Genomic DNA, 66,568 nt, shown 5'->3' on the forward strand with positions numbered 1-66,568 from the left:
AGAGGACTGCCGATTATACCTAGAATTTTACATTATCACCAATGATAATTTTATACTATAGATCGGTTACGTCCCTATAAAATCACCGTAAAAAGTGATCCGAAAAATAGGCTACAACACTTTGTCTTTAATGCCATTATATATTTATGTATATATAGTTTTATACTTCAAGAACACACAACTCGACATTGTAGACGATACTTAATTATTATTTGTTTAAATAACATTCGCTGTTGACCACAACTAACATTGAGTTATTAATTTCCTCTTTTGAGCTTTATCCTTGAGGATTTAATAAAGCTTTTCCACTATAAATGTGAGCTTACAGTAAATATAATATTAACTTAATGACCTAGCCGTAAGCTCTAAATGAGGGTACTAATATCGTCATGCAATTTTATAGGAAATATTTTTCATAAGAATATTTTTCATAAAAATATTTTAAAGAGGAAAGATTTGATTGTTTGTTTGCATTGAATAGGCTCTGAAACTACTGAACCGATTTGTTAGATTCTTTCACTGTTGGGAAACTACACTATTCCCGAGTACTGTAGGCTATATTTTATGCCCGTATATACCGATTCTTGCTCCCGTAGGAGGGAGCAAGAACCACGCGGGTGAAACCGCGCGCGTTTGATAGTTTTTCATACCAGCTCATGGTTTGAAATATTTTTTTAACCGACTTCAAAAAAAGGAGGAGGTTATGAATTCGACGGAATCTTTTCTTTTTATTATTATTATTTTTTTTTATGTATGTTCACCGATTACTCAAAGACGCCTAAACCGATTACAAAAATTCTTTTTTAGTTTGAAAGGGTTTGCTTTTCTATTGGTCCCATAGTCAATCGTGTCAGGATCTGATGATGGTAAGCTGGAGAAATCGAGGGGAACTTTCGAATATTTTAGCAACAACTAGTGCGTTTTTAAATGTTTTATTTACGTGTTTTAAAAAAAAAAACTTTGTGTTTATGATGGTTGAAAGATTAGGTAATAAACAAGCTCCAAGACTTGTTTACTAAAACTATTATAAATAAACAAATTTGAATTAAAAACTCTACGTGATGTATAAAAGAAATAAACTACCCAATTAGTAAGAATTTTAATTTGTATATAGCACAATTTGACGACCTCCATGGCGCAGTAGTATGCGCGGTGGATTTACAAGACGGAGGTCCTGGGTTCGATCCCTGTCTGGACCGATTGAGGTTTAATTAATTGGTCCAGATCTGGCTGGTGGGAAGCCGAATTTGATCCGTTACAATGTGGAGTAGAAACCGAGAGGGGTGTTGATTTTCATCCTCCTAACAAGTACACTGCTTATTACACTTACCATCAGTTGAGATTGTAGTCAAAAGCTAATTTGTAAAGAATAATAATTTAAAAACAATACAAAAACCACCATCAAAACCAATCAACCAATCAAGGTAGTACCTACAAAGTATGGAACCTTTGGGTGAGTCTAACTTACACTTGCCTTAGAGCCGTGATAGCCCAGTGGATATGACCTCTGCCTCCGATTCCAAGGGCGTAGGTTCCGGGGTTATGTGCATTTTAAAGAAATTTAATATCACGTGTCTCAAACGGTGAAGGAAAACATCGCGAGGAAACCAGAGAGTTTTCCTAATTCTCTGCGTGTGTGAAGTCTTTCAATCCGCCAGTGTGGTGGACTATTGGCCTAACTCTTCTCATTCTGAGAGGAGACTCGAGCTCAGCAGTGAGCCGAATATGGGTTGATAATGATGAACTCACACTTGTCTGGCGTTTTATTATCAGTGAGCAGAATTTTCCACCACAAGGTGGAATAATTTTCTCTACACAATATATTTATAGTAGGCGTTGTTGTTGTTGTTGTTGTTGTTGTTGTATGCCCCGAAGTGTTTTGAAGCAAGTTGTTTTTGCCGACGTACAAAATAATATAAATGTATACGAAACTAATCCGGTTCGATCTACTTTTTGAACATGTTGTTTTTCAATCAATGGGGATGATGACTAGGTTTGAATATATTGATTTTTATGATACATTCCGGTAACTAAGGTCAATGTTAACTAATTTATACATAAAAAGCAAAGATTGACTGGATATTCGCAAAATAAATAAGATTATAAAATTTTAAAATCTACTACAAATATTTTATCGTAGTTAGATGAAAATTCATACAGTTTTAGCTTCCTTACATTAAATGTGACATTTTTTAATATACGAACTGTAAACATAAACGCAGAAATAACAAAGATATTAGTTATTTTGTTTAAACGCCCAAACAAATCTAACGATCATTAATTGCCTACGACGTCATAAGTTCGTACCATTTTGTATGGGGGTTTTTCAGGGATCCGCGGCAGCGCCGCAAATCTGACCCCTTAAATCCCTGTAGCTCCGAAAGTAATGATCGCAGATACCCTGTTCCTTTTACAAAATTGCTTTACTATTAGCATACTCTTAATTTATATACAATTTAAAAAACTGTCATCATCCCTATTGTGATGTTAGTTTATTCTAAGGCCCATGTAATGATGCTTATTGTGGTTACGAGCCGTGATAGCCCAGTGGATGAAGTCTATGCCTATACGATTCGTCGGGCGCAGATTCGAGTCCGGTCCGGGGTTGCACCTGCAACTTTTCAGTTATGTGCATTTTAAAGATTAAATATCACGTGTCTCAAACGGTGAAGAATAAACATCGTGAGGAAACCTGCATACATGAGAATTTGTATAATTCTCTACGTGTCTGAAGTCTGGGCAAGCGTGGTGGACTATTAGCCTAACCCCTCTCATTTTGAGAGGAGACTCGTGCTCAACAGATAAGATGATGATTTTATTAGAGGAGTTTCTATTCTATTCTGCCCCCCTGGACAAGTAGCATATCGATTACTAAGATCGCTAACGCTTCAGAAACTAGAAAAATGTATGGGAATGACAAATCTTTATCACGTGACCTGTCGATAGCAAATGTTATATTTTTAGAAGCGTTAGCGATCGTAGAAAGAGAATCAACGAGCCACTTGGCTAGAACGGCTGACAAAAGACTCGAATCTAGGATCTTACAGCTGAACAAACAAGCACTGGGCCAATGAGGTAATGAGGTTAACTTTCAACAAAGCCATAAAGAAAATTATTACCTAAAAATGCTGACGTCACCCCTTTCAAACCTGCGAAGGCTCCATTTTCCCCATTGTAAGATTCGACGAAAAGTTAATCACTTTGCAAGAAAGTTAAAGTGGTTAATTTTTATGTTGGAACATTCTAGGGAAGGTGGTACGAATATAAAAGAAAGAAAGAAAATTCTTAATGGATTTGATTTGTTTTGTGTTTTTACCCTCGCCCTAATGGGGATTTTATCACTTGGATATGTGAGTTTGTATGTGGCATTGTAGTTTTAAGAGCCGTTATACTACTAGGCTTTAGACCAGAGGTTTTCAAACTTTATTTTCTCATAGACCACTTACAAAATTTTGCTGTTTTCGGTGGACCCCCTGCTACATTTGTACTTATAATCTTGTCTTCCGAATCGGTGATAGCACCGATTCGGAAGACAAGATTATAAGTCAGAACAAAAAGACAGACTTGACGTTTCAAAAATGCTTTTAAACTAGACATAGTTTGAAATAAATTTATTTAGAATTTTTAAATTTGTACATGTCAACAAAAGATTCTAAATTTAGCTTTAACTATATGGTAATTTGCGTTGCTTCTGAATCCAGAGCCACCATAAACTAACAATGTTCGAAAAACAAGAGAATGAGAATTGATTTATTTAGAAAACTTCACATTCGGTATGAAACCACTATAAAATCCGATAAATTATCGTGGACCCCACTTATGATCTGTAGACCCCCATTTGTTGGTGACGCCGACGTAGACCCCCGAGGAGTCTCCCGTGGACCCCTGGGAATCCACCTGAACCACGTTGGGAATCAATGTTTTAGACTCATCCAAATGTTGATGGTTGATTGGTATGGATGGTGGTTGGTTGGTGATGGTTGATGGATAAGTTTGATAAGGGCTTGTAAACTGAGCCTGATTGAAATATAGGTATGAATATTTGATTTTTGATGATTGGTTGGTCAATTTTAAAGACCGTTTACCTGGCTAGGCCCCCTCGTTGTATAAGAATGTGGAGTTTAGACCCACCATGCTGCTCTAATGCAGATTGGCGGGATTAGGGTGATAATGTTAAATTATCGAATGTTGATGATAATGACTGTAGTCTCTGAGGCACAGGGTGTAACACCACCAACTTTCAACTCTAGGCAAACATTTTTCAACTAAAAATTTCTTAGAAAAAAGAAAATCTCAGTAGGTATTCCGTGACCCGACCTAGGATTCAAACCTACGTTTTTTAAATCCACCGCGCATGCCACTGCGCCACGGAGGCCGTCAAATACAAATTAAAATAGTACTTTATAGAAAGTAAAATGCTTACTTATTGAATGGTTACTTTCGAAATTTTCTTAAAACATCACGTAGAGTTTTTAATTCAAATTTCATTATTTCAAATAGTTTTAGTCAACTAGTCAACAAATCTTGAAACGTTTATTACCCAATATTTCATCCATCCATAATGCCTACATCGAGTTTCTTTTGATAATATTTCAAAACTAATGCTTGTATGAAAAATACTTCTATAAAATTGCATTATTAATACCCTCATTTAAAGCTCACGGCGTTATTAATACCCTCATTCAGAGATCACGGCTAGATCTCATAAGTTAATATTATATTTTCTTTAAGCTCGCATTTAGTAGAAAAGCTTTATTAAACACTCTAGGATTACGGGTTGGAACTTGAGAATTTTTTGCGAGGCCGTAATTTAAAACGGACGTTTATATTTTCCATGCTTGAGTTGACAATGTTTTTTTTAATCTATGATTAAATTATATTAATCATAGGTTCCAAAAGTAAGTAAAAGTAAGTAAAATACGCGGATTTGACTGACGAAACTGACGTAAAATCTGAAAATTTAAACTTTAACTTGCAAATATCTATTGCCGAAATTGCGAATGGATGGTTTAAGAATGCCACTGCTTAAAATCACTCTGAATAGAAGCTTTTAAAAAATGTCAAGCAAGAAAACATTTCAAAATTCTTCAAACTATTGTCTAAGACTGAAGATAATATCAATAACTTCAATTAATTGTTTTTTCTTCATATATTTTTTATTTTGTCATCCAAGAACGTATCCCTTATAATCCCATATAAAATACCATTCCATATTCGGTTTCTGTATTCGCGACACATTTAGAGAACGTATCCCCCGCGAATGGTGAGCTTTTACTTAAATAAACTGATTAAGCAAATCAAAATGAAGATAATAGATGAAGTAGATGAGAAAATTAGTTTTTTTTTATGCAAATAGGCTCGCGTTTGACCATGATCTAACCTGGTGGTAAGTGTAGATACAGTCTAAGATGGGACACGCTTGCCTAGAAGGTGCCTAAACCTATTCACTCTTGTTTAGAAGATACCCAAGTTATAAGATTCAGGAAACACAGACTTGGGGAGGGTATTCCAAACACTAATGTGTGATTAATAAAAAGAAGCTATGGGTACGAAAATGGACAACGACTTTCTTCGCTCCAGCGAAACGTCATTTTATGATTTTAGGTGCAACTAATGAACTTGACTACTTCGCCAGGTTCGGACTTGTTTATAGCCTCAATAGCTCAACGGTAAGAGCGGTCGGACTCATCACCGAGGGGTGGTGGTTCGATCCCCGCCCCGTTGGTCTATTGTCGTAACCACTCCTAGCACAGTCTTTCCCGACTAATTGGAGGGGAATGGAAATAATGGTCATATTAAGAAAAATCACCGTCACCGTCACGTACACGTATTCTATTTGTACAAAAATATAATAGAAAAACTTTATAAAAAATAAAAATAGAACCTTTAGAACCGTTGAGTAACGAGTAGTCTTTAAATATAAACTGAACTTTCCTCAGACATAAATATCTATATTTCTAATAATTTCTAGTCGGCACGTCTTTGGCAAAGAGTGAACTATTTCCATCCTTACGGCGCTTCTAATCTATTCAGGATGTCCTTTGCGTTTGCTTTCGTATTACATTTGAAATAGCGAAGTATTTGATTTAGTATCTTTCGTTTAATTTATGGATACTATTTGCATAAATTAAACGAAAGATATTATATATTTTATTTTTCTTGGTTACTCAACGGTAGCTTTATTTATAATTACACGATTCATAACTTTTTCTTCTAATATTTCGACACAGTGTGTGGAATTTTCCGGTAACTAACACTATACGTTCTAGAAAATAGGCCATTTGACGCTGCTTTTCGTTCAACTGTGGGTATGTCGCCGTACTTTATAATTCATACGCGTTTGGAACCCTCGTAACTTTAATCTAAGTCTTAATAGCGGAATTTATCTTGTGAATCGAAATATACAAAATTGACCAATAGCGGCGGAGTTATCCCAGTCCGATCTCTTTCGTACCAACACCATGAAATTATAGCGGTATTTCCGATTGTGCCGCGTATTAAAAAAAACAGATTATCTTTAAACTAGCGGACGCCCGCGACTTTGTCCGCGTGAAACTCGATGTAAACTTTCAACCACCCGTAATCTTCCCTTTCCCTACCCCTTGGATAGTGCTAAGATAGGGGCAGGCCCTACCCCTACCCTACACCTTACCCTACCCCTACCCTACTCCCCTTTATGGTTCTATCTTTTATAGTTTAGACAGCGTAGGTACGCAAAATAAGTAACTTTTCCGGTTGATTTTTTACACCTTGTGTGTTACCACACATATTCCCTATTTATTCCTAAATAAAATTTAGTCTATGTTACTTGTGGGTAATGTAGCTCTCGAATGGTGAAAGAATTTTTAAAATCGGTCCAGTAGTTTTTGAGCCTATCCATTACAAACAAACAAACATACAAACAAAGTTTTCCTCTTTATAATATTAGTATAGATATAACTTATACTTACATCTATGGGATCGTCTAGAACCTTATAGTACAGGGTTGACAAACATATGATATTTTACCAGGTTCTTCGCGGTGCTGTACCCTTTGAAGCTGGCTGTCGCGAGGAGGAGGAGCAAGCAGATGCTATACGCCGCCTGGACAGTCGCGCTGGCCTGCAGCTTGCCGCAGGTCAGTACAGCATCCAGCGATATCTGGGAAACATGGTTATATACACAGAGTAACCAGAGAGTCTTTACAAACTGCGTGCTAAAGCCTGTGCAACCCATAAAAAAAAACAAAAGTCATGCATCTCCTTGACATCCGCATATGCAAACTTTTTTCTTAATATGTATTTAATAATAATAATAATAAAAACATTTATTCAACCAAAAAAAACATAGAATAGAATAGAATGTCTTTATTTGTCCACACACGAGTAATAAAATAAAATAAAATAAACAAACAGAACATACAAATATCTGGTTGTGATCAAAACAGGTATCCACCTCACCACGATGCCACAGCGAGCTGTGGCGCTGGTTTTCAGGTGAAACCTTGTGAGACTGTGAGTTCACGGACGTGTCTACGTGACGTGTCTTAACTTAAAACTTATACATGAATACAAAGTAAAATAAAATAATGAAACAAAAACGAACAGAGTAATAAAATAACAAAATTAACATTTATGGGAAACTAAATTAACAGGGAAAATCAAACAATACGAGGCAACCTGTAAAGTGAACGATCGAACATACCATAAATAAGAAAAAAAAACATGAGAATTAATACTAACTTAATACTAAAGCTTCGGCTGAATGGGGCTCTGCCTGAGCTTTATGCTACAGCTAAGTAACTGTAGCGCTGATTTTCAGGCATGACCTCAGGGTGAGCTCACGAACTGATCGGGAGAGTGCGTCGTTTATTGGTTCCAAATTTAAATTAATATTTCAAAATTTAACACTAAGACAATTTAAATTAATATACTAATCAATAATAACCTATATTAAACTAATATAATATACTAATCAATAATAATCAATAAAAAATATTCTTATTTCTTTAATTTTTGTGAACAGTTTAAAAAATATTTAAAAACGTATGACACAATTTTTCTTGAATAATATTGAAAATTACTGATGCGACGGTTCGTATCGTACTGACAAGAGAACGTATTCGTTTTTGTTGAATTTCGTATCCTTCTGTGGTACGACACCGTCTTGTTCCGTACGCTACATCTGTATATTATTGACTAGCGGACGCCCGCGACTTCGTCTGCGTAAAATTCGATGTCAATTTTACTACTACCCCCTAACCTAACCTAACCTACCCTACCCCTACCATACCCCTACCCTATCACTACCCCAACCCTACCACTGCCCCAACCCTACCCCTACCTTACCTATACCCTACCCCAATCCTACCCGTACCCTCCCCGTACCCTATCCCTTTCCTACCCCTATCCCACCCGTACCCCTATCTCACGCCTATCCTACCCCTACCCTGCCACTTCCCTATCCTACCCGTACCTCTACCCTACCACTACCCTACCTCTACCCCGACCCTACACTACCCTAAACCCGGCCCTAAACCTACCCTACCCCTACACTACCCCTACGCTTCCCTACCCGTACCCTAACCTACCCTGTAACTTCTCTATCTTACTCCTACCCTTAGCAAAATCGGTCCAGTCCTTCGAGAGTGGTGGTATGACCAAGAGAAATAGAGACTTCTATGCTAATAATATAAAGAGGTAAAGTTCGTGTGGTTGTAGGAGGTAATCTCTGGATCTACTGGACCGATTTGGAAAATTGTTTTACCAATAGAAAGCTACGTTATTTGCGAGTGTCATAAACTATGTTTGATCCCCATATTCACACGGGAACGGGAACTACGTAAATGAAAGCGCCGGGCGTCATATAGCGGAATTTTTGCGTCTTTTAGAAATTTTGTATTATCTCCGAAACTTACATACTGTAAAGGGCAAATCTTATCTCCATAATATCCTTGTGATTATTAAATAATTTATTTTAATAAGGATTTAAGTTAAGTAGCATAAATAATGACGCAAACCTAAGTATATAAAATTAATAATTTTTAAAACACAAAAGGTACTATATCTGCTAATGTATAGAAGATAGGTATATGGTGTCGCGGACTTTTTTGTAGAACTATTAAAGATACATAAAGCCTCCATACATTAATTTCAATTTTACACAATGGTTAAGGCAGCGCATGCGAATAAGTCTGCCTAAGAGGATTTTCAGTCCGACCTGTATGACAAAAACTGTGATAACTCGGCTAATATATATGATACCAATATAAAATATAGCCTATAGCACTCCCCGATAATGTAGCATTCTACTGGTGAAAGAATTTTTAAAATCGGACCAGTAGTTCCGAAGATTACCCCATTTAAAAAATGTGACAAACTTACAAACTTACAAACTTTACCTCTTTATAATATTAGTATAGAGTATAGATATAGATATAGATTAATCTGTGATTATATAATACTAACGGACGCTCGTGACTTCGTCCGCCCTTAGACTTCTTTAATCCGGCCCTATCGCAAAATCCGTTCTTGGTGGATACCTACTAACTATTAACTACCTCCCTGCCAAATTTAAGCTTTGTACATCAAGAGATTTTCGAGATTTCGAATGACCTTTCGCATTTATATATTAAGACTAGCGGTCAAGCTTCGCTTTGACTCATTCCCTACCCCTATCCAACCCCCGTATTTTAAATCGGTCCAGTAAATAAATAAAGAACTAAGCTTTCGAGTGACAATGTTCTGAGGTCAAAGAAAAGGGTTCGTAGGTATGTCATGTTCTCAGGTTCAAATTAACACATCAAAAGTTTCATTAAAATTGACACTGAAATTAGCTAGTTAGAAAATTAGCAAGTCTCTCAGGTTTTATGACTCGCTGGGGTGACATTATACTTTTAATTAGTCATGAGACGAGTAAGCAGGTACATAAGTAGATATTTAGTATTAATATAATATTTATATCCCAAATTAAAGATCTTAAACCAGAGGATATCATAAAATTCATTTTGGGTGCCATGTGGCTCTAATTAGTTAAGAATTCAAAATTATACATTGAAATCTTTTTTTTATTAAGAAAGAATTACATAAGGAACTTAAGCAACTTATCAGCTATGGAGCTATGGTGCCACAGACAGATAGACACGTGAAACTTATAACACCTAAAAAGCCACAGACAAACTGACAGATAGACACGTGAAACTTATAACACCTAAAAAGCCACAGACAAACTGACAGATAGACACGTGAAACTTATAACACCTAAAAAACAAAACCTACTCGTAGTTTTCATTAGAAGCGTGTCAACTGTTGTGTGCTGTGCCAGTCAACCATATCAGCCGTGTGGTCCTAAAATAGAGGTTTAAAAGCTATTTTAAAATAGTTCAAAGGGCCGTATACAAATAGAATGTAGAACTTTTTTTGTTTGTGCGCGTATTTTGCAGTCAGGCGGTCACAACAATCGAATACCTACCACATACTCGGACATAGAAAATGTACCGTATACATATTGTCATGTAATACGGGTCATTACTACAATCGCCAATTACGTGCAGTGGCATACAATACTTTTTCTAAGACCACGATAAAATAATTGAGAAATTGAAAAAAAAAATGTAAATAATATTCAATTAGCGTTGAGCAGGGCGTCCTCGACTTTGTATAGGCGTGGCTGAATTTTTGTAGCCAATGGCCATGGACCTTCTTCAAAATTAAAAAAAAAAACTTTGTAGCACGGTTTACATGAACATTACCAAACGACCTGTACGAATAACTTTGTGATATGGTTTGAGGTTTTATATTGAATAGATTACGAGATGGGAGTAGAAATAACCATTTATCAGCAATTATTATTTTATACTATACATATATGTGTTACGTGTCTACAAAAACACCGCAATAAGCGATTTGAATTTAGCGACTCCACTGAATCACATTATATGTTATGTATATACCTACTTTTTACACTACCTATATACAAAACTCGACATTGTAGACAATATTTAGGTATTAAGTGCTTCTAACTTTCGTTGTTCATTAAGCGACTAAATGAAGTTAAGACAATTATGCACATTTGAGACGAATATCTTAGCGTTCCATTCACCATGCAGGTGCCGGGTCCATCGCGTTAAGTTATTTATCCGAAATAGAACCTAATTGCATGCAAACGAGAATTTAGGGCCTTCGGTATATTACCTAATGTAATACCCTGGCTCCTGCAAAGCTTAGGGTATCCTGGAAGAGGCTTACATCTAAACACTAATCGTCTTACGAGCTTAACATATACAGTAGGTAGAATTATATGTAGGAGTATACAGGATGCTTGGGTGTATTTCCCATAACTCTGGGGGAAACTTGGTCTGAACGCTTTGATGCATTTGAGGTCATCCATGTAAAGCAAGTGAGATATGAGCTCACCACTCCTGCGCTGGCGAAAGCTTAGCTCTGAATCTCGCAGTAAAGTACTGAGAAGATTAAGAAGGTAGGCAAAACCATAGAACTCCTCTTGCCGTAAGCATGTCGGTAGTGGTAACTCACCGTCTACTTGTTGGTGTTGTTGTTGGTATTGTTGTTGCGGTTGTTGTTGTTGCCGTGATCGTGTGGTGACACCTCGATGAGTCGTCCGCACGGGTATCACACCCCCCGCGGTTGTTGGCGGGGTCTTAAACTCGTCTGCCGACGACGGCGATGAAGACGCCGATTCATAATTTGTAATGCCACCACCTCGGTGCATGTTTTGTGTTTTTGTGATATTCATTGGATTCATTTCTTGATTTTTTATTTTGATTCTGTTCGTATTCGGTTTGGTTTATAAATATTTTAATTTTATTTATTTGATTATAAAAATCATCTCATTCTTTTTACTGAAAATTAATTAAAAATGGTCAAGGAATATGTGTTCTAATATTAATATTTTCGGAGTAAATAATATTTCTTTTGTAAAGATCTTAACACACATTCATAAAATTATGACGTAGCCAAGTTTTACGTGTTTTAAAATGCAAGGATAGTCGTAATTATTTAAATTGCGTTGTATGAAAACATAAAAGTTTTTATTTTTTTTAGTTATAAAAGTATTAGTTATGCAGTTGGGCTCCTATGAGTGGACTCGCCAACACCTTGAAGTTATGGGAAATACTCCCGAGCATCCTGTATACTCCCACTTATAATTCTACATACTATATATTATTATTATTTATATTATGTACACCCTGTACTGGTTTTGACGCTCTGTACTAAACTAAGCCGCAAAGCTTTCTAGAGCTCTAGGCGGAATATTGAAAATGCTATTTGTAGTAAATAATCCTTTTACCTCCTTGATTTAATCCTCCAGTGATTGTTAACGCTATCGACATCCCAACTCAGTAGGTTTATTATGTAACTCGGTGTACCATTCAAGTAATCAGCCACTACATCGTTTTTCATCGTATTTTCGTTTTTGCAATCATATAACATTGTGTTTTCAACGAAATTACACAATTGTCGTCATTTTACGTAAAGTAACATTAGTCTAATCGTGGTAGTAACACGTAGTGACGTTATTTTAACAAAAAACTGATATATATGTAGTTTTGTTTGATATAGATGTATTTAAATTACTTAACTTTTCTTATTTTTTGTGTGCGTATACCCGAATCGGTGCTTACGTTTTTTTTTCTCTTCCACAGTGGTTGTCTGGAAGAGATCGCTCTTTAGCGATAAGACCGCCATTTGTACATTAGTTTCTAAGTGTTATTATAAGTTATTGTTTATTTTTGTTTTTAATGTACAATAAAGTATATTTCTTCTTCTTCTTCTTCTTCTTTGTTGAAATATTCCTTTAAGACGATTATTAAAACAAAACATCATTGCCACTTGATGTAAAATGACGTAGCCAAGGTAATTTTGTAAAAATAAGTACATTAGATGATCACAAAAACGAAAATACGACGAAAATCGATGTAGTGACTAATTGTTCGAATGGTACACTGAGATACATAATAAGGCCGCTGAGCTGAAAATCTACACTGAAAATGTTCAAGAAGAAAAGCTCTGTATTTCATAGCTCGAACAGGACCAAAAACATTGCGATCTGCAGCCACATAGTTTCTAAATTGGTCCAGGTATGGCTGGTGAGGGTGAAAGGCTTCGGCCGTGGCTAGTTACCACCCTACCAGCAAAGATGTAAGTACCTACTGCCAAGCGATTTAGTGTTCCAGTATTGCATCATCACTTACAGGGTTATTATGTAACTCGGTGTACCATTCAAGTAATCAGTCACTACATCGTTTTTCATCTAGTGACTCATTGTTTGAATGGTGTACTGAAATACATAATAAGGTCGGTGATTATATGTACTATGAGTAGTCTAGGGCTGACTTGTAAATATAAAAATAAAATTGTAAATATAAAAAAAAATATTTGTTGTAAATGAATGTGAACCGTTGATCAAAGGAAACAGGTCAGCTAATATTCCAATGTCGATTTCCCCGTGGACTGATACGTTAATTAAATATGTCGATCATTGTAAAACCATTATTTCGTTTAAATATTACTTTTATTACTATGTATTCAATATATTCAATACTAATTCAAGTTTTACGCTTAGAGGGTAGCAATATTCCTGAGTCCTTGGCCCAAAAACCAAATATTTATTCACCAGACCAAACTAGCTCATATTTGTGTAGGTTATATGAGATTTATGGCGAGTCAGGAAAACTTTTTTTTTATTTTTTACAAGTTAGCCCTCGAATACAATCTCACCTGATGGTAAGTGATGGGAAAATTAAAATACGTGGGTGCATCCGATTAAAAATATGCCCCCTGAAAATTGGCAGAAAAAGTTACCTACCAATTGATTTTAAATATCCTTTCATACCTCAGACTAAATACATAAGGACTAGTATCGCATTCAAATTCACGAACAAAATTTTCTGCCATTTTCTAAGGAAAACGAGCTTAGATTTCATACATATCTTATACTAAACTAGCAGTTTTTGTTCGTTTTTTACACCATTTAACTACACTAAAAGGTATTTTTACGGCGGTTTTTAAGTGACCGACACGATTGTAAACTATGACACATCGATTCTATAGAGACAGTGTTTATAATCGCATAAGATCGTTGATCATATACTTTGACAGAAAAATAATGTCTTGCGAGGCAGGTCTTTATCTAATTAGTCTGAGTTTCATACCATCGCATGGTATGAAAGGCAATGTATTATTCTTGGGCCCAACTCCTACTGAAGCTACCTCTGCAACCTTTCCCTTCTTCCTAAAATCGAATGACTCATCTTGTATGATTTTAATTTTAGGGACACTTTGTTGAAAAATTGAGCGGAGCCTCCGTCAAAGTCATTCAAAAATTGTGCCATGCAACTGTTTCTAATAATAACTTCATTGTCCTACCTTCGTTAGTTAAGGGACGAAAGAGACCATTAATCCCAGTAGGTACTAACTTTTAATTAAAAATTTTGTAACTATGCCAATGTTTGCAAAGGCGCGTCACAGGGCTTGCAAGATATATTTTTATTTTCAGCTTATCTTAAACAACCCACCACCTCCCATGGCCGACCCGACTTCGCAGTCATTCGGGCCGAATAAGTGGGAGGGCGGGCCCAGTTGCTCAGTGTGGTGTTTGATGCTTTTACTACTTAAGTTTTGGTGTTGCCTTGTTCAGGTGGTTGAGGCATCGAACGCTGAATCAGCATTTCAAAACGTTTTTTCTTTCTTTCTTCTTTCTTCGCGTGTTCCCGGGCCGTCTTCTAGACTCCTGACAAATTCTTTACTCTTCGTCCTTGTCTCACAGTCTTGTCCTCCTTCTGGAGCAGTTACTCTACAAAACGGAAGATTCCCGTCATCCCCCGAGGACCGTCACTGGCACCAATGCGCTCCGAGTCACGTCGCCTCTTGCCACGGGTGCGCTCCCGTAGCCGTTGGAAGTTTGCCTCCGACGAGATGAGGTCATGTAGTCTCCTAATGTCACGTGTTACCAAAACGATGTTCACTGCCCATTTTGATTGGAAAATGAACTTTAGAAGATCACCAGGGACATATAGACACTCAGAGATTTTTATAGTTGTAGATATAATGATATTTCCTTTTATTTTATTTTTATAATAAGTTTAGTTTAGTTAAATATTATTGTCTTAGCTAGTATAAATAATTGATTGTATTATTTATGAATAAATAATTTTTTTTAACTCAGAGATTAGTCTTCTACATTAATCTATTATTATAAAGTTTGTGGTGTTGTATGGGATAATCTCTGGATCTACTGAACTGATTTTGAAAATTCTTTTACCACTAGAAAGCCACGTATGCCCCCGTAATTTCACCAAAACCAAGGGGTGTCGGCTAATAATATTATAAAGAGGAAAGATTTGTATTTTTCGTATATAACGACTAAACTCAAAAACTACTAGATCAATTTGAAAGCTACATTACCAGGCAGTAATATAGGCTATAATTGATCCCCGTATTTCCATGGCTATAGGAACTGGGTAGGTGTAACCGCGAGGTTCATGCTAGTCAATTTATCAAGGGGTTTCTTTGCAGAGCATCGTGTTCCGAGTGCAGCAGCACCCTTACGTGGCGGGGTTCGAGCAGTGCGTGTCGTTCGGCGCCTTCGAGAGCGCCCGGCTCGAGCTGGCGTACAACGTGTTCTGCCTGTGCGCCATGTACTTCGCGCCGCTGCTCATCATCACCGGCTGCTACGTGTGCATCTTCTGCGAGATCCGGCGCAGCAGCAACGACCTGCAAGGTGAGCAGTGTTGCCAACTCTCCAAAATATTTATCCCTAAAGTTTGTGTCAAAAACCCCTAAAATCGCCTTAATTATTGAGTTGTCCCCCTAAAAAATATAAATCTATACTAATATTATAAAGAGGAAAACTTTGTTTGTTTGTTTGTTTGTTTGTTTAATTGTAATGAATAGGCTCGAAAACTACTGGACCGATTTTAAAAATTCTTTCACCATTCGAAAGCTACATTATCCACAAGTAACATAGGCTACATTTTATTTTGAAAAAAAATAGGGTTCCGTAAGATATTTGGGTTTTTCGGGCACAAGGTGTTAAAAATCAACCAGAAAAGTAGGGTAGGGGTAGGTAGGGGTAGGTAGGAGTAGGGTAGGGGTAGGGATAGGCTAGGGGTGGATTAGGGGTAGGATAGGTGTAGTTGAAAGTTTACATCGAGTTTCACGCGGACGAAGTCGCGGGCGTCGGCTAGTTCATAATAATTTAGAAATAATATGCTGTAATATGTTTCAAAAGTCTATATTTAATACAGACAGAATACTACGTCTTTATCTGAAGATTCAGATTTTTTGAAATCATACATGTTGACAATGAATAAATTTACCAATTTTTTTTTTATTCGATGAAAATTGCCGCCAGTTGCCTCAGAGTGGTTGTAGAATAACGTATTATATGTCGTTATAAGTCGCTAGGCCAAGGAAGAAATATTAAAATTATGATCAATTTAAAAATATTAAAGAGTCAAAAAATCCCTGAAAATACCCCTAAAAATTTCAGACCCCTAAAAAAATCCCATTTCACTTATTTGCCCCCTAAATCTGGGGGGGAAACCCCTAAGTTAGGAACCCTGGGTGACAGAAGCACGGCCGGCGCGTCCATACGGAGAACGGAGCAGTCGATCCAAGCGCCAAATCCTACAGAGCGTCTAAATGATAATCCTAGTCAACCGTAGACAGTACTGCGCCTGATTTTCAATTAGTAGCTCCAGAGTATGATCAAGATCTTCGCGTTCCATTCTTTTATTTTATTTTATTTATTTGGGATCGAAAACAGTTTTGTACAATAATATATCTTACTAAACTTAAAGTAAATTTAAAAACAAATAGTTTACATACACAACCCACATCTCTATCCACAAGTAATTATACAAAATGTAGATGGGGCTGATAAAAATTATTTTCAAATTAAATTATCTAACAAAGTGCTTTTATACAAAGAAAAGAAAATAATGAAATAAAAAAAAAGAAAAAAAGAAATGACACAATTACAACAAAAATTAAAATACTTTACACTCATAATCTGGTATAGGTATCTGCGACAAGGAGAGGCGCCATAACTGGATCTCGCTCCATTTTAAAATTTACTTCGGGCCGGCGCTGGACAGGAGAAATACGAATTAGTTACTGGCAAGGCTAAACTGCACAAATAGCCCTTGGGCGTGTGTATCCGGGGTTTCTATCAGATGTAGAGCGGCCATTTTCATTTACACAGACAAAACACCAACCTTAAGCGTTGTCCAGTGTCCACAGAATAAAACCTAGAGCAACATCTCAAAAATTATAACACAGGGTAGTGTTCCGAGTGCAGTAGCTTTGACATCCAAGGCGACACAGCGTAGCGACCTCCAAGGACTAATCGTAATGTTCGTAGCGTAGCAGGTGGTGAGACAAAGTCTGTTCTTCCGTAGGGTCAGGGATTTCCACGCGGAAAGTTACAGGCATATGTTATTTATGATATTGCACTGAGATCAAAAAAATATCATAAAATAATACTATATTCCATCTGATAAAGGATTACAAGCGATTACAAATTAATACCATTGTGGTCGCTGACATCGAGCGTATGATAATAACGGTTTAAAATGGAAATGCATTTACGTGTGTTATTGCTTTTGTAATAAAGCTACTGACTCGAACATCTGTCTGCGGTGGACATTCTCAATAATTATGGCTTATTTCAACGTGTACACTGAGCTACCAAGAATTTATGGTTGATATTAAATCTAAATTTATAATAGCGAAAGGTGAGGTACTCATCACAAAGTATCGAAAAATGTTGAAATTTAGCAGGGAGTTTAGCCAGAAGGCCAGATTAAAGAGTTCTAAGGATGGGGCTCCAAGGTGACCAATGGCGACCCCGCACTATAAAGCGCAGTGTTGGTCAATCCAATCGATGTTGGACTGACGACATCAAGCGAGTCGCAGGGATTCGCTGGATGCAGGTGACTCAGTATCGTGATGTTTTGAAGTCCCTACAAAAGGCCTATGTCCTGCAGTGGACGTCCATCGGCTGACATGATGATGATAGTGATGATGATGATGATGATGAAGGGCGGGCAAATTCGCAGGTGACCGCAGGTAGTAATAGATTAAGAGTCTGTGACTTTTCATTTTATTAAATCTTAACGGCTTTTTTGACGACCTCCACGGCGCAGTGGTAAGCGCGATGGATTTACAAGGCGGAGATGGCTGGGCCGATTGAGGTTTTCTTAATTGGTCCAGGTCTGGCTAGTAGGAGGCTTCGGCCGTGGCTTACCACCCTACCTCCAAACGATTTAGCGTTCCGGTACGCTGCCGCGTTGAAACCTTCAGAGGTATGTTTACCTTCCAAGTAGGCACACTTCTATCTTACATATCATTACTTAGCATTATGTGAGATCATCTATAAACTTGTCTTTAAATAAAAAAAAAACTATTCCCTAACAAAATGGTGTCTCGGTGTGCGCCAAGCTTTAGCTATTTCCGAATGATAATCGAGTTGCCGCCGAGAATCTCGAGTGCTTCGTTAAATACATTGCTAATCACGTGCTTGCAATTCAAATGGAGAATTGACTTGCACAGTCAGTCCGTGCGGTTTGCAATATTGCGTCTCTGGCCACGATATTTTATACTATAGATATGTTACGTGACTACAAAATAATCTTTTTAACATAAAAATTTAACCTACTTCAAAGACGTATTTCAGTTATTTTAACACAAAATTACATAACTGATTTTCATAAAAATGGAATGGGACCAATCTCAAAAAAAAAAATTGTTTTAAATTTCTTAATAAATGATGAAAGTAACAAACATTAAAAAATAACAATAAATACATAAACATATGAATTGAGTACCTCATACTTTTTTTGAAGTCGGTTAATTACCGCAAAAAGTGATCCAAATTTAGCTATACCACAGAAAACATATGTACAAGTACAAAAGATTCACTCCGCAACGTCATTAAAATAAATAGCGGCTTTAGTGAATACATGCACAATTTTGTGTTTAATTCCAATAGTTAAGTATATATTTATTTATATTTACTATATATAGTTTTTACACTTCCTGAATACATACGACATTGTATTTAAATAATATTTAGGTAATATTTGTTTAAATAACTTTCGTTGTTTACTATGCGACTCAATGAAATTAAGACAATTAGCCGCTTTTGTTCGCCTCAGTTTTGATGCGTGAGTGACATATCTATAGTATAAAATATCTAAAGTAGCTGTTGTTTTATATGTTCGCTTGTTAATTGTGAACTCCGAGTGCTGACGACGATTGCAGTGTGCAGAAAAACTCAATATTGAGTTTATGTCACACTGATAAGTTATATTAAGTATAGTTAAAAAATGTATATTTATATTTAAATAAATAAATAAAAAAATAAAATCTTTGGTCTTTAGGGTGTTATTCGACCTCGACTTCGAGGAGGTTTGTTGGTCCATTATTTTGTTATACACTACCCTCTTTCATGTCGAGGGTATGGACTGAACAAATGATTCGTACATATACGTTTTATTGCTTGTTTCATTGAGATAATTCAATACAATTTTTTATCATGACCTTATCACACTAATAGCTAATCTATTAAAAAACACAAGAAAGTTAAAAACAAGCTTTTTTAAAACCTATCGCTCCAAAACTACTGGATGAATTCAAATTAAACTTAGCATGATTTGAGTTCATACTACGAAAAAGGTTAGTGATATGTTCATACATTGAAAATTAGTTCTTATGAAAATTCATTCCTAAAGTTAAAACGTTAAAAAAAATCCCAAGCTTTGTAAGTCATCCTCATCATTAACACTCATTACTTGTGCACGAGTCTCCTTTGTAACTGTAAAGTTGGAGGTGCATGTCCCGGACCGGATTCAAACCTACGCCCTCCGAATCCGAGGCAGAGGTCATATCCACTGGGCTATCACAGCTCGTATTGTTTATATGTCAACAAATGTATATATAATTTCTTTTGCTTTGAGAATTTATAGCCGCAACCACGAATACCTATATTAAATTAAAAAAAAATCCTAACAAGTTATATTTATTTCATTAAATTATAATTTCAAAGAAAACTCTCGTTAGAGGAGCCTTCTTTCCTCTTTAAGGGTGCTTTAAGTAAAAAAATACTTACTTTAATTAAATTAATTCCATAGTTGAGTGCTCGATTCATTGCTAGCTGGATGACCTTACTCCACAACGTATATTAACTTAAATCATTTTTAATTAGTTAAAGTCTGGTATTTTTTTTTTATTGAGAAAGAATACAATATGGAACTTAAGTCTGGTATTACAAATCAAATATCATTTATTTCAAGTAGGCTCAGTTTTAGCACATTTGACACGTCAGTTGACTATTTGTAAAGATTCTACCACCGGTTCCGAAGGCAGGTTCTGCTGAGAAGATACCGGCAAGAAACTGCAGTTGCTCTTTTTTAAAAAAATCATACAATATTACAATTTACATTTGATGACAACATTACAATTTCTTATAGTTTTACTTCCTGTTTGAAGGTGATGATCCAATGGCCTCCAAGCGCCTTTATCTTTAAGGAACTCATCAATGGTGTAGTAACCTCGAATAAGTAAATATTTTTTAACACATTGCTTAAAGCTATGTATTGGCAGGTCCATCACCATTTTGTAAATATTCCGACACGGATGATGACAGTTTTTTAAATTGTATATAAATTAAGAGTATGCTAAAAGTAAAGCAATTTTCTAAAAGTAACAGGGTATCTGCGATCATTACTTTCGGAGTTACAGGGATTTAAAGAGTCAGATTTGCGGCGCTGCCGCGGATCCCTAAAAACTCTCCATACAAAATGGCACGATTTAGTGACGTCGTTGGCTCGCTGATCGTTAGATTTGTATGGGCGTTCAAACAAAATCACTAATATCTTTGTTATTTGTGCGTTTATGTTTATAGTTCATTTGTTGAAAAATGTCACATTTAATGTAAGGAAGCTAAAACTGTATGAATTTTTATGTAATTACGATAAAAAAAATTTGATAGATTTTGAAATTTTGTAATCTTATTTATTTTCCAAACATTCTTTGGTTTTTTGTATAAATTAGTTAACATTGACCTTATTTATCCGAATATATCATAAAAATCAATTTATTCAAACCTAGTCATCATACCCATTGTCTGAACCTTGGAAAGGAAAATGTGCATGTGTGTGCTCAGTGGAGTAGCTAAATTTGGATTACTTTTGCGGTGATTTTGTAGGCACGTATCTTAATAATAGAAAATCTATGTTTTTAAGCATAAAATGGCAGGTAATTCGAGATAGATTTTGTCTATAGATTGCCACCGTTTAATTTTATTTTTTTGTTTTATTATGTTATTTGTTTTGTTTTCTTGTTTATTATAAGTCTTGTTGCCATCTCCCTAAATTGTGTACGTACGATCTTTCTATGGAAACTTAATTGGCTTAAGTGTTTCTTAAATGTGTAAATTATTGTTTTTATGGTAATGCTGTTTGTTTTGTAAATAAATAAAAAAAAAATCAAATTTCTACGCGGACAAAGTCACGGCCGCCTAATAAACAATTAGCTATCTATTCTTGCGCCCTCATACATTACTGTCGAGTGTCGGGCTTACAAGAAATATGCGTTATCAAATTACCAAAGGGAAAACTAACGTATATATGTTTTTATATCAACGGACTTAATAGATGACGTGTTGTGAGAAACGTTTTTTCTTTCTTTCTTTTTTTTATTATTACACTACAACACCTGATGGTAAGTGATGATACAATTTAAGATGAAAGCGGACTAACTTGTTGGAGGAGGATGAAAATCCACACCCCTTTCGGTTTTTACACGGCATCGCACCAGAACGCCAAATCGCTTAGCGGTACGTCTTCGTCGGTAAGGTGGTAGCTAGCCATGGCCGAGGTCTCCCAGCCAGAACTGGACCAATTAAAAAAACCTCAATCGGTCCAGCCGGGGATCGAACCCAGGACCTCCGTCTTGTAAATCCACCGCGCATACCACTGGGCCACGGAGGTCGTCAAACTATATTTATAAGTATGTACTTTAGTTAAAATACTTGTTTATACCAAGATTTAAAAGAGGTAAAGTTTTGCGGGTTTGTGAGGTTGTAGGGGGATAATCTCTGGATCTACTGAACCAATTTTGAAAAAAAAGCCACATAATCTGTTAGTGTCCTAGTCTATATTTTAGTCTGGAGCCGTTATAACCCAGTGGATAAGACTTCTAATTTCGATTCGGAGAAACGTAGGTTCGAATCCGGCCCGGGAATGCACCTGAGTGTCATACTCCATTACATACCATGTGTCTCAAATGGTGAAGTAAAAACATCGAGAGGAGATCTGCATACTTTAGAGTTTTCATAATTTTCTACGTGTGTGAAGTCTGCCAATCCTTTTGGGCCATCGTGATGGACTATTGGCCTAACCCCTCTCATCCTGAGAAGAGACTCGTTTGTGTTCAACTATTAGATGAAATATTGAGGTAAAATATGTCATTGTCGCAAAGAAGTGCGTCCACAAGGACCGGCGGACGTACGTACGTCGTTGTGTTGTTGATTTGAACCGTTTGTTGCAGCAGAGAAGTGCGTCCACAACGGACACGCGAGCGTCCGGCTGCGGCGCTCGGACCGACGGACGCTGGCGCGCGCGCGGCGGCGGACGCTGCGGATGACGGTGATCATCGTCACGGTGTTCGCGCTGTGCTGGCTGCCCTACGCCACCATGGCCATGTGGTAATAATCTCATATATGTTATTCACTATTGCCATGTGGCATTATTCTCATTTATGTTATTCACTATGACCTTGTGGTATTACCACAGAACACATAATAGTACAAAATAACTACTCTCATATCAGTTGTTCACGATAGTCATGTGGTATGACTCTCATTTATGTTATTCACTATGACCTTGTGGTGTTACTCTCATATATGTTATTCAATTTGGCAATGTGATATAACTCTCATTTGTGTTATTCACTATGGCAATATGATATAACTCTCATTTATGTTATTCACTATGGCAATGTGATATAACTCTCATTTATGTTATTCACTATGGCAATATGATATAACTCTCATTTATGTTATTCACTATGGCAATGTGATATAACTCTCATTTATGTTATTCACTATGGCAATATGATATAACTCTCATTTATGTTATTCACTATGGCAATGTGATATAACTCTCATTTATGTTATTCACTATGGCAATGTGATATAACTCTCATTTATGTTATTCACTATGGCAATATGATATAACTCTCATTTATGTTATTCACTATGGCAATGTGATATAACTCTCATTCATGTTATTCACTATGGCAATATGATATAACTCTCATTTATGTTATTCACTATGGCAATGTGATATAACTCTCATTCATGTTATTCACTATGGCAATATGATATAACTCTCATTTATGTTATTCACTATGGCAATGTGATATAACTCTCATTTATGTTATTCACTATGGCAATGTGATATAACTCTCATTCATGTTATTCACTATGGCAATGTGATATAACTCTCATTTATGTTATTCACTATGGCAATATGATATAACTCTCATTTATGTTATTCACTATGGCAATGTGATATAACTCTCATTTATGTTATTCACTATGGCAATATGATATAACTCTCATTTATGTTATTCACTATGGCAATGTGATATAACTCTCATTCATGTTATTCACTATGGCAATATGATATAACTCTCATTTATGTTATTCACTATGGCAATGTGATATAACTCTCATTCATGTTATTCACTATGGCAATATGATATAACTCTCATTTATGTTATTCACTATGGCAATGTTATATAACTCTCATTCATGTTATTCACTATGGCAATATGATATAACTCTCATTTATGTTATTCACTATGGCAATGTGATATAACTCTCATTCATGTTATTCACTATGGCAATATGATATAACTCTCATTTATGTTATTCACTATGGCAATGTGATATAACTCTCATTTATGTTATTCACTATGGCAATATGATATAACTCTCATTTATGTTATTCACTATGGCAATGTGATATAACTCTCATTTATGTTATTCACTATGGCAATATGATATAACTCTCATTTATGTTATTCACTATGGCAATGTGATATAACTCTCATTCATGTTATTCACTATGGCAATATGATATAACTCTCATTTATGTTATTCACTATGGCAATGTGATATAACTCTCATTCATGTTATTCACTATGGCAATATGATATAACTCTCATTTATGTTATTCACTATGGCAATGTTATATAACTCTCATTTATGTTATTTTCTGTGTTAATGTTAACTCTCATTTATATTTCCTTTATTGTGATTTACATATCATTTATAATTTACTGTGGTGGGTGGTTTACTGTAAGACAAGAAAGTAAACTGAAAACCTCAACATTCCATAGCCCGACCCAGGACTCGACTCATCAAAGAATTTAGGCCATACATTCCGCTTCAATAGCTTTTATTGACAAAAAAAGGGTTTCCGTTTATTTAATACTAGCGGACGCCCGCGACTTCGTCCGCGTAAAAATTGATGTAAACTTCTCTACCTTTACCGTACCCTGCTCGTAAACCTACCCAATCCTACCCTACCCTACCCCTACCTTACTCCTACCCTACCGCTAACGCTAACCCTACCCTCACCCCACCTTACCCCTACCCTAAGCCTACCCGTAACCTATCCATACCCTACCCTACTCTACCCCTAATCTGCCCCTACCCTACCCCTACCCTACCCCTACCTTACCCCTACCCTAACCCTACCCTAACCCTACCCTACCCGTAACCTACCCGTACCCTACCCCTATCCTACTCCTCCCCTACCCTATACGTTCCATATCCTTCCCCTACCTTTACCTTGCCCCTACCCTACACTACCCGTACCTTATCGGTACCCTATCGTACCCTACCCTACCCTACACTTTCCCTAAATTACCCCTACCCTACCTCTATCCTACCCCTTCCCTACCCCTATCCTATCCCTACCCTCAGCAAAATTGGTCCAGCCTTTTGTGCGTGGTGCAATGACCAAAAGACTATAATTTCCCAAGCGACTTCTATGCTAATACTATAAAGAGGTAAAGTTTGTGTGGTTGTCGGGGGTAATCTCTGGATCTACTGGACCGATTTGGAAAATTCTTTTACCAATAGAAAGCTACATTATTTGCGAGTGTCATAGGCTATGTTTGGTTCTCATATTCGCACGGGAACGGGAACCACGTAATTGAAACCGCAGGGCGTCATATAGCGGCATTTCTGCGACTTTCAGAAATGTTGTATTATCTCCGAAACTATATAACTTTTTAACATACTGTAAAGGGCAAATCTTATCTCTATAATATCCTTGTGATTATTAAATAATTTATTTTGATAAGGATTTAAGTTTAGTTGTGTAAATAATGACGTAAACCTTAATTTAAAATTTAAATAATTTATTAAAGTACTAAAGGTACTATATCTGCTAAAATATAAAAGATAGATATATGGTGTCGCGGACTTTTTTGTAGAACTTTCAAAGGTTCAAAAAGCCTCCATACATTTATTTCAGTTATACCCAATGGTTGAGGCAGCGCATGCGAATAACTAAGTTTTTCGGTCCGACCTGTAAGAGAAAACCCGCGATAACTCAGTAGTTATATATGATAGAAATATAAAATATAGCCTATAGCACTCCCCGATAACGTAGCATTCTACTGGTGAAAGAATTTTTAAAATCGGACCAGTAGTTCCGAAGATTACCCCATTTCAAAAAATTGTTACAAACTTACAAACTTACAAACTTACAAACTTTACCTCTTTATAATATTAGTATAGATATTATTTTTATGTTCAAATGTTCACTTTACCTCTTTTTTTCGCTAACATGAATAAATATCGCCGCTTCCTCGGGTCGTTCCTACATTATTTTTGTTTTGCTTAAATAATAATTTCTTTTATATTATTTCTCTTACAAGTATAGCTATGCTCGAAGGATTTTTTTATTCGTTTGGAAATAAATAAGAAAATATAATAGAATTAATTGATATTGGACATCGGTATTTTTTATATTGTTTGTATATCGAGAGACATCCTAAATAACAGATGTTTTATCTTGGAACTTTTGCCAAAATTCAGCTCAGGAAAATTATTATATAGACGCACCATTTTTGTTAAAAAACTAGAAATACGATAAAAAATAAGAAATTCTACATGCTGTACCTAACCATTTTAAACACGGAGAAGGTTAAGTGGCTCAAATGACATCCTAAGAGGCCGTACAGACTACTTCTAAACTACTAAACTAACTAAAGACTAAAGACTAAAATACTAAAGTAGTCCGAACAAGGCCTAATCGCTCATTAGACAAGGAAAAATTTTCGTAAAAAAACAAACGGTAATTTCTAAAATCTATTTATTTTATATCCCAAATATACTTACCATATACATATTGTATAGAATATTATTATGTTTAATAAAAGTTTGTTGCAAAGTTTACCTAAAACGAACAACGATAAACGATTCCGGAGGAACGATAAGGTTAAAAATTTTAAAATCTCCCGATAACTATACGAATAAGTACCTACTGTTCATTTGATGTTTAGTCTGTTGATTTGCCCCAATAAAATTTTTCGTTATGAAAAATTTTTCTTTGCTGGTAAATCTTTCATATAAAAAAATCTTACCCTAATTAGTTCACTTGTTGGAGTGCTAAAGCTATGCTCGACTGATAAATCAGACTTTATCAAGGGACTCCAACAAATTATGTAACACTGACTCTGGTAGGTAATTATTTATTACCTACCAGACTAATTATTTATTAACTATTAACGGACCATTTAAAAAACCTACCTGACGAAAAGTACCATTAAGTATTAAGGAGGCAATCGAAAATAAATATTTTCCTTAACGTGTCCTATAATTATGAAATAGAAGAATATTTGACACTCTTACCAAAATACAAGACAATATATATACCTACGGCTATACAATACATATAATATGGTTACCTATAATAAACGATGCTATAGCGTGGCAAATTCGTTCGTAACAGTCCCGATTTTCCGCACGAGCCTAGGGCGTGTAGCGATGAATGAAAATCTCACGACTGATGCAACTAACTTCCCCGCACGAACGATTTCACACCTGCGCAGTCTTTCTCCCCGTCGCCCGCATATCATGGGAGTGTCATCAACGAACTTGCCAAGCTATCTATACTTGTAATAAAACTCTATCAGGTCATTCTGTACATTGAAGATATTTTTGTTGGGGGACATTATATAATCGATTCAGAAGTCAAAAATGTATTTTTTTCGATTTTCTGCGAGTCTGTCTGTCTTTTTTTTGTTATTTGGGCATCAAGCTGAAACTACTGAATTAATTTAAATGAAACTTTTACTCGGTTTGAGAGCAAAATATGGAGAAGGCCAAAATAAAATAAGAAGGGGGTGAAATAGGGGTTGAAAGTTTGTATGGAAGGTCCTTTTTTTAGAGTTACAGATTTAAAAGATAAAAAAAACCAAAATATAATGTGATTCAAAAATTTTTAAAATTCAACCCCTAAAGTGGTGAAATGGGGCTTGAAAGTTTACATTGATTTCCACGCGAACGAAGTTGCGTGGGTCCGCTAGTACTCTATAAGCTTATGAAATGTGGGATGGTTGGCACAGGTACATGGTAGACCGCGAGTCGGCGTCGCGCGTGTCTCCGCAGCTCCAGGACCTGTTGTTCGCGATGGCCGTGTCCAACTCCTGCATGAACCCGCTGGTGTACGGCTCCTACGCGCTGCGGCTCAGCGGCACCGTGCAGCGGCTGCTGCGGGCCTGCTGCCGCCCCGCCTCCGACACTGCTGGTAACGTCCACATCATGCATGAACACGGTGTATGGCTCCTATGCACTGCGGCTCAGCGGCACCATGCAGCAGCCACTGAGGGCCTTCTGCCGCCCCGCCTCCGATACTGCTAGTAACGTCCACAACATGCATGAACACGGTGTATGGCTCCTACGCGCTGCGGCTCAGCGGCACCGTGCAGCGGCTGCTGCGGGCCTGCTGCCGCCCCGCCTCCAAAACTGCTGGTAACGTCCACAACATGCATGAACACGGTGTATGGCTCCTATGCGCTGCGGCTTAGCGGCAACGTGCAGCGGCTGCTACGGGCCTGCTGCCGCCCTGCCTCCGACACTGCTGGTAAAGTCCCCAACATGCATGAACACGGTGTATCGCTCCTATGCGCTGCGGCTCAGCGGCACTGTGCAGCAGCCGCTGAGGGCCTTCTGCCGCCCCGCCTCCTATACTGTTAGTAACGTCCCCAACATGCATGAACACGGTGTACTGCTCATACGCGCTGCGGCTCAGCGGCAACGTGCAGCAGCCGCTGAGGGCCTTCTGCCGCCCCGCCTTCGACACTGCTGGTACGTCCCCAGAATGCATGAACACGGTGTACGGCTCCTACGCGCTGCGGTTCAGCGGCTGCTGCGGGCATGCTGCCGCCCCGCCTACGACACTGCTGGTAACGTCCACAACATGCATGAACACGGTGTATGGCTCCTATGCGCTGCGGCTCAGCGGCACTGTGTAGCGGCTGGTGCGGCCCTCTGCCGCCCCGCCTCCGATACTGCTGGTAACTTCCCCAGATTGCACGAACACGGTGGCTCCTATGCGCTGCGGCTCAGCGGCACCTGCAGCGGCTGCTGCGGGCCTGCTGCCGCCCTGCCTCCGATACTGCTGGTAGCTTCCCCAACATGCATGAACACGGTGTACGGCTCCTATGCGCTGCGGCTCAGCGGCACCGTGCCACCTATTTATTAATGAATAGTTGTTGGATTATACTATAATTTTATTTTATATATTCACTTTCTATGGCATCATTCCTGCCCTACTTAGCTTTTTTTCTTATAAAAAATTAAAGTCCTCAGTTCAAGTCTTTGAAGTGCAATCTTATGATTAGAAATCTTTTTAAAATATATTTTACATAAAGCCGTTTGAAGAAGGTAGACGCCAGCATTGGATGCTGTTAACTTGTTAATTAAGTTTGCAAAGTAACTGCAATTAAAATATTACAAAGTCTTCAAAGTTACTATTTTGTTTACTGGCAGACATATATTACTCGTATCGTAGCATGCTTACGTTGCCCTAGGGCATGGTAATGAAATGATATACTTGAGATATGATTGAGAATTTCCCTTCTCTATCTATCTTCTTTTCTCTATTTCACTTCTCTTTCACTCTCAGATTTTCACAACAAAGCCTCAATAAGGTTCACTGCTAATCAACCTGAATGAACGTCCATAGGCAATGTAATGGCTACATTCTTAAAGCCAAATACTGCGCGAAATTCTTGGGAATATCGTATAGACAATAAGAAATTCAATATAACAGTACATAATATTGAAACACTTCGTTAAAAATATATTGAAAGCGAATAAAAGTTGGAATTTATTTTCACCGTCGACACAAAGAGGATTACAGAGCATTTTTATATGCATTTTAGTTTTAGAGAATACTCGTAAAATTCATTTAGAATTTCATACGATGTTTACGAGTATATCGTATATATCGTAGTGGAAATGTTTTGGTTTTTAACCGATAGGTCCTCAGTTTGTTTATTATTAGGTAAGATTTAGCTAACAGTAGAACTTTTTGTGACAGATCTCATTGAAGAAGTACAAGTTATAGACAAGACTCATGTATATTTACCACACTAAATTAAAACCTTTAAAAACCTTTTTTCAAAAAAAGTTTTTATTATTTATTAATAAAATGGACTAAAAAGTTGAAAACTTATACAGAATAATATTTAGAGTAAAGTGTGTGTGTGGTTGATCCCTGGATCTAAAGAACCGATTTTGAAAATTCTTTTACCGATGAAAGCTACGTTATTTGCAAGTGGCATTTTTTTTACTTCGTGTTCTTTCGGGAACAGAAACTATGTGGGTGAAACCGCAGGGTGTCTTTTAGCGGCATTTTTGCGTCTTTTAGAAATTTTATATTCTCTCCGAAACTATATGACTAATTAACATACTACTAACTATATGACTAATTTCTTATGATTATTAGGTAATTCTTTTTGATAAAGGTTTACGTTTAGTTGTATAAATAATGACGTAAACCTTATATATGATTTAAATAATTTATTAAAATAAAAAAGGTACTATATCTGCTAAAATATAGAAGATATATGCTGTTGCGACATTTTTGGTAGAAAATGATGTTTTCTACAAAGTTGTAGTATAATATTTTATTCTTACATCAATAGTGCAGCGCACGCCATGTAAACAAAACTATAATACACCTTGGGTTACATTATTGGAGTTTCAGGAAGGATCCCTAATTTTTTTAAAATATAATAGTCTTCCTCGATAAATAGGCTATCTATCACTGAAAGTATTTTACAAATCGGACCAGTAGTTCAAGAGATTAGCGCGTTCAATCAAACAAACAAACATACTCTTCAGCTTTATAATATTAGTATAGATTAAAAATACTGTCATCTTATTGTAAATTAGTTGCTATATTAAACAACGAAAGCTTATTTTAACTCATAATACCTAACTATTGTCTACAAAGTCGAGTTGTGTGTTTATGTTAAAACTATTTATATACATAAATATAATTGATGTAAGTAAATACAAAATTGTGCAGTGGAGTCGCTATATACATATCACTTCTTGCTATGTTTTTGTAGGCACGTAACATATCTATAGTATAAAATAATCATTCTTATTATGTATAAAAAATACTGGCTCAAGTATTTGTTGTGTACCATTGTATAACCTCGAAATTCGATAGGACAGGTTTAAGCGGCCTAAACAAATAAACTTAGCAAAGTAGGTAGACAGAAAGTTGAGAAGTGGAATCTTTATGTGATGGATACCGATCGATCCGCAAGAATTACAAGAAATCCTGAGTAATAAGCAGCGCCGGCCCGAAGTAAATTTTAGAATGGAGCGAGATCCAATTATAGCGCCTCTCCTGTTTGCTCCTAACATTATACTAGGGACATTTGAAAAGTTTGTAGCCTAACCTAATATAGACAATCGAAAAGAAAGAAATTTCTTTTATTTTTCTTTACCATTTTGGCGCCCTCTAGGATTTGGCGCCTGGAGCGACCGCTCCGTCTCCGTATGGACGGGCCGGCCCTGGTAATAGGTATTGTTAAAAAATCATTCCATGGCTGCGACATTCTTGTTCCACGGTATGTTCACGAGTTACATCGTTTAGTCGTATCCCTAGCATGATGAGAAATAGACAAAATGTCAATGGCGGCGAAGTAACCCAGTCCCGTCTCTTTTGTCCTACCGGAACAAAAGAAATAGCTATTTTTATTTTTATTTATTTACACTTTTTTGTACGCCACATTAAAGAATATAATACATAGAACCATCACAGAACGGAAATATACAAATAAGTAATATTCAAAAGGCGGCCAAATCTCTACCTTAGGTGTAGGAAAAAATGTTGCGAGATTTAACTGCAGGTGTTGTATTGTTAACCTTAGGATTAGGTAAAAATGTTGCGATGATTAACGGCAGGTATGCATATATGTGTAATTGTAATATACATTAAAATAATTATATACTAATACATAAACCAGATTACATAAATAATATAGAAACTATGATAAGTATCATAAAATAAAGTAATATATACTGCCGTATATCATACAGTCTTTCCCGGTTACGACAATAGACCAACGGGGCGGGGATCGAACCACCACCCCTTGGTGATGATACCGCTTTTTCCGATTAGCTATTGAGGTTCAGGCTTAGTTCCTACCCGTGGGCCGTGGCGAGTCCATACAGGTCGATTCCCGCCGGATTTCCTTTTGAAAATCCATACATATCCATGAATATGTATGGATGTATAAGAAGTCGGAGCTTGTATTATGCGGCATACATTTCCTTCTTTTTAGGACGGCTTAACTTTGTCAAAATTCCATTTTTCGCCACTGGTTTCTACATAGGTATGTAGATTGTATTGTAGACTCACAATAACTGACCCAGTAAGATTTGAAACTCAATTGTAACTAGTCTAAACTTTGCAATTGTACACTTCAATTACTTGTTTTAGAATAATACCAATAATTACTTAGTCTTCTACTCCAAGTGTTTATAGTAATTTTTAATTAAATTTACTCTGTTTGGGCAAAGCTTTTTTGAAGGATATGTTTGCCCTATTAATTTTGTTTGCGATTACTCAGTTTGCCGCCCAATAGCAAAAGAGTTCAAGGTTCGGGTTACAATTTTACCATTATCAACCCATATTCGGCTCACTGCTGAGCTCGAGTCTCCTCTCAGAATGAGAGGGGTTAGGCCAATAGTCCCCCACGCTGGCCCAATGCGGATTGCCAGACTTCACACACACAGAGAATTAAGAAAAATCTCAGGGATGCAGGTTTCCTCACGATGTTTTCCTTCACCGTTTGAGACACGTGATATTTACTTTCTTAAAATGAACACAACTGAAAAGGTGCAGCCCCATACCGGATTCGAACCCACCATCCTCCTGAACCGGAGGCAGAGGTCATATCCGCTGGTCTATCACGGTTACAATTTTTTTGGGGTAAACCGCCTGTATAAACATGACCCGGACCCTATGTGGCCCGGATTTACGATTTAACGAACCGGGACATTGTATTGCGCAGCTTGACGTGCGATGTTCGGAAACGTCATAAAGATTGCATCCAACTATGCTAGGAGCAAGCGGAAAAACTTTCGGCTTTTATAAAATAACGAAGGTCTGGCAGTACTGGCTCTCAGTCTATAGTACATTGCAATTAAGTGAACAAATACTTCAGAGGATTACTTATATTTTAATTAACCGAAGCTCTTTAGAAAATAAAATCCTTTTACAGCCAGTGTAGTATATTGTGTCTGCAATTTCTTTAGTTCATTGTACTACAGCTTATATTTTTTTTCATTTTTGTTAATAGAAATTTTATTTTATTGTCCAAGCAAGCAGATTAATTGTTATTTCGTTGAAAATACAATTAGTATTTGTTAACGGTTTGCCGGTCAAAGGCGCAGGGGTAGTTGCTTTTTTTATAAGCTTTTATTTAACTTGCAATGTATCATATGTATGTATGTTTGTTACGGAGAATTCTTTGAACTCAATTTTGAAGTAGATATCTTCAACCAAATGAAATGAAAATTTGTATACACGTTAAGTTTGGATGACAATGCACGATATGACGTCATTCTAAATACATTATGGCGAACCACCCAATAATAATAATAATAATAATAATTTATTTATTAATCAGAAAGCAGGCTTACAAAGATAGTAGGATTAGGTATACCAAGATGGCGGAATAGTTATTTTTTAATTCATTTCTACAATATGGGTATCAAATGAAAGGGCTTATAAATGAAAGGGCTTATTAAGAGTAACTTGAAAATATGAATAGACTCAGAGACCTAGCCAGCGATAACTAAAAAATAAATTATAAGCAAAAACTTTAAAAAAGCTTTTATTTGAACGCTTTATAAAGAATAAAATATTTTTTTCTTTAAAAATTTAACTATCAACTGATAATACAATTTATATACTAGTATCAATTTAATTAAGTTTCTTCTCTGGTAATTTTATTATATTTTCATTTTCAATTTAATTAAGAACTGATAGGCAATTAAACCTCGCGACAAGCTTTTGTTAATATATAAATTGTATGTAATGAGATTTTAAGTTGATAGTGAAAATTTAAAAAAATACTCTTCTTTTTAGAGCGTTTCTCGAGTTGAAGATTATCGAAATCTCCAGCAGTTTATATGTTTCAGGTAACTCAGGCTCGAGCACAACGAAGAACAGGAAGAACACAGGCACCTGTGTGGTGGTCAAGCCAGGCAAGGTAACAGTTGCATTTTTATACTATCCAGTGGCGGATTTAAAAAGGAGTTTGGCGAAAGTGGGAGTCACACTCTAAAGTGTCGTACACTCAAACAATTATATTAATTAAAACTATTATTTTATAAGATGCTTGTAAAAACAATATTGGGATTTTACATAACGGGAACCAAAAGAAAAGAAAGTTTATTTTATTAACAAAAAAAGTCGTCTGCAAAAGCGCCTTGTCGTATTTATGAAGCAATCACGCAGTTGTATGTCAAAATAAGTAATTTTTCTGGTTGATTTTTTACACCTTGTGTCCGAAAAACCCAAATATCTTACGGAACCATATTTTTTCCAAAATAAAATTTAGCCTATGTTACTTATGGATAATGTAGCTTTAGTATGGTGAAAGAATTTTTAAAATCGGTCCAGAAGTTTTTGAGTCTATTCATTACAAACAAACAAACAAACATACAAACAAAGTTTTCCTCTTTATAATATTAGTATAGATTTAATCACAATAAACAACTATTAATAGGTTTCCATTATGCACGCTACCTCTATCAGCTAGTCCCATGATACGTCCAATCTCGCCATTCTCCTTTGCCGCCAGTAGGCTTTTAAATGTTTGCCGTACTTTTAACTATATCGGAATCATATTTTATTTTTGAGGTTCGAATCCGGTCCGGGGCATGCACCTCCAACTCAGTTGTGTGCATTTTAAGAAATTAAATATCACTTGTCTCAATCGGTGAAGGAAAACATTGTGAGGAAACCTGCATACCAGAGAATTATCTTCATTCTCTGCATGTGTGAAGTCTGCCAATCCGCATTGGGCCAGCGTGGTGGACTATTGGCCTAACCCCTCTCTCATTCTGAGAGGTCAGCAGTGAGCTGAATATGGGTTGATGACGAAGGCGCTTTTATGAAAAAGTGTGATTTACGTTTAATAGGCATTACAATGACAATAGACACAAAAATCTCATTTCGATTTTGACATTGGTTGTTCTTCCAAATGACCCTTTAATTATTATTAACCAATTCAGAATAAAATTTTCTTTATTCGAATAAAAAGTGTGCCTATTAGTGCTATAGGCACAGAAAACTATAAGCTAGTCAAAGAGAATCATTTTGAAATACTACTCTTGTATTTCGATATGAATCCATTATTTTACTCATTATTTATTTATTTATTTCATTCGTATATTCCACGAGTAGGCATTGTTATTTGTTACAAAGTAAAGCAAGAGATCTCTGCTATATTTATTTCAATTTTACGAGTGAAGTTTGAAGTGTACTCTTTTTTAAAAAGCTTTTAAAGCAAACATAATATGCAATGCAATATAATTTCTCGCACGAAGAAAGTAATTTAAAATACAATTTCATAGAAAAGCCAGCATTTCTCTATATCTTTACATAATAATACATTTGCCTTGCCCAGTATTTTTAAACATTTTGTTATTCTACGTAAATTATTTGTATCCAGAACCTTTAGGATTTTTACCGTTGGATTTGTTTGCAAGCAAAATTTAAATTTCATAAAATATACTCTGCTAGGTTATTTTCAGGCCCATTGTGAAACAAAAACAAAATTAATGTATAATCATAAATTACTAATTCGATACAAAAAACAGTTAAAGTAAACTCTGTGATGTAACAGATATAAAACGTATCCCTATATATATTAACTAGCTGACGCCGCGTGGTTTCACCCGCGTGGTTCTCTTTCCCGTAAGAATACGGGGATAATATATAGCCTATAGCCTTCCTCGATAAATGGGCTATCTAACACTGATAGAATTTTTCAAATCGAAGCAGTAGGTTCTGAGATTAGCGCGTTCAAACAAACAAACAAACTCTTCAGCTTTATAATATTTGTATAGATTTAATCTTTGCTTATATGTCTTATACTCTTAACATAAGGTGTTTTGCATAAGTTCGCGTGATTAAATTGCTTGTGTCAAGCAAAGCAGTAAATGTATTAAAAAAAAGAAAAGAAGAAAGACAATCTAAGTAGGTCGATAGGAGTGAGCGATGTTCTATATATTCAACGTAAAGTTAGTGTACGATTTTATCTGACGTTTAATGATTGAATCTATACTAATATTATTAAGCTAAAGAGTTTGTTTGTTTGTTTGATTGATTGAACGCGCTAATCTCAGGAACTACTACTGGTCCGATTTGAAAAATTCTTTCAGTGTTAGACAGCCCATTTATCGAGGAAGGCTATAGACTATATATTGACCCCGTAGTCCTACGAGTACTACGCGGGTAAAACCGTACGGCGTCAGCTAGTGATTGATAAACAAGGCGCGTTTGTTTGATGACAAATCAGTTTAGTTTGTTGAAAAATCTCGTAGTTAATTTTCCATAAACTTTTCCAGAATCTGAGATCTAGAACCATTTGTAACCACCAAATTACGTATTGCACACTCGTTTCTACTATTTTGCCAATCCTTTAGTTTACACACACAGACCTTCCTACCACATCTATATTATAATATAACAAAGCTAAACCGCTTTTCAATAATAGAATACCTATTAAATGATGACAAAACAATAATTGAATGTTATTTACAGAATGGGCACATAAGGCCGCGTCTAGGCGTGCGGTTCGCGGAGACGTCGTTCACGGTCGCCGAGCGCCAGGAGCAGCCGCGCGCGCGCGGGCCCGCCTGACACCCGCCCGCCCGTCTGCACTGCGCGCGCCACGAGCGCGGCCGCGTGCTGCACGAGTACTACAAGACAAAGGCTACGGCTCTGTAGGATGTGAAGTGTATGATATAAACAGTGGAATTAAAGAAAATATTTCTAATAAGTGCTGTTACATTGTGGTCTTTGCTCTGTAGATCGTTAAGTGTAGGATATAAACAGTGGACAATACTTAACTGTCATGGTAGAAGAAAGTGTTTCTAATAAGTGCTGTTATATCCCGCCCGTCTGCGCTGCGCGCGCCACATGTGTATTACGAGACCAAGGCTACGTCTCTGTAGGATGTGTATAAATGTACGATATAAACTGTGAAGTTAAAGAAAGTATTTTATTATAAGTCTGCACTGTACTACGAGTACAAGACTAAGGCTACGGCTATGTAAGATGTGAAATGTACGATATAAACAGTGGAATTAAAGAAAGTATTTCTAATAAGTGCTGTTATTACCCGCCCGTCTGCACTGCGCGCGCCAAGAGCGCGGCCGCGTGCTACACGAGTACTAAAAGACCAAGGCCACTGCTCTGTAGGATATAAAGTGTATGATATATACAGTGTAATTAAAGAAAGTATTTCAAATAAGTGCTGTTATAACACGTCTGTCTGCACTGTGGTCTTTGCTCTGTAGATCGTTAAGTGTATAAAAAGTGGACAATACCTAACGGCCATGGTCGCCCGCCCGTCTGCACTGCGCGCGCCACGAGTGCAGCTTCGTACTTGTACATAGGTTTTCTGTGGTACTGAATTAGTACTACAGGAGCAAGGCTATATCTCTGTAGTACATGAAGTGTACGATATAAACAGTGGAATTAAAGAAAGTATTTCAAATAAGTACTGTTATAACACGTCCGTCTGCACTGTCTTTGCTCTGTGGATCGTTAATTGTAGAATATAAACAATGGACAATACTAAGCTAATGGCCGTCCGTTTGCACTGGGCGTGCTGACGGGCGACCATTAGTTGAATTAGTACTACATCAGCAAGACTATGTTTCCATAATACGTGGAAGATATAAACAGAGGAATTAAAGATAGTATTTCAGATAAGTGCTGTTATAACCCGCCCGTCTGCTCTGTGGTTAAGCCATTAAGTGTTGGATATAAACAATGGACAATACCAAGCTGTTGGTCACTCGTTCGTCTGCATTATGCGTAGAGCCGTGTATTACTCGAAGGATAAAACGTGAACTGTTTAATCAATTGAAATGTTACAATTTAAGGACCGGATATTGCATTTTTAGAGGACGCAATTTTATTTTTGGGACAAGTGTGAGGTCAATAGAAGCTTAACCTCATATTGTGTATTTCAATGGACTAGTTTACATACAATGTACATGAAATAGAGCTAGATTTATCATCGCTGCCCGCCCGTCTGTAGCGTGCCCTATCGCGGCATATCCGCAAGAAACGGACGTTTAATTCCCGCCCGTCTGTACTGCAGTTGAAGTATTCTACACATACTAGAGTAACAAGTACTCTTCTCGACTGAGTAACTCGTCGATATGAGTCTCTACCTTGAGAGGTAAAGATCGAGACTATTCTAGTACCATTCAAAATCGTCAAAAAATAGCGCGATAGACGTGAATTGAAAATAACTATGGCCATTGAAGTATTATAATATATATAGAAAGGACACATACGTATTTGCTGAAGTTACCGCCTGGAAATATTAGAAAGTTAAAACATATTTACAGAAGGTGAAGTTTCTGAAAATGGCTGGTATTGTAAATAGGTTTATGCCCTGACACCGTTTTATTGGGCATAAAAAATACCTGCAACGATTTTTCAATTTTTAAAATCGTTTATATACTTATGTACATATTTAACAAGCTTTGTAAAAAATGTAAATATACAATTGGTAGAAATAAACTAAAAGAAGAACTTTTAAATAAGTGTTATCATAAAATCAAAAATCTTTATGTAATTTTTACAATTCTATTTTATTGTTGTGATTTTTAGTTTGTGATACGTACTTATTGTATTAATAATTTGATAATAATTCTAATTATATTGTATTTTTATTATATTTAAGCTGTGACCCGAAGTTTCACCCTCGTACATCCCATTTCCGTTAAGTTTGTCCTGTTTGACAAGTTCGTCAGCGAAAAAGTCCAGTCCGAATAAAAATATACTGGGTGTCCCGTAACGTATTAATAACGCAAATGCTATGCAACACCACTTAATTATCTAAAACTAGTTTGAATTTTCAATAAGTACAAGAAATAAATTAAATTGTGCATATTCTAACTTTTATTTATTATTTCTTCAAAATGTATTACAATATCTGCCTTGCTTACAATACTCTTCTAAATACGGTTTGACGTTGAGTGTAATTGAAAATTACAATGAACTTTCGAATCCTCCAGTAAATAAAACAGTGTAAACACGGCTTAACAATTTATATTAAGCCACACGATATTAAACGCCAGTGCTCTCGGATTATAATTGTGTTTTTGCCGCTTGTGTACACGTAACTTTATTTATGACGAAATAAATGTTTCCCGCGTGACTTCGTTATTGTACGCCATTTGCAAAATGAGCGACGAAAGGTACCGAGATTTTCGTAAAAGCAATTTCCGTTACGTTTCCATATAAACGAGACACGCGGCCGCGTATCAGCCAAATTTGGCCGAACGGGTGATGCAGTCACAATGTAACTTTACACCAAACATTTAAAGCCACTATTGAATTAATAAGTCAAAATGTATTAAACATAAACACACGTTATCTGATTTATTCATTCAATTCGAATTCGAGAATGGCCACCGGCCCATACAACGTCGGCCCAAGGTACCCAGGTATTCCCACACAGGTTTACCCAGGAACAGTGCCGGCCCGAAGTAAATTTTAGAATGGAGCGAGATCCGATTATGACGCCTCTCCTGTTTACTCCAGGCTCCTAATAATAATTATATGTGCCAATTGTGAGTCCAAAGTAAGTATGGAACGCGAAGATCTCGACCAAACTCTGCAGTGACCAATTGAAAATCAAGCGGAATACCGTTTACGGTCGACTAGGATTTTAGAAGTACGTAGAATATCGATAACTTAATTTTATTTCTTTTATTGTTCTTTACCATTTAGGCGATCTCTAGGATTTGGCGCCTGGAGTGTGAGTTATGGAGGAAAGGAGGAGGAAACTATTAAAATTTTAATAGTTTCTTTAAGAAAAATACATTTTTTCAATCACTCTTCTAGGGCAAAATGTTCGCCGGTGTACCAAAGCGGCGAAGTAACATTAAAATCTGTATTATTTTTTTTGTATTCTTTTTTCTGTTACATATAGGCTAAAGGCTAAACAAACAAGAAAAATAACAAACAAACCAATCATAAGTCTTCAAAAAATATCGTAAAACGTAAAACTCAGGCTGTATGGTCAACTATCTTAGCTGTTTTAATGTCGATATTTCGACCCAGTTGCATGGATCGTGGTCACGACGGGACTCTTCCTCTCAGAGTCTTCTTTCTCAGAGTACCGTCGTACATTAAAAATCTCGTATTTTTATCGTGGTATGTACCCGTTTAAATAACATTCATAATGAACAACCACGAAATAAGTTTAAAATCATTATGTTAGCTTGTCCCAGTTGTGAACAAATAAAAGATGAATTAAGGACATACATAAAAAAAAAAAAAAAACATACATACAGCCGAACGTAGAACCTCCTCCTTTTTTGAAATCGGTTAAAAATGTCGTAAAACGTTGTAGCACAGTATGTAGCAAACTTTTTTTGATAAAGTAATGATTTCGATATAAAAGTAAAATTATCTAGATTATTTTAGACTATCTGACGCCGCGCGGTTTCACCCGCGTGGATCCCGTTCCCCTAGGAATATGGGGATAATATATAACCTATAGCCTTCCTCGATAAACGGGCTATCTAACAGTGAAAGAATTTTTCAAATCGGACCAGTAGTTCCTGAGTTCCTGAGATTAGCGCGTTCAATCAATCAAACAAACAAACAAACAAACTCTTCAGCTTTATTATATTAGTATTATATGTATGTATAATATATAATGTTTAAATGGTTAGGGTAGGCCTGGGCCGGGGTTGGGCATTCCCTTTTCATAAATACAGGTCAAAAAACAATTGAGATAATAAAGCTTAAAGATAATAGGTTGGATATATATTATCTTAGGATAGATAAATCAAAATGTTTACCCACTTCAAGATTAAAATTCAGATAATGAAAAAAATATACAGGATGTCCCTTAATTAATTTATAAAACGCAAATGGTAGATATACCACATATTCGTAATTATCTAAAACCAATTTGAATGGTTTTGAAAAAGTCCCTATAAATACTTAATACCATTTTGTGTTTTATCCATTAATTACGGGTATCCATTAATGAAGGGTATTAATCCCAGTATAAACCTCCTTTTTAAGTGAGTTACAAACAAACAAGCTTTTTTTAAAATTTTGTCTTTCTGTTGTCCGGGTTAGATGTATACTACATAATAACCTAGTATTTGCATAGCAACGGGTACTACGCAGGTGAAACTGCGGGGCGTATGTTAGTTATTTATAAAATATCTACCTATGCAACAATCTCATACTATTAGATATGTTACATGCCTACGAAATCACGGCAAAAATGCACACATGCACAATTTTGTGTTTACTTACATAATATAATTATGTATAAAGGATGCTGGGGAGTGTTTTCCATAACTTTGGGGTTATATTCTTTACCGAAAATTAATCAAAAGTGTTCAAGGAACATGTGTTCTAAAATTAATATTTTCGGGGTAAATAATATTTCTTTGGTAAATAGATCTTAAAATGAGTTATACGCATCGTAATTATGTCGCAGCCAAGTCTTACGTATTTTAAAATGCCAGGGTAAATAAAGGGCGCGTATTACATGGATATTCGAAATTATTTGAATTATTACTTTGTATAACAACATAAAAAAAAAAAAAATTTAGTAATAAAAAATTGGCAGTTCGGCTCCTATAAGTGTACCTTGAAGTTATGGGAAATACTCCCGAGCACCCTGTATATTAGTTTTAACTTTTCCTGAACACACAAGTCGACATTGTAAACATTATAACTGTTTTATTATTTGTTTAAAGAACTTTCGTTGTTTACAATGCGATTGAATGTAAATAAGACAATTAGCAACCATTGTTCGCCTCATGTTCGACGCGCTTGTTACATAGTATTTATAATATAAAATTTTTGTGTTTATCTACCTATCTAACAGCCTTTGGTGGTTGCAATTTTACCCATGTGCACCCTACGCTTAATCCGTTTAATTATGCTTTTTTTTTTTATTCTTTACAAGTTAGCCCTTGACTACAATCTCACCTGATGGTAAGTGATGATGCAGTCTAAGATGGAAGCGGGCTAACTTGTTAGGAGGAGGATGAAAATGCACACCCCTTTCGGTTTCTACACGGCATCGCACCGGAACGCTAAATCGCTTGGCGGTACGTCTTTGCCGGTAGGGTGGTAACTAGCCACGGCCGAAGCCTCCCACCAGCCAGACCTGGACAAATTAAGAAAATCTCAATCTGCCCAGCCGGGGATCGAACCTAGGACCTCCGTCTTGCAAATCCACCGCGCATACCACTGCGCCACGGAGGCAGTCAAGTTTATATGTTTATCGATAGTGTAGTGAATCTGAAAATGTATGACAATTAATTTTGTATTATTATTTATGTACATAATTGTATTAATTATAATTTAATTAATTACCTTTGTAAGTGGGATGATTGTTATTCAGTGGATATTATAATGTGGCTTTTAATCTAATTGTTTCATTTTAACCTGATTTCCAATGTTGTTAAAGAGATACTTTAAAACTGTTGGATCGGTATTGATGTATTAACTTGAATAGTAATAGTAAGTATTGCTTTATTATAGTTCATTACCTACCTATATACAGGGTGCTGGGGAGTACCCATAACTTTAAGATGACCCTTTATTGTAAGGCACAGATCAAATAATAAGTATGGTATTTGCGTCGCTATCACGGTATAAGGGACTCAATTTAAGATCTATTTACCAAAGAAATATTATTTACTCCGATTTACGAAAATATAACTTTAAGAATACAGGGTCCTTTTTCTTCTTAGAGTGCCCCTCCATTACTGAAAAAAAGAGCTGAAAGCTAAGTGTTGGTCGACCCCCCACTAGGTGGACCGAAGATATCAAGCGGGTTGCAGGGAGTCGCTGGATGCTAGTGGCTCGAGCCACCCTGGTGTTTGAAAGTCCATGCAAGAGGCCTATGTCCAGCAGTGGACGTCCATCGGCTGATAATGGATGATGATAACTCGTCGTCGTCGTTATCAACCCATATACGGCTCACTGCTGAGCTCGAGTCTCCTCTCAGAATGAGAGGGGTTAGGCCAATAGTCCACCACGCTGGCCCAATGCAGATTGGCAGACTTCACACACGCAGAGAATTAAGAAATTCTCTAGTATGCAGGTTTCCTCACGATGTTTTCCTTCACCGATTGAGACACGTGATATTTAATTTCTTGAAATTTGGCACCGGTATATTGAATATTAAGTTTGTCAACCTATTTTATTTTACTCAATACAACATCGTACTTTACTCATTATAACTTTTTAACTTTAAGCACTTGTCTAGACAAATTCCACTTGATACAGGCCCTTTCTCTCCTTCATAGAACGACTTGGGGCTGTCGAGTAATAAAATCTTCAAAAAACTACTGAAGGTATTTCTCCTTAATAAATAACTTGATTTTCAGCATCACGTTGCTAAGTTTATATAAGGTAGGTAGGTACTAGCGTACGCCGCGAGGTTTCGCCCACGTGGTTCCTGTTTTTTTTTTTATTATTTTTAAGTTAGCCCTTGGTTACAATCTCACCTGATGGTAAGTGATGATGCAATCTAAGATGGAAGCGGGCTAACTTGTTTGGAGGAGGATGAAAATCCACACCCCTTTCGGTTTCTACACGACATTGTACCGTAACGCTAAATCGCTTGGCGGTACGTCTTTGTCGGTAGGGTGGTAACCTGCCACGGCCAAAGTCTCCCACCAGCCAGATCTGGACCAATTAAGAAAACCTCAATCGGCCCAGCTGGGGATCGAACCCAGGACCTCCGTCTTGTAAACCCACCGCGCACACCACTGCGCCACGGAGGCCGTCAAAATGTCAAAATGTGCTCGCGAAGATCTGTTTTACCAAACACGATTAAATAAATTAAATTTTTTTCGAGGTTAGAATCTTAGGTTTAAATTCCGTCGTATAACATTTTGATAAAATTGATATAGCCTATCACCCGGGCCATTATAACAAATCTTTTGGCACCTCATTCGTGAAAATCGGTTCAGTACTTTTGGCGCTACGGTGGAACATATAAAGTATAAACTACGTTTAGCAGGTAGAGGAGGGGAAATTAGCTCATTTTATAAAGAAATCCGTAAATCGAAAAATAATGATACAAGAGAAATAAATATACTTAAACAATACTCATCACTATCTAGCCCCAAAGTAAGCATACAGAACAGCTTGTGTTATGGGTACTAAGATAGTTGATATTATAATATTAATATACATTTATATACTACATATAAATGCTTATATAATGTATAAATACACACAGACACTGGAAAATAACCCATGTTCATCACACAAATATTTTCCAGTTGTGGGAATCGAACCCACGGCCGTGGATGCAGAAAGCAGGGTTACTACCCACTGCGCCACGCGGCCGTCGAATTATATCTTTCATAGCCTCAATAGCTCAACGGTAAGAGTGGTCGGACTAATCACCGAGGGGTGATGGTTCGATCCCCGCCCCGTTGGTCTATTGTCGTACCCACTTCTAACACAGTCTTTCTTGACTAATTGGTGGGAAATCGGAATATTCGTCATTTTTAAAAAAAAAGATATGGCAAATATTCTTTAAAAAAAAATATTTTAATGACCTATCCTACGATGCCCCGATATATGTATAAGATAAACGAGTTAAAAAAACACTTTATATTTAGGGATTTGATTTTTCACATTTTTAACATATACTAAATGCTAAATTACAGCTTTACATTCTCTGCGGTAAACCCCGGAGAGAGAAACAGACATAGCGAAACAATAAAGGATTACAATCAATATATAAATATATATAAATTACAATCAATACAAAACAATAATTCCTTGTGGACTACGGAACCCTGAACAACACAGTACAGAAATCCATTTCCGTTAGATTAGAACAAATATTTCGATTACATATCGCATTACAGATACTAATCTTCAGAGATGATTGCTTATTGTCAATTTTCCGTTGAATCTGACGATGCAATATTATATTACTCTTATTAAGTAGTAGGGGCGTACCATACCATACCGCCAAGCGATTTAGCGTTCCGGTGCGATGCCGTGTAGAAACCGAAAGGAGTGTGGATTTTCATCCTCCTCTTTACTTGTCTAACTCCTAGGAGGAGGATGAAAATCCACACTCCTTTCGACACTCCTTTCATGAAAATGATGAGGACGAAAGATGACGCTTCCATCTTAGACTGCATCATCACTTACCACCAGGTGAGATTGTAAGAGCTAACTTGTAAATAATAAAAAAATGAGGTTTGCTCATTGCAGGTTTTCGTACTATTTATTTTGCGGCAAACTTTCGAGTAAAGAGATTGCTCTAAAATTAAATAGTCAGAAAGGACATGCGGTCAAGAGACTATTTGTTATAAAAAAATGCAAAATCTCTGCCCGGAAAACATTCCTCCTCCTCAACCACGTGTATCCATTCCCAATGATATACATTATACTACACTTAGATACAGTTTTTACACTTGGTTGTCTGTGTCTTTGTACTAGACTTGTATTTGTTTATTAATGTGCCGAGAGGAAAACCATACAGCATTGTCTTGAAGATCGCATTTGTGTACCTTACCTTTCTATCATCAGAACATCGATACAATACCTAGTTCCTTCAATCTACTGAAGGAGGTGTAGTTGTTTCATCGTGCTAGCCAGTGTGTAAGCACTGACATCTTAGCTCATAGCATTGTGTACTGTCACCGCGTACACAAATTTTTTTTGAAATAATATCTTATTTTTCAAAAAATATTATCATAAACGATTTACAAATACAGTGGTAATAGTGCATATTATTTTTTTTTTTATTGTGTTTCGATCAATTGAGTTTCTTAATGTTAAACCACGGTTTTATTGTTATGTAAAACCGTTATTTATGGACTATGGAATCAATTGAATGTCCGTCTGTCTGTCTGTATGTCAATACCATTTTGAGGAGCGCAACCTCGTTATTGTTAAGTACATGATATGTGGAGGCGAGATCACTAACCATCTTTTTACCAGGTTGCTTTTTCACTGTTGTTCAATAAATGATCATCAATGGAAGTAAAATAAAGTAAATAGCACAATTTTAAAATTCGTGTTTTTATTACCAGAAACGTGCTTAAAAATAATGTGATTCGATAATTTTCAAAGGTTTTTCTGTAAAGGGTTTAAAAGGGGTTAAAGTTTTTTCAATATATTAATCGTTCATGTTTTAAGTTGAATTTTTGTACATATACACATGAAACATTATGGGGAAAGCAATACCGATTTTTACGCGGACGAAGTCGCGGGCGTCATCTAGGTAGTAGTATACATATAAATAAAATTGTAAAATTGAATGCCTGTTTGTGATTTCAAGATAACGGTGTTTTCTCATGTGCTTACCAAATCACAAAAAGCTTTTTTAAACTTTTTTGTCTTTCTGTTTGTCCAAGCTAATCTACAGAACGACTTAACCGATTTCAACAGGACTTTCAATGGAAGATATGGACGGTTGTGGAGCGACATATACTTTTTATCTCCAAAATTATATGATTCCTGCAGGATTTGTTATTGAAAAACTGAATTTAATACGACGGGCGTCTGCTAGATCTAATTTAATTCAACAGTCACACTGACCAACTATTTGCGCGGTATCTCGATTCCCGGTGGTGGTTATCCCGGTTCTACGTTCAGATTTTTTCATTTCCTGCTACCTTTATTGTAAGTATTTGACGTTTGAAGAGAGATTCATCACATTTTCCTGAAGAAAATGTAAAAATACGTCACCATGCCACCATGGCTCATAATTAGCTACCATCATTACCTTACCTATGGTAGGAGCATTGACACTTTCAGTTTGTATTTATTAGATCAATTAGGCCAATAGTCCACCACGCTGACCCAATGCGGATTGGCAGACTTCACACACGCAGAGAATTTCACTGGTATGCAGGGTTCCTCACGATGTTTTCCTTCACCGTTTGAGACACGTGATATTTAATTGCACAGAACTGAAAAGTTGGAGAAGTATGACCAGACCGGATTCGTAACTACAACCTCCGAAATCGGAGGCAGAAGTCTTATCCACTGAGCTATCAGTTATCACGACAAAATAAAATAAATAAAACAATCTAAGTTTAGTATATCAATGGCAAACTGTTCTAAATAAATATCCAAGCTCATTAAATAGATACATCCATACTACGCAGTCCCAGAGGCGTCCCCACCTCGACCGGGCAATTTATTCTAAACCCCCTAACCCCACCGGAACACCTCTATTGCATTATTATCCAGGGTTTTAATTTGCCTCGTCAGTCCTGGTTGAAATATGACATACTGGGGGTTTCTTGGTTGAAAAAAATAGATGAGAAGTTTGTGGCATCACACTCCGTGCTTCAGAGACCGTTAAACCGTCCGGCCTATTCACTAACTTTGCTCTATTAGCCACCTATTCTAGTTAACATCAAATCAATAACAATCGCATTTCTCATATTCCATTAAGCCCGTTTTTAACGAAAATTAAAATGTCAAACACACTGACATTTTAATTTTCGTTATTTCGCATTAGGGATCTGGTGATGAAGACGAAGGACAGTTAAGCGAACTCCTCAGCGGTTCACAGCAGCTACTTTGTCTTTGGGCTTGATAATTTAGTATTGATGAGAACTTTCCACCTAGATGGATGATTGTGACTGCATAATAGATCTGGTGATGAAGACGAAGGACAGTTAAGGGAACTCCTCGGGGGTTCACAGTAGCTACCTTGTCTTTGGGCTTGGTAATTTAGTATTGATGAGAACTTTCCAACTAAATGGATTGTGACTGTATTAGAGATCTGGTGATGAAGACGAAGGACAGTTAAGGGAACTCCTCGGCGGTTCACAGTAGCTACCTTGTCTTTGGGCTTGATAATGTAGTATTGATTTGAACTTTCCACCTAGATGGGTTGTAACTGCATTAGGGATCTGGTGATGAAGGCGAAGGACAGTTAAAGCAACTCCTCATCGGTTCCATATTTCATGTGGATAAAAGGGGAGTGAATTTTGAGGTAGTACTTACAAAATTGGGATTGTAGGACCTTTTTTATTAGTTTATAGATATTAGTTGCTGGGTCAAGGTCTTTAAAATTCCACTTATGAAAGAAAAAGTGGTACCTAAATAACTATTCACTTTAAAAGAATCTATTCTTGATAGAACTATTGGAAAAGTGTTCCGTTGCCGTTCAATCGATAGTTGAAACGTTTCATATATTCTTGAGTCAACATGCTTTTCCTATCGAAGTTTAGTACAAGCTTAGACTGTTATACGACAACTGCATAATACCGGCAATCTGGTCCCGAAGTTTGTAGTAGTTTTGCACAGTTCTGATTTCTTATTTGGGTTTATATTTAATACTTTGGGTTTAAATTTAATATTTTGGGTTTTTAGATTTAATCCAAATTTGGTCTGCTATTCCGTAATACCTAAACATTACCCATTTGTTTTTGTTTATTGAGAAAGAATACCCGCGTCTGAATTTTGTTCCGGAAATCTAATATTTAGTTTTGTCACGTTCTTCCGATGATTACTTTTACGCGATTACTGCTCGTTGCAGTTGCTGCTCGTATAAATGAACCCTTAGCAATCTTGCCAGGAGTGCCAACAGGCATATTAAGATTAGTATCATATAGCATTTACTAAGTCATCTTATAGCATTTACTAAGTCGAGGTCTACTACGAACTAGACGACTAGACCTGGCAACATACAACGCATGCACTTTGAGGTCCGGCATTCGGGAAACTTCGCGACATCTTTTCGTCCAAAATTCCTCAGTGCCTGAACACAAAAGTCTTCGAACAGTGCGCGTTGCCAGTGACCTATGGTTCCGAGACTTGGTCGCTAACTATGGGCCTCATAAGAAGGCTCAGAGTCACACAGCGGGCGATGGAACGAGCTATGTTAGGAGTATCTCTGCGTGATCGAATCAGAAATGAGGAGATCCGCAGAAGAACCAAAGTCACCGACATAGCTCAACGAGTTGCGAAGCTGAAGTGGCAATGGCGGGGCACATAGTTCGAAGAGCCGATGGATGGATGGAATGGCGACCCCGCACTAGAAAGCGCAGTGTTGCTTGACCCCCCACCAGGTAGATTGACGACATCAATCAAGTCGCAGGTATTCCCTGGATGCAGGCGGCTCAGTATCGTGATGTTTGGAAGTCCCTACAAAAGGCCTTGTCTTGCAGTGGACTTCCATCGGATGATGATGATGATGAAGTCGAGGTCAGTGATGAATTTTTTAATCACACTATCACAGTAATCACTATAGGCGAAAGTTTGTGTGTAAGTGTGTGTGTGTGTCAATGTGTAATTGTGTATGTCTGAAATTTAGAATGGAAATATATTTTTACTATTTGCTACTATTCAGCCCCGGAAATATCCTTGGTTCCCGCGGGATTTGTGAAAAACTGAATTCTACGCGGACGAAGGCTACTAGTGTTATATATATTGTAATGAGTTTAAAAATAGGCTAGTCGACACATTTTTTTAAATGGTTTAAAATTGTTCAATAGCGTTAAACTACGTTGAAAATTAATTATTATAAATTTTTTTAAGCATGAGTACATAACAATTTTTATTTTTATTTATATTTTTTGAATAATGAAATTAATTCTCTTCCTTAGAATTTCTCGGAAGTAAGGAAATCAGAAAATGAGCCGTGATAAGGTTCGACTCTATTCCAGGGCATGCTCTACCAACTTTTCAGTTACGAGTACATTTAAAAAAATATATCACGTGTCTCAAACGGTGAAAGATAAACATCGTCAGGAAACCAGTATAACTGAGAATTTCCTCAATTTCTCACACTTATAAAGTCTGCCAATCTGCACCAGCGTGGTTGACTATTAGCCTTATCCCTAATATTCTGAGACTCGTGCTCAAAAGTGAGCCGTATAATGGGTTGTTAATGATAATGTTGAATTAAAGCTCAATATTTTATAGCCAGAATCCTAACCCATGATCTTAAGATCTGTAGTCATATAGGCTAACCAATGGACAAACAAGGGATTAATGTTACGTAATCTGTAAATTAATCTAGTCCAGAGATTAATCGGCAGAACTACGGAGCGAATTATACGAGGAAATCTCGAATGTATCTCATCGTACTTCTATTGTACTCCACGTGCAGTGAGAACACGTTTTCGGAATTAATAACCGACGTTATGCAGTACCTTCATTCGATAGCTACGAGTATACTCCGACCTCGCAAGTGTTGTCTATTTGACAATAAGATAGATAGATAGATATTCTTTACACATTGTATTTTCAGTTGTATTTGTCAGTTGTATTTGTCATTGCACACCACAAAGACAAATACAAGTGAAATAAAAACATATTAAGAAGAGATCAGCATACAAAAGGCGGCCTTATCACTAAGTAGCGATTTCTTCCAGGCAACCTTCGGTTTAGGAAAACTTAAGGACATCAGCAGGTGGCGTAAAACAAAAATAACCATAGTATTAGTAATACACATACATACAAATAATTTACATCCTAATACATAAACAATATTACACAAATACCTACAATAATGAATAAAATACATATCAAAATTTCAAAGTACTTATTTTTAATTCGGCGAAATTCTTCGCGTAAACCAAAAACTAAAGTTGTGTGATGTTGTGTGGATTGCTATAGTAAAAAGCTTTCATGCTTGACGTAGAACATGTGATAGTAGATGTGCATAATTTTAGTAAGGCTAAACGTTTGTCATTGCATCCATATAAAACACGCTTATAAAAAATCGTTAAATTAATACCTACTATTTATGGACAATGTAAACAATTAATGCATTTATCTATATACGGGGTGTCCCGTAACTATTAAGACATACTTTACAGGTTGATATTATAATAGCAGTTTTTCTAGTGTCATATCTGCATCTTGAACATATTATTACCTATGTATTTTACTACGTGTGTACTTAGCAAAAGGTTGAGGTACCTATATTGTCACCGGTTTTGGGAAACATATGGTATATTTTCAAAACTGTTGATATTAGTTATTTTCAAAAATTTCTAGAATCCTAAAAGCTGTAGGTAATGTTGATTTACAAACACTGTCAGTTAAAAAGGAGGAAATTGGACGGGGTATACAGTTCCTGCTGCAATAAACAAAGCAAAATGCTTACGAAATTGTAGAAACCATAAACAAAGGTAAAACTGTTTTGCTATGTGCTCGAATGTACAAATCTACCAGCTCTGAAATAATGGTAGAAACACATTCATATAATGCTATGATACGAAAATAGAGAGATCTGATCTTTTTCTCAATTTACCAACCCTGTTTATTCTATATTTTTAAATATATTGTGTCCTTTTTTATAATATCTTGAAGTATATTTCATATTATTTTTTACTTATTTGTTTTGAGAAAATCCGTGACCAAGTAATATTTTTCGAATTTATCAAATATTGCTATCTAATTTATAGTATAGAGATCAAATAATATTTCTTGAAAACGATTCTAATTATTAACTAGCTTGTTGGCCCAGTGAATTAGTTATTAACTAGCTTGTTGGCCCAGTGGATCAGTTATTAACTAGCTTGTTGGCCCAGTGGATCAGTTATTAACTAGCTTGTTGGCCCAGTGGATCAGTTATTAACTAGCTTGTTGGCCCAGTGGATCAGTTATTAACTAGCTTGTTGGCCCAGTGGATCAGTTATTAACTAGCGTGTTGGCTCAGTGGATCAGTTATTAACTAGCTTGTTGGCCCAGTGGATCAGTTATTAACTAGCTTGTTAGCCCAGTTGATTAGTTATTAACTAGCTTGTTGGCCCAGTGGATCAGTTATTAACTAGCTTGTTAGCCCAGTTCATTAGTTATTAACTAGCTTGTTGGCCCAGTGGATCAGTTATTAACTAGCGTGTTGGCTCAGTGGATCAGTTATTAACTAGCTTGTTGGCCCAGTTGATCAGTTATTAACTAGCTTATTAGCCCAGTTGATCAGTTATTAACTAGCTTATTGGCCCAGTGGATCAGTTATAAACTAGGTTCTTGATGGAGTGGATTAGTTATTAACTAGTTTGTTGGCCCAGTGAATCAGTTATTAACTAGCTTCTTGACGGAGTGGATTAGTTATTAACTAGTTTGTTGGCCCAGTGGATCAGTTATTAACTAGCTTGTTATTCTAGTCAACCTATGCGGCTAAAGGTTTATGGCCCAAGGTTCGAATATAAAATATTGGGACTTTCTTTTTTACAAGAAATTCTCATCAGCATTTAGAAAGTCCGTGTTGCGATGTCACGATCGTGTCTCAAGAGACACCGTCAGTCGGTCTCAGTTATTTTAGAATAAGTATAAAAGCTTAAGAAATTGGTTTATTTTAACACTAGCGGACGCTCGTAACTTCGTCCGCCCTTAAACCTCCTTAACCCGGCAATGTCGCAAAATCCGTTCTTAGCAGACGGGTTCTAAAAACTACCTCCCTACTAAATTTCATACTTCTACATCAAGCGGTTTCCGAGATTACGTGATAAGTGACTTTTCTCTTGTATATATCTTTAGATTTAAAACAATTAAGTAATGCAAATCAATGTCCCATAGCCCTTTATCCCCCAATCGGAGTAACATGATATAAACTACAAAATGTAAAAAAAATAAAAGCCTCTTAGCTAGGTAGCTAGCTAGGGTATGTATACGTAAAAATTGGAAAATTCCTGTCCTAGTTCCAACTGTGTATTCTGTGGTCCAACATAGTATTGAATTGTGTTCGGACTGTGGAAGGCAGTCATAGACTAATAAGTAAAAAAGATTTTATGAATGCAGTCTATACCAAAGAGAAACAGAATTCAAAGATGGCCGCCGGATGCATCACGTGACAAATAAGTAGCCATGTTGACAATCCGGAATTGTCAAAATACAGTTGTGTAAGGATTTATAATACTGACACACAAACACAAACACGGTGAAAGGTGCGCAGAATAAAGTTGCGCACAAAAACGTCACACTGTTAATGCCCATATTTTTTTGATACCGAGGGCTATATATGAAAAATCGATTCTTAAGTAAACTCCAATAAACTCCAAAAAGATGTCAGGGTAGTCTGAGCGAACCAGCAGGCAAAACATTACAGGTAGGCATTGCTTACTTGCATGTGTTTCCACCTTTATAAAGGAGTGCTTGTAGACAGAGCAATCTCGTTTGATGCTCAATGATATACCGTTACAAACAAGGCTAAAGTTGCCCTTTATAGATAAGCATACGTGCTTTTGATGGCATATTATTGAAATACAAAAGAGAGCAAGTTAAACGGAACAACTTTACCGTTTGTTGTGTGTTTTTGTCTGTCTCTGGCATCATAACTCTCAAACGAATGTAGCAGGCTCAGTAGAATACAGTTAAGGTCGGTTTTGAATCCAAAAGAAGCTGGCGATCTATCGAAACGCGTATCGAGTCTCAGATCAGCTGCATCCTTTTAAAGATTTGAAAAATAGGTATATCACCAAATTCAAAGCAACCTTAGTCCTTCATCTCCATAACATCATTATTTATTTATAGGCTTTAATTAATTAATTACTTTAGAATAAACAAAACAGTATTTTCTACACCACACAGAGTACAGAGAAAAAGTCATAGACATAAGACCGAGTACAGAATAATACAGTACTAAAACCATAGATCATAGTAAATTGCTACCAACATTATTTTTTCCCCTAGGCTATCAACGTGCAGGGACTGGCATTCTTGCTCGCTAACCCATTTTGAAATCGTTTTGTGCGTGCTTCAAATTTTCCTCTCCTGAGGGAGGAAGCACTTCCGATGGCGCCGCTGAGGTCTTATTAAAGGAGCCTATGGCATGAGGTCTTTTTAAAGTAGCCTATGGCATGAGCCGTGATAGCCCAGTGGATATGACCTCTGCCTCCGATTTCGGAGGGTGTGGGTTCGAATCCGGTCCGGGGCATGCACCTCCAACTTTTCAGTTGTGTGCATTTTAAGAAATTAAATATCACGTGTCTCAATCGGTGAAGGAAAACATCGTGAGGAAACCTGCATACCAGAGAATTTCTTAATTCTCTGCGTGTGTGAAGTCTGCCAATCCGCATTGGGCCAGCGTGGTGGACTATTGGCCTAACCCCTCTCATTCTGAGAGGAGACTCGAGCTCAGCAGTGAGCCGTATATGGGTTGATAACGACGACGACGACGACGATGGCATGAGGTCTTTTTAAAGAAGCCTATGGCACTTACACAATTAGAGAAATAAATCACACTAATATTATTAAGGCAAAAGTTTGTGTGAAAGTGTGTAAGTGTGTATGTTTCTTCCTGCTTAGCGCTGCGATTACTGAAGCGATTTGGCTGAAAGGAGATCATTCACGCTCCATACATTTCTGGGCTCTTTTTTGAAAGTGCCGGCCAACAAAAAAAAAATGGCACGACTCGTTAGAATTAGCCATTTGGAGCAATAGCTAATATGGCATAAAAGTTGTAGGAGGGCTCTGAACCAAGTTATACAGGTTCGACGATTCGTTATTTCCATACATTTTGTCGATTTTCAAAAGTGCCCGCCAAGAAAAAAAAACTGATACGTATCGTTAGAACTGCCCATTTGGAGCAATAGTTAGTATGGCACAAAGATTGTATTTCTAGTTTTTTTTTCTTAGCGGGCACTTTTAAAAGTTGACAAAATGTATGAAAATAACGAATAATCGAACCTGTATAATTTGGTTCAGGGCCACCTGACAACTTTTATGCCATATTAGCTATTACTTCAAATGATTAGTTCTAACGATTCGTGCAATTTTTTTTTGTTGGCCGGCACTTTCAAAAAAGGCTCAAAATGAATCCTCTTCTTTGGAATGGAAATACAGTTTACTTTAAATTAATACATAAGCTACTTGTTATTCCGGAAAAAATTACGGTTTCAGCGGGTTTTGTGAAAAACTGAATTCGATACGATGAAGTGGCAGGGGTTCGCTAGTTAATTCAATTAAACTTAAAAATACACAGCAAATTAATAAAAAAAGTTTCGTTGTCCAAGCATAAGGCGGATATTTAATATTCTTTCATTACGGTTGCCGCCCTTCAATTACGCCAGCTTTGTTTTAACTAAAAGGCTTGCCATTATAGTGTCGACTGCCATGGGCGTAACTACAATTTGTTTAAGCCCCAACCATTGATATTAAATACCATTAAATGTGTTACTAGTGCATGAAAAATGAGGCGCTCAAAAGAGGTCATTTATACACAACTTAGAGCCCCCGCTCACTTACAACTTTTAATTGGCCGACTTAGTACTTAGACTTACTTACTTAGACTTAGATCACTTTTTGCGGTGATTTTATGAGGACGTAACCGATCTATAGTATAAAATTATCATTGGCCCCAGCGCAAAAAGGAGTAGAAGTTCTACGAATGAATATTGTCACTAGAGGACGCCCGTGACTTCGTCCGCTTAAAAATCAGTGTAAACTTTCAACCCCTATTTCACTGTCTTCTGATATTATTTTTGCGACAAAAAGGATCCTTCCTTGTGTTATGGTCAAATCGTGCTAAGGATTGTCGTTTCAGTCTTTAAGCTTTAAGCTCATGAAATTGTTATCCGTTTGACGGCCTCTGTGCCGCAGGTATGCGCGGTGGACTTACAAAACGAAGGTCGTGGGTTCGATCCCAAGCTAGGCTGATTGAGATTTTCTTAATTGGCCCAGGGCTGGATGGTAACTTCGGCGGCTTCGACCGTGGTTAGTTATCACCCTACCGGCAAAGACGTACCTCTAAGCGATTTAGCGTTCTGCTACGATAGAAACCTAGATGTGGACTTTCATTCTCCTCCAAGTTAGCCCGCTTCCATCTTAGATTGAAAATCTTTATTGGTTATACATACAAGTTTTTATAAATTTCATTGTTGAAACCTTTTGGGCATGATGGTGCCTGTGAAAGAAGGCCTCACTCTTCCATAGCCAATTATAACATCTGTATGTAATTAAGTATGAATGTATGTCTGCATGTGGATGTTTGTGCGTGTTTGTGTGTGTGTGTGTGTGTGTGTTTGTATCTTAGTATGTATGTGTTTCGGTGTAACTGTTAGAATCACTTCATAATTAGAAGTAGTTCTTCAACCTTTTCATAATTTAAATTCTTAAGCCACGCGGTCAGGGTTCTTTTACAATTATAAGTTAGTTAGTCAAGGGCTAACATGTAAGAAAAAAATCCATAATATATATACAATGAAGTTAAGTGATAATCACACGATACGCGATATCAATAGCAACCAGCATTCCAAGCTATCGCTATTTTGGATTGTGCGAGTTATCAAACGCTTGTAAATTGGCTATTTGTATCCAATTAGTCTATTTCTGTATCGCTTTCCATGGAACAGCGTGAATGCATACGATCCGGTCCTGGCAATGCAATTATTCAGAGAATATGACCCTATCATACAACTGCGTGGGTAGTAAAGTAATACGGCTTGTAAGGTGAGGTTTTATTAGCCTATTTTCATTATTAGCCTACTTTAATTAAGCCTAATTGAAATATATGAATTTTGAATTTTGATTGTTTGAGTTTGGATTCGAAATTAAACATCAAAGGGAAAAAAGAGTATAGAATTTCCATACTGTCAAGGCCTTGTAGTCATTCACATCTTTAATCTTTGTCTATTCGATATTCCGTGTATTTTTACGAAAAATACTTTCTTCGTGGCGGCACGGGGTCTTTTTGACTATATTCTTTCACTCATCATTTCAACCCATATTTGAGCTGTGATAGCCCAGTGGATATGACCTTTGCCTCCGATTCTGGAGGGTGTGGGTTCGAATCCGGTCCGGGGCAACCTCCAATTTTTTTCAGTTGTGTGCATTTTAAGAAATTAAATATCACGTGTCTCAAACGGTGAAGGAAAACATCGTGAGGAAACCTGAATACCAGAAAATTTTCATAATTCTCTGCGTGTGTGAAGTCTGCCAATCCGCATTGGGCCAGCGTGGTGGCCCCTCTCATTCTGAGAGTGAATTAAACTACATTCACTCAACATTTGACAGCCTGGCAAATCTCCTATAAAAAAACCTATAAATTGTATATACCCAAAGTCCACATGAACAGTAAAACTAAACTTGAATGGAATCAACCCATATACGGCTCACTGATGAGCTCGAGTCTTCTCTCAGAATGAGAGGGGTTAGGCCAATAGTCCACCCCGCCGGCTCAATGCGGATTGGCAGACTTCACACACGCAGATAATTAAGAAATACTCTGGTGTCAGGTTTCCTCACGATGTTTTCCTTCACCGTTTGAGACACGTGATATTTAATTTCTTAAAATGCACACAACTGAAAAGTTGGAAGTGCATGCCCCGGACCGGATTCGAACCCACACCCTCTGAATCGGAGGCAGAGGTCTTATCCACTGAGCTATCACGGCTCTAAACTAAACTAAACTAAATGTTATTCAAGCTCTCGTACGTGATGGCAATGCAAATTGTTTTTGTTATTGAAAACAAAGTGGAAACTCCTCGAAATTATTTTTTTTATTTTTTACAAAAAATACTAATAGTCCTATGGTTCACCAATGAAATATTTATTCATGACCATGCTCGAACCTTAAACTTTGTGTATGTGACTGACATTCATGATGAACGAAGTTATGGATGTAGCGAAAAATAGTGATTATTTATTAAAAAGAGACTTTTAATAAAAAAATTAAGAGGCATCATAGTCCAGAGGATATGACCCCTCTGCATTTGATTCGGAGGGCGTAGGTTCGAATCAGATCCGGGGCATACACCTCCAAAAACATTGTTGAGGAAAACTGCATATCTGAGAATTTTTGTAAAGTCTGCCATTACGCTTTGAGCCAGCGTGGTAGTGGTTAACTATTAGCCTGACCCCTCTCATTCTGAGAGGACACTCGTACTCAACAGTGAGCCGAACGTCGGTTGTTAAAAATTACAACACAAAAGTCTATATGTGGTCGTAGGTTTGAGTGTTGGGTTGGGTGATTACATACGTTTTAACAACAAAGTTAGGTATGGGTTGTTGAAGTTTAGTTGTAGAAAACCCTGATCAGTCAATCTTAGCTTCAGGATCAAGTTATTGTACATCTTCATCATCATCCACCACCATCATCATCATGATTATCGGCCGATGGACGTCCACTGCAGGACATAGACCTTTTGTAGGGACTTGGAAACATCACTGTGCCGTCTGTATTTTTAATAAGTAACTTTAAAAAATTTAGAAGAAATATGAACAACTAGGTAACGCCGCGCAGTTTCACCCGCGTGGTTCCCGTTCCCGTAGGAATACAGGGATAATGTATGGCCTTCCTCGACAAATGGACTAACTACCACTGAAATATTTTTTTTAATCGATATCGGAAACCAGTAGTACCTGAGATTAGCGCGTTCAAACAAACAAACTTTTCAGCTTTATAATATTAGTATATATAGATTATGTCGCACCACGTTTTATACCACATGACATCACATATTCTACAGACGGAGTAGCAAGTTACTTGTCCGCTAAAAGTTGACTAACTACGTAAAAGCCGCGGAATATCTGAGCAAAAGCAAATACAACTTCATTACGGAGTTATCTGTCCGTTCGCTCGGACCTGTTGCTTTTGGTTTAATATGCTTTCAAACAGCGTTCACATTTAATTACGATATACGTAGATATTATATAATCATATGACTAATCTATATAAATATTCGTCGTTATCAACCCATATACGGCTCACTGCTGAGCTCGAGTCTCCTCTCAGAATGAGAGGGGTTAGGCCAATAGCCCACCACGCTGGCCCAATGCGGATTGGCAGACTTCACACACGCAGAGAATTAAGATAATTCTCTGGTATGCAGGTTTCCTCACGATGTTTTCCTTCACCGATTGAGACACGTGATATTTAATTTCTTAAAATGCACACAATTGAAAAGTTGGAGGAGCATGCCCCGAACCGGATTCGGACCCACACCCTCCGGAATCGGAGGCAGAGGTCATATCCACTGGGCTATCACGTCTCTCATATATAAGTTAACCTCTCAATAATATAAATATTATTGAGAGGTAAACTTCGTTGTGTTGTAGGGGTATAATGTCTGGAGCTACTGAATCGATTTTGAAAATTCTTTCAATAATAGAAAGTTACATTATCAGGGAGTAACATATTCCCGTGTTAGATAGATTGAATCATAAAGTTTTAGGATTTAAAGACAGTTTTCTGTTTTTAGTGTGTCCAAGCAACGCAAGCGCCACAGTACGGGAAATTTCGTTATTTTCATTTTAACACAAAATTACTGTACCAATTTTCATGAGAATAAAATGGGACCAATCTGGAAGTAAACTCTTTCAAAAAAAAGAATTTTCAAAATTGTTATTGCCGCGTTGGCCCCTTTTAAATTTACATGTTTTTATAAATAGTGTAGGAAATAGTGTAGTCTGTGACGGATATGACGTCGCTCGATCTCATGTTGGCTTCAGTGTGCTCGTGGCGTTCGAGCCGTCCACATCTCTTGTTGTGTAATTCTTTATGTGTTACTTGGGATAGGCGGGGAGAGTGACTTGAGTGGAAAAGGGGAGTGTTTGTATACAGTCAAAGGATCCTTTAAACCTACACACTTCGTTCACAAGTGCGTGACTTCACTCAAGGTCATTCTCTGCCATTCTAGGGTCTTATTTTGGTTACAGTTTGATTTGTTAATTAAGTTGTCCTGACAAATGTTGTGAATCAACATTTGTCAATGTTGTAAACCTTTGTTCGACATTAGCTTTCTTATTTTTGTAATCACTTATGAGTCTACTACAAATAGCCACAAAGTCCTACAAATTACGTGGTACGCGTGGTACATTGTCTCGTTCCGGCGCTCAGAATTTTTTATTACCTGATAACCCAGTTAGCTACCAGAATCAAGAATTTTCGTAAATAAAAAATAAAAAGTTGAGCGTCTCATCAAGATGAAGCTACTCACGGATAATTAACTTGATAGTTGTCACTTGTAAATTTGTTCCACGGACCCCGGGCTATAATGCAAATGACGTGCAACACAACAAAACAAAGCCTATTGCTAGCCACAAACGATCAATTATTCTCACGTTTCTGTAGCACCCACGACTATAATTGATTGTGTGTTGACTACTGCGTACATGACTTGTATAGTACTTATGTCGCGTGGCTACTGTCGTTTGCTTTTTTTTTTATTCTTTACAAGTTAGCTCTTGACTACAATCACACCTGATGGTAAGTGATGATGCAGCCTCATGCAGATGAAGGAAGCGGGCTAACTTGTTAGGTGGAGGATGAAAATCCACACTCCTTTCGGTTTCTACATGACATCGTACCAGAACGCTAAGTTGTCCGTAGGGTAAACGCTTGGCGGTACGTCTTTGTCGGTAGGGTGGTAACTAGCCACGGCCGAAGCCTCCCACCAGCCAGACCTGGACCAATTAAGAAAACCTAAGGAAAAATTAAGGTTATCTTAATTGCTTTTCATAAACGTGAGAATAATTGACCGTTTGTGGCTACCATATGCGAGTAGACATGTTGCAAGCTTAGCTTCATAGCTTAAATTCATTTACAGTTAAAGCTGTAGTCTTTTGGCATGGATTGCCAAGGGACATTAGATGTTCTGAAACATTAAATATCTTCAAAGATCGTCTAAAAAGCTACTACCTATCTATATTATGAACTAGCTGACGCCGCGCGGTTTCACTCGCGTGGTTCCCGTTTCCGTAGGAATACGGGGATAATATATAGCCTATAGCCTTCCTCGATAAATGGGCTATCTAACACTGAAAGAATTTTTCAAATCGGATCAGTAGTTACTGAGATTAGCGCGTTCAATCAAACAAACAAACACAAACAAACAAACAAGCTTTATAATATTAGTATAGATATGTATGTACCTATAGTTATTCGTATGTAAGTGTGAGTTTAAATATATTTATAAATAATTTATATATGTCTTACTATTTTATGTATGTATTTATTAGTATGTAAAGTATATGTAGTTTATTTATTATTGCAGTAACCGTTTTCTATTACTTGAATCTTAGATTGCGAGTTGTCTGGAGGAGCTATTAGCGATAAGACTGCCTTTGTGCATATTTCTACATAAAAACTTATTTTGTTACTTAATGATTATTGTTGTAATATTTTTTAAATTTATTTTGTTACTTAAAAGCTAATAATGCTAATAATGCCGCCAAAAAGCCTTGACATGTTTGCTAAGAGTGTACATTGTAGTGCAATCTATACTAATATTATAAAGAGGTAAAGTTTGTAAGTTTGTCACATTTTTTAAATGGGGTAATCTTCGGAACTACTGGTCCGATTTTAAAAATTCTTTCACCAGTAGAATTGTACATTATCGGGGAGTGCTATAGGCTATATTTTATATTGGTATCATATATATTAGCGGAGTTATCTCAGTTTTTGTCATACAGGTCGGACTGAAAATCCTCTTAAACAGACTTATTCGCATGCGCTGCCTTAACTATTGTGTAAAATTGAAATTAATGTATGGAGGCTTTATGTATCTTTAAAAGTTTTACAAAAAAGTCCGCGACACTATATATCTATCTTCTATATATTAGCGGATATAGTACCTTTTGTGTTTTAAAAATTATTAATATTATATACTTAGGTTTACGTCATTATTTATACAACTAAACTTTAATCCTTATTAAAATAAATTATTTAATAATCAGAAGGATATTATGGAGATAAGATTTGCCCTTTACAGTATGTTAATTACTTAAATAGTTTCGGAGATAATACAAAATTTCTAAAAGACACAGAAATTCCGCTATATGACGCCCGGCGCTTTCATTTACGTAGTTCCCGTTCCCGTGTGAATATGGGGATCAAACATATCCTATGACACTCGCAAATAACGTAGCTTTCTATTGGTAAAACAATTTTCCAAATCGGTCCAGTAGATCCAGAGATTACCTCTTTATATTATTAGCATAGAAGTCTCTATTTCTCTTGGTCATACCACCACTCTCGAAGGACTGGACCGATTTTGCTAAGGGTAGGAGTAAGATAGAGAAGTTACAAGGTAGGGTAGGGTACGGGTAGGGAAGCGTAGGGGTAGTGTAGGGGTAGGGCCGGGTTTAGGATAGTGGTAGGGTAGGGGTAGAGGTAGGGTAGTTGTAGGGTAGAGGTACGGGTAGGATAGGGAAGTGGTAGGGTAGGGTAGAATAGGCGTGAGATAGGGGTACGGGTGGGATAGGGGTAGGAAAGGGATAAGGTACGGGAAGGGTAGGGGTAGGATAGGGTAGGGTGTAGGTAAGGTAGGGGTAGGTTTGGGGTAGGGTAGGGGTAGGGTGGGGGTAGGGGTAGGGTAGGGTAGAGGTAGGGTAGGGTTGGGGTAGTGGTAGGGTAGGGGTAGGGTAGGGGTAGTAGTAAAGTTGACAACGAAATTTACGCGGACGAAGTCGCGGGCGTCCGCTAGTTTCAATATATAACAAACTACCAGATATCTATAAGATTGACAATGTAAATAGTTTCAAGAGTAATGTTTCTAAAATGCTTATGGATAAATGTTTCTATAACTTAAATGAGTATTTAAATTACAAATCTTAATATTCTTTTCTTTTTTTTTTGACTTATGATAAATATTTTGACATAATTTTAATTGACATGTGTGTTTGACATAATTTTAATTGACATTTTAACATTTAACTGGTAATAATTACTTGTCTTTGCACTAAATTTAACATGGTTTAATAATTTTGACACTATATATTATGACTATTATTTTATTTTATCTGTCACAGTAGTTTTGAGTTACATTTGTCATAATCATTGAATCTTAAAATGTTAAATTGTATAAGCATACATATGTTTTCTTTTTTATTTGTTTGCTTTTAAATTAGGATTATACATAGTCATAGTCAATACATAGTCAATACATAGTCTATTTAAATTTTTCATGCACCAAATTATTATGGTAGAAAGTATCAGGGTCTTATTATATTTAAGTAATCTTTGTAAACCTGCTTTCTGATGAATAAATAAATTATTATTATTATTATTATTATTATTATTATTATTGATGATTATTGTTTTAATATTTTTTATGTGCAATAAAGAATATAACTATCTATCTAATGGGTTGTTGAAAACCACATGAAAGCTATTTATGGGAACAAACTAGTACCTAGGACAACTGAGCAACAATTGTTTAGTGTATGTTTTATCTTCACACAAGAAGTAGAATCTAAATATAGGGATATTGGTAGGGTAGGGGTAGGATAGTGTTAGGGCTGAGGTAGTAGGTTTTAGGGTAGGGGTAAAGATGAAGTGCACATATTATGTCAAAACGAAGCCGGTAAAGCTTTATTCCGGTAATTTTATAAACGAGTAGGTAATGATTTTTAGGACCGGTTTCACAAGTTCCATAAAAAAAAACGTAAAACTCAATGGTCTACACTACACGGTCAATGAACTTAGCTTGTGGACAAATTAAAATTGTCGTGCATTGTAGCAAACTTTTTTTGATACAGTGGTTTCATTATTAAAGTAGATTTATTAAGATTTTTTTAGATAGGTATAAGAAATTGCCAGGTGGTTAGGATAGGCCTGGGACGGGGATGGACATTCATTTCAACTATCTAGGTCATCTAGAAATAGGTAGAATTTTTGATCTATCTATAAATGTATTATATCTCAGCAACTACGAGTTGAGCATTTGAATTGTACACTTCGTCTCATGTAGGATGGTGCGGGTGACAGTCCGTTTCATGATAATGCCGCGATTCACAATAATTGTACGCTTTATGAACGTCATAGAGGCGACTGTCACCATACCCATGCTATCTGAAAAACACTTAAGTTATGAAATTCGGTATTCTAGATAAGCTTATGAGATTTAATATGTAAACCAAATTTCATGTTTTCATGTTGATTTTGTAATTAAGTTGACAAAAGTGGCGTCAAATGGTTCGAGTAAAAATACCTTGTCGCTTTCTTGTAAGCCGTACTCTCGAATTTGGATGACGCTCTCTGCACGTCTCAATTGTTTTTAATTCACATGACTAAAAATTGGGAGGCTCCGGACCGGATTCGAATCTGCGCCCTCCAAATCGAGGGCATCATATCCACTGGGTTATCACGGTTTATAATTTTCTGATAAAATCCGAATCACTGGACAGTGAACGAACACAATAAATATTAATGGATTGAAAATTAAATTGAATCGTATCGAGTGGATTGCTGGATCTTCTTTCTCACTTGGGTAATAGTACAAATACTCTCAAAAATCTTATAACGCTCTCCGTGTACAATACAACAACGCATTCAGGGTGCTGATGGGGTTGCCCCGCTTTTGTAGCGCATCGGGGATGTTCGCGGATGCGCGTGTTGACTGCTTTTACGCCACAATGCGCAAACGTTGTGGATCCTTGGTGCGCAGGGTGCGGGGCGGCACCAACAGCATTCTTGCAATGATTGCGAGCAGGTTGGACTGTAAATATGTGAATCACTGCTGTTCCATGTCAAATGGATTGGAGCGGCAGTGACACACATATTACTAGTACGATATATTTAATAGAATAAGTTTGCTATAGTTTATAAGTTACTAACACATTCTATTTTTACTAACACAATTATGAGCCTATTGAAGCTTGAAATAAATAAATTATTATTATTATTATTATTATAGTATAGACAATGATATTAAATACTGTTAGATGAGTTACTAAAGCATGAAAAATGTATCGCTGTAAAGAGGAAATTCATAGTCAAGTCAATGTTAGTTATGATCAACAATGAACGTTATTTAAACAAATAATACCTAAATATAGTCTACAATGTCGAATTTTATGTTCAGGAAGTGTAAAAACTATATATTCATAAATATATAATGGAATTAATCATTGACAACGTCGATATTTTCATGTATGCCTATTTAATCGTCTAATTGTACCTTTTGCGTTTTAATAAAACTATTTCCTCTATGATATTATTATTTTTCAGCCTTGTCTAACGAAAACACCTTATTATAATCAGACCATTTTTGAAAAAACCTCGGTCATACATACCAATACGGGTCGAATACTCTTTTGAAATACGTCAATAAACTGTATGAAACCATGAAAACAAGCCGTGGGCGTCCGCATGCAATTTAAATAGGTTGACAGAAGTGAAAAAACCTATAATTGGATCATCGAGGTGTTCGAGCTGATAAATATATTATGTCAACCAATGCGCATGAAAAATATATGATAATAATTATATATATATGATATTAAATACTGTAAGATGTGTTACTAGCGTATGAAAAATGAGGCGCTCAAAAGAGGAAATTTATAACAAATGTTAGTTGTAGTTAACACCGAACGTTATTTAAACAAATAATACCTTAATATCGTCTACAATGTAAAGTTGAGTGTTCAGGAAGTGTAAAAACTATATGTATATTCATAAATATATAATATGTTGTAGCATATTATTCATATCACTTTTTGCGGTGATTTTGAAGGTACATAACCCATCCATAGTATAAAATTATCATTGATGTCAACCAATTAACATTTTATAATACAGATATATTACGTTCCCACAAAATCACCGCAAAAAGCGATCGGAATTTAGCGACTTCACTGAGTGCTGCACTATTCTGTTTCCTTACTTTATATATTTTGTAAGATGTCAACCAATGATTATTTTATACTACAGATAAGTTACGTTCCTACAAAATCACCGCAAAAAGCGATCCAAATTTAGCGACTTCACTGAAAGCACGCATGCACTATGCGTTTACTTACTTTATATATTTCGTATTTATAGTTTTTACACTTCCTAAACAACAACATTGTACACAATATTTGTGTATGTATGTATGTGTTTAAATAACTTTCGTTGTATTGAACATGGGTTGTAAATGAAGTTGTGAGTAACACAAAAAAAATAACCGTTGAAGTTAAAGTCAACTTTTGCCCAGCACTGCTCCACACAGGGCGATTAGATTACTCTATTTACATATCAACAGGGGAAGGTGTTTTTATCAGAAACTCAATATAACAAGCTGATACGAATCGGTGTGTTTGTGTTGCCACAGCACTGCCCGTTATAGTCCAGTATACATAATTAGTCCAGTCTCCGCGCCCTATTGATAAATTCATAAGGACCGCTGCATACCTGGCGGTTCAAAGCGTTGCGTTACTATTGTGGCGTACTCCTAAAACCTGCTCCTGAAACAGAAAAGACACAGAATAAGTAAACAAATAAATTACACAAATAAAAATATAAAACAAATTACTTATGCTAGCCACAAACGGTCAATTATTCTCACGTTTCCGCAGCACGACTATAACTGATCGTGTATCTCACTGTGTGCATGACGGCTCGACTAATGAAACGTCTTCGCTGCCGTTTGCGCTGCAGAAACGTGAGAATAATTGACCGTCAATGGCTGACTTTATCTTCGAGCGGCAGGTAACCCCAACACGAAGTACGAAAACGCGCAAACATCAACACGAACCGCACCGGGCCACGCACACATCGGCACGGTTCGCTTCTCGCCCCCAGCCCAGGGTTCCCAACTTAGGGGTTTCCCCCCCCAGATTTAGGGGGACATAAGTGAAATGGGATTTTTTTAGGGGTCTGAAATTTTTAGGGGTATTTTCACGGATTTTTTGATTCTTTAATATTTTTAAATTGATGATAATTTTAATTTCTTGACCTATCGACTTATAACGATATATAATATATAATACGTTATTCTACAACCACTCTGAGGCAACTGGCGGCAATTTTCATCGAATAAAAAAATTGTTAAATTTATTCATTGT

The 66,568-nt window shown here is 36.7% G+C and overlaps 1 protein-coding gene across 1 annotated transcript; it reads left to right on the forward strand.

Moving 5' to 3' along the window:
- Positions 1-7,011: 7,011 nt before the first annotated feature.
- Positions 7,012-42,278, forward strand: LOC112049308 (adipokinetic hormone/corazonin-related peptide receptor variant I-like; the record flags this gene model as incomplete). Its single annotated transcript, XM_052886530.1, has 6 exons — positions 7,012-7,117; positions 15,516-15,720; positions 22,557-22,710; positions 27,654-27,835; positions 33,760-33,830; positions 36,392-42,278. Coding segments are annotated over 6 exons (817 nt in total), but the record flags the coding sequence as incomplete, so codon positions are not given.
- Positions 42,279-66,568: the final 24,290 nt, after the last annotated feature.

This window comes from Bicyclus anynana, chromosome 17, assembly GCF_947172395.1.
Source record: "Bicyclus anynana chromosome 17, ilBicAnyn1.1, whole genome shotgun sequence".
Classification (NCBI taxonomy): Eukaryota; Metazoa; Arthropoda; class Insecta; order Lepidoptera; family Nymphalidae; genus Bicyclus; species Bicyclus anynana.